Below are 59,175 nucleotides of genomic sequence, written 5' to 3'. Positions count from 1 at the left end.
ACAGCCTGATCTACATAATGAGCTTCAGCATAACCAGGACTACATAGAGAAACCTTGTCACAAAACAAAGCTGGAAGGAAGGAAGGAAAGAGAAAGAAATAGAGGATAGAGAGGGAGGAAGGAAGAGAGAATAGCTCTTCCTTAAGTCGAGGATGTGCGATTAAATTTTATCTCGTTTTGAATAACCCTGTAAAGATAACTACAGCACACACAGTCATCACTGTTTTACAGAAAGGAAACAGACACACAGTATTGACAACCAAAACTGTTAAGTTTCAGCTAGACATGTAGCTCAGGGGTAGAGCACTTGCCTAGCATTCATGAGGCTCTGGGTTCTATATTCAATACCAACAAAAGGAAGAGAGCGAGAAAGAAAAGGGACAGTGATGGCTGGCATATGCCTTTAACCACAGCACTCAGGAGGCAGAGAGAGGTGGATCTCTGTCAATTCAAGGCCAGCCTTGTCTACACAGCAGGTTCCAGGACAGCCAGGGCTACATAGTGAGATCCTGTCTTGGAGGTTCACTTCACACGCATAATTTGCCACTGCAAGTCCATAGTGAATGAAGTCTGATTACTACTAATGGGTACAGTCAGAACTTGAGGTACAACTTCACCGGGTTCTGATTCAAAGAGTAGCTCCCCAAATCTGATGTAAACTCCGATGTTTGGATTATCCTCAGACTGAGCCATGACAGCTTTTAATTGGTATAAGGCTTATTATGAATAAATCAAGTCTCCATCTCTCTATGCCCCAGAATCTCATGGTTATCAGCCACACACACATACTCCACCACAGCCCTCCACCCCCCTCCACCCGCACTGCTAATCATTTCCCGCTCCCCAAGCTCGGTCCGCAGTGGGCCTAGCCCTTTAAGTCCGCGCATGAAGCTCCACCCCCGAGCAAGGGCCCCGCCCAAAGACCCCGCCCCCCCACTGGTGTCCGCAGTCTGCGCTCTTCCTGACGCGTGTCCCGCCCTCCTAAGCTGGGCACCCTTTCTGTACAGCTGGGAGCGCACGTCGCGAGTCTAGCCATGTCGGCCGAGAGGGAGGCAGCCGAGGCGGCCACTGCGGCGGCGGCGGCCGAGGCCGGGACCGGGGCCGGGACCGGGGCCGGGACCGGGGCCGGGGACGATGCGTCTCCGCAGCCCCCGACAGCCGAGGCGGCGAGCGACCCGCAGCCGCCCCCGGCCCCCGAAGCGTCGGCCTCCGCCTCGGCCCCGCCGCTTCGCTGCTTGGTACTCACCGGTTTCGGTGGCTACGACAAGGTGAAGCTGCAGAGCCGGCCGGCCGCGCCCCCGGCCCCGGGTCCCGGGCAGCTGACGCTGCGCGTGCGAGCCTGTGGGCTCAACTTCGCCGACCTCATGGCCCGCCAGGGGCTGTACGACCGGCTGCCGCCGCTGCCGGTAACCCCCGGCATGGAGGGCGCGGGCGTAGTGGTGGCCGTGGGCGAGGGTGTCGGCGACCGTAAGGTGAGCGGCAGCGAGGCAGGAGTGGGCGCGTGCCGGGGGTGTGGCTGGACGGGGAAGCCAGCTAGGACTCGGATGGACTAACATGGGACGCATGGGAAAGCAATTTAGGTCTTGAGGCTTAGAGGAAAAGGATTTACTGGGCGACCGGCGACAGTGTTATTGCCCCTTCCCCAACCATTTTTTAGTTGTGGCCACCGCCCCAAGCGGAGTTATGGGGGGGGGGGGACAATAAGGCGCCCAGGCGCATGCGCAAGATGACCTGCTCGCCCCCTCCCCTAGTCAAACCACACCTGTGCCCCTTCCCACTAAACACTCCCAGGGCAGTTGTGGTCTGTGAATCCGAGTGATGTTTAGCTCCGGCTTTCCCTCCCGAGGGAGTTTTGAGAAGCTGTGTAGACGGGGTCAGGCGGGGGCGCAGAGGCCGTGCCAGAGCGCCAGTCACATGCAGCCCCGTGGTGTATGGGGGTGTATGGCGGCCCCTCCCGGAGCTGGGCCAGAGGGGACACACCCATCATGGAGCAGGGAGAGCCTCGCTTTCTACCGCCCCCCCCTCCCCACGGGCCTTAGGCTACTAAGGTTTTTGGCGTGGGGGAGGTGGGTTTGGGCTTCCATCTTTGTCTTGGGCTCATTCTCGTGACTGCAACACCATCTCATCTCCAGTGACTCAGCGGGCAGGCCTCGACCCGGGGCTACCCTTGGGAACTTCCGGCCCAAACCATCTCCGCCTCCCTTTTGGAGGACCCCAGCCTCTGAAACCCTGGCGGGTGGAGCCCGTTTGAAATAGGGTGAAGAGGTGTGGCACCTTGAGCAGGTTGGCCCAGCTTTGCCGGTCTGTTTCCCATTTATCATTAATCCCAGTCATAACCTCGGCCACATGAGACTTAACAGATGACCAGCTTTTTGAGAGATCTGGGGTGAGGCCTCTTCATATCATGTGTTTGGGAGTTTCTTTTCAAATCTGGCACCTTCAGGAGAGGCCTCTCCAAAGTGCTCTCCGAACCTTGCCTTTGGTAACCTGCTGGGTTTGCTGGATTTGTTGAACATGCAAACAGCACCTCCTTAAAGTCCTTCTCCATGAATCCAGCTGTGGTCCCACCCTTGCCCTGACTTAGAAATAATCCTACTCTCGGATGATGCTCAAAGGAACTTTTGGGAGGAGGGGTGAAAGGGGAAGTTAATAGTTCGAGTGACTGCTGAAGGCCACCCATCCATCCACTCCTCCCCACACTTTCCGCCTGGTAAATACAGGATATCCTGCCGAGGGCAGGAATCTGCTGCAAGAGCCTGGATTCTGTGGGGAGGGCTTTCCCACCCTCCTGGTGGCTGCGTTGGGAGGGGTCATGGCCCTCAACTGGGAGGGCTAAAGGTTAAGTATGAGCCAGACTAGGTGACAGTTGCTCTGGACTACATCTGGAACTGGCCGTTAGTTAGTCCGTCTGGAAATTGCCCTGTTGCTAGCTTTCTTGGATTGCTACTGTATCTGCTAGACCCTGAGTCTGGGGCTTTCTTCCCCAGACCTCACCCCCAGGCCAGAGTTCACAGAAAAGGTAGCCTTTTCGGTGGGGTGGTGGGGATATGATGTAGGGGGTCTCGCTCTCCTACCCTGTGGATCCTGGATTTCCTGGCAGGAGCTAAGATGGGTCCCAATTGTCTAGGACAGCTCCCACACTTCTCTGCGTGGTCTTCAGAGAGTCAGGCTGACTGTGGCTCCTCCCTTCTCCAGCCCAGTTGCTGGAGGGATTCTCCTGTCTTTGTCCCCTTTCCTCCTGCAGAGAGACCCTCACACAAGTGACTGGGAATGAAAGACAATGCCTTGTCCTTGTGGCTGGAATGGTTTGCCTCTTCTTGAGTATGCCCTTTTATGCCGTGTCTGGGCGTATGTTTTTTTTCTAGGGCTGCCCCTGTTAGCTTAAATACAACTGCCCCTGGGGTGGTCACACCCAACCATGTACTATTTAACAACCCGGGTACATTAACCCTGCATTTTGCCATGGCCCTGCTATGTGCAGCCCTCTTTCTTCAGTTTCTTGACTTCTCCTTCTGGCTGTTACTGCTAGCTAACATCGCTAATATTAACTGTATGATAGACAGTGCACTAAGTGTCACTGAATGTTGGGGTTTTTGTTTGTCTGTTTGTTTAACTCTTACAGTTCCCCTTATGTCGATAAGGAAACTGGCTAAATAATTTTTTTTGCTCCAGACCACATTGTCTTTAAAGTGGTGGGACCCATTTTGGTAATCAAAGCGGTTTGATCTCTTTAACAATGCTTACACTTGCCCTAACTGGAAGTTTCTTGCGTTCAGGGACCTTGCACAATAATGAGGTGTACGATCTGTTACTTGGAGATAAGGATGGTCCAGAGCTGATGTAAGGATTGAGCATTTCCATATGAAGCACTAGATAAACACTTAGTAAATGACTGTTGTCGTTAATGCTGCGACCTCTGCTGCGTCTTCTGCTACTGCTTTATCTCCAATGGTCTGGGAGGTGGCGAAAGCCAGTAAGTCACCTGTGGGCTAATGGATGAGCAATCAAATGACATTCTTCCATTTCTTTAAGGCAGGAGACCGGGTGATGGTGTTGAACCGGTCAGGGATGTGGCAGGAGGAGGTAACTGTGCCTTCAGCCCAGACTTTCCTGATGCCTGAGGCCATGACCTTTGAGGAAGCTGCTGCTTTGCTGGTCAATTATATCACCGCCTACATGGTTCTCTTTGACTTCGGCAACCTAAGGCCTGGCCACAGCGTGTTGGTACACATGGCTGCAGGTGACAGGTCCCTTCCTTTCTTACCCCACCCTGGTTTCCCTTCCCAGCCCCTTTTCTGTAGGCTGTCTGGTGTGTTGTCATGGTAACACCTGGCTGGCTAGCCTGTAGAGCCCAGAGGCCTCTGCAGCATAGTTGCCGTGGTAACACTTAGACACCAGGTCCAGCCTGCTGTCCTTAGCATCATGCCCACACCCCACACCTTCTCCTGTCCAGACTAGTTCTCTCCGGTTCTCAGTTACGGAGTTTGAACGTGGGCCCCCGAAGGAGTGGAGGCACAGGGGCTGACGGCGAGGCCTTTGGGAGGCTGGAGTGGAGAACGGTAGCTAAGTGACTCTGCCTGCTTCCGGCTGCAGGTGGCGTGGGCATGGCAGCCCTGCAGTTGTGCCGCACCGTGGAGAATGTGACAGTGTTTGGGACAGCCTCAGCCAGCAAGCATGAGGTGCTGAAGGAGAATGGGGTCACACATGCCATCGATTACCACACCACTGACTATGTGGATGAGATCAAGAAGATCTCCCCCAAAGGTGGGGCAGGGCCTGGGAGTGGGGAGGCTGGGATGGGACAGGAAGAGGGGGGTCTCCAGATCTGTGGATATTAATACCCCTTACTCTGTGACAGGAGTGGACATCGTCATGGACCCCCTGGGTGGGTCAGACACTGCCAAGGGCTACCACCTCCTTAAACCCATGGGCAAAGTTGTCACTTATGGTGAGTCATCAGTTGTCTCAGATGCAGGAGGGTAGGGCTAATTAATAATTAAATCCCACTAATAGGGTGGGATACAAGGGCCTGAGCTTTTGAGTGAAGAAGGAATGGAGGCTCCGCAGCTCTCCAGTGACTGCCAGGGTTTGGAAGGACCCTGGATATCTGAATGAGATTGCTGTTCCTGGGTGCCGGCCACTCATTCTCTTTCACAACTTGTCCTGTGAGTCATGGTAATTCTGCGTTCCTATTTGGGGATTATTTCTGATGCAAAACCAGCCTTGCATCAGCCTTCTTCCTGAGGCGCCACTTGGGCTTCTTGGGCAAGCTGGGTCTTTATTTTAAAACACAAAAAGCAAATATAAAAATGAGAAGAATTTTGGGAGAGAATGTGTGTGTTCTCTCTCTCTCTCTCTGCCTAGGGCTCCTAATTCTCTGTCATCATGTCCTGAGTGCCGAGTTATGGAATGTGGCACCACACCTGCTGGGAAGCAACGTTCCTATCACATCATCTTTTTTTTTTTTTTTTTTTTTGTCCCCTTTGAGACAGGGTCTCACTAAGTAGCTCTGGCTAGCCTGGAACCCACAGAGACATCTTTCGAGCACTGGAGTTAAAGTCATGTGCCACTGCTACATGTAGCTCTCCAGGGTTTTCCTTTTTGGAGGGCGGGGTTGGGGAAGCTGAGACAGGGTTTCTCTGTGTAACCACTCTCACTGGCTTCAAACTCAGAGTCCTGCCTGCCTCTCTCTCCCAGAGTGCCAAGATTAAAGGCGTGCACATGCCCAGCTCTTTTTTTAATCCCCCCCAAAGTAAAGTTTCAGTATCCCAAGTTGGCTTCAAACCCACTTTCTAGCCAAGGATGAACTTGAACTTGTCGTCTTGCCTCTACTCTTCAAATGCCGAGGTTCATGCTTACACCACATCCTTGACTTATAAAGGGTAGGCCAGGAAAGCACTCCACCAGCTGAACTGCATTCTCAGCCCTTGTATGTGCAAGCTTGTGAAGATATTTATTGTGGGTGGGTGTCATGGCGCACATGTGGGGCCTGGAGGAAGGCTGGCAGGACTCAGTTCTCTCTTCTACCATGTGGGTCCTGAGGATGAAGCTGTAATTGCCAAAGCTGGCCACTAAGTCATAGCAAGGGCTCATTTTTTGTGTGTGTTTGCGCATGAGTGCAAGCACACACGCATGTGCATGGACAAATCTCATGTAGCCAGACTGGCCTCAGACTTGCTATGTAGCTGAGAATGGACTTGAACTCCTGATCCTCCTGCCTCTACCTCCTGAGTAGTGAGAATATAGGCATATGCCATTTTATCTGCCAGAGGGCAAGAGTTAAGTTTGGACCTGGTAACTGGGATTGCTCTGGTGTTGAGTGTCGCAAGGAGATCGAGAAGCTAGACAAGCCTGGCTTCAGACATACAGGGATGTACCTGGCAGCTAGATCATAGGCCATGTCACTCTGTCCCTTAGGAATGGCTAACCTGCTGACGGGCCCCAAGAGGAACCTGATGGCCATGGCCCGCACTTGGTGGAATCAGTTCAGCGTGACAGCTCTGCAGCTGCTGCAGGCCAACAGAGCTGTGTGTGGCTTCCACCTGGGCTACCTGGAAAGTGAGGTGGACCTGGTCGGTCAGGTGGTTTCCCGCCTCCTGGCTCTGTACAACCAGGGCCACATCAAACCTCGGATTGACTCGGTCTGGCCCTTCGAGAAGGTGAGTGTGCCTCTGGGAAGGGCCTGGGTAGAACTCAGGAGGTGCAGGGGGCTCAGGAGAGGATCCTGGGGGGCAGACGGGAACCATCTTATTCGGGCTGGCCCCGTGAGATGGGACAGGTGGCATCCGTGGTGTCTTCTCTTCCGATCCAGGTGGCTGATGCCATGAAGCAGATGCAGGAAAAGAAAAACGTGGGCAAGGTCCTCCTGGTCCCTGGACCCGAGAAGGAGGCCTAGGGCGAAGGGCCCGGGGCCCGAGAGCCGGGAAGGAGAAGATGGGAAGCCCTGTGGTGTTGCCCACCAGCCTCTTACATTTCATCCTCGTCACGACGCTCTGCCCTCCTTCCCTCCCTCCCTCCCTCCCTCCCTCCAAAGGTGTCTGCTGATGACCGAGTCCTTCCTCTGAGCTCGCCCTTTGCTCAGTCCCCCACCCCTTCCTGCCCTCAGAAGAGGTTGGGAAGTGACCACTTGGATGTCTGGGCCCTGCCAAGGGGACAGGGAGGGTCAGCAGAAGGCTGCTTCCGGCCCCCCACCCTCTCTCTCCCTGGGTCTACCATGCTGCTTGTGTGCCAAGGTTAGCCCGTCCCTCTCTGTCCTGTCCACTTCCACCTCTGCCTCCCCTTCCTCCTGCCCCACCACCTCCCCAAAGATTCTAAGTGTCAGCTCAGGATGTGGGGCTAATGTGTGTGAGTCCAGCATGGACCTGCGTCTCGTAGTATCCAGGCAACCCAGGCCAACGCGTGCCCACCCCTGGGCTTGATCAGGGCCCACCTTGTCTCCTAAGCACAATCGGGCTTCTTCCACCTGCCGTTGGCTGCCTTTAGCCAAGGCTCCCTCCTCCAGCAAGGGCAGGAATTAGACCGGCGCCCTAGCTCATGGTTCTGGGACAGGTGCTGGGTGCCCTTCCCCTCCACTGAGGTCTCTGGATTTGTCTCAGTGCCTTAGCATCGGAAAACCTGTGCTTACGGGGGAGGGGGTCCTGTCTCCAGCTCCTTTTCCTCTCTTCTCCCCAGTGCCTTCCCTGTCCTGGTGGAGCTGAGGCCTTTCTCCTCCCCAGTCCTACAACACTGCCAAAAATCTGTGTGACATTCAGGGGCGGGAGGGGCAGCCCCAGCCTCTGGGGACCAGTTGATTTTACTGTGGTCTGTGCCCTGTCCTGTCTCTGTTGGTGGTGAGGAAGGAGGCAGGAAGCTAGACCAGCCAGAGTTCTGGGAGATACTGCTGGGTCTTATTCTAGGACCAAAGTGAGAATCCTGAGCACAGAGCACATTCCCTTTGCTGTCTGTCAAGGGAAGTTGCTGCCTTCCCAGAGCCTAGAGGCTGCCTGGAGGCTCCGCCCCAAACTTTGTTTACACTGGTGGGGGAGGAGAAACTTGGGCAGGGGAGCTAAAGGGGTAGTTACAAGGACCTGGGCTACTGGAGCCAAAGTGGGGACCTTTGAGGCTGGGTAGGGGTAACCCCCTCTGCTTCTAAGTTTGGATTAGGGAGAGCTGTTACTCCAGCCAGTGTCAGTGAGAGGTAGGGGAGGGGCCCGGCCACCCTGTTGTCTAAATGAGGCCTCCACATAGGAAGTGCGATTTCTGCTTTTGTGTCCCCCACCCCATTACCACAGCTGCCTTTGTGTTTGTGTCAATAAAAAGCCAAACCCTGAGTTCTGACCAGATGTTGCTTTTAAGAGTAGTGGGAGTGCCAGGTGGCCCACTCCTTTAATCCCAGCCCTAGAGAGGCAGAGACAGGTGAATCTCTGTGAGTTCAAGACCAGCCTGGTCTACAATGCGAGTTGCAGGATGGCCGGCCTGGGCTACACACAGAGAAACACTGTCTCTTGAGGAAAAACCAAGTGGAAAGAATGAGTCAATGAAAGACCACTGTTGTCAAGTCTGGGTTCTGCCCTCGCCTGCTGGCTCCCTTCCCCTGCAGAGCTCCTACCCTGAAATAAGGAAGGCAGCTTTCACTGTTCTCGGTAGCATTGGGTAGTATGTGATCCCAGTCCCCAGAAGGTGGACATGCCAGCCTAGCTTGATGAAGAAGTGAAGACAGCCAGGCCCTGCTGCCCCGAGGGTACAACTGTCAGGGCCTCCACCTCCCCGCCTCCTCGGGTGGGTTTCTGGAAGTGGATCGACAGGATGTCATGCAATTCTGGGGCATCCAGGATGTCAGGAATATTCGTCACCAGCACTGAGTGAAGCGCTTGCTGGAATTTGATCTAGAAAAAGAGACGGGATGGCAAGGGCTCACTGGAATACAGGGCAGTAGGGAGCAGAGGTCAGAACAAGGAGTAACCCATGAAAACACAGGGTGGGCCTGGAAGCCCATCGAGGATTGGGGGCCCTGAGTCTGCCCCAGGCAGGTGTTTGCAGGTAGATGCTTCCCTGGCCCCACTCACCTTGGCCTCCTGGATCTCCCCACTCACATAGGGAGAGACTCTCAGAGGGACATGCTGCCGGCCCAGTGGCACTCTGAACTGGCCAATCTGGCATAGGTTCTGAGCCACTGTGAGGAATAGGAAGGGGTAGCCTTTGGCATCAAGGCCTCTTCTCTCCCAGTCTCATGCACCCTGACCCCCAGGCTCCCCTGCTGGACCCTTACCCTTTTCATCAGCAAAACCTAGCATGACCGTCCCTTGCAGCATCTCCCGGGCCTCCACATCCCCGCCTCCATTCTTGGCCTTGCCAAAGAAGATCTCCAGCTTGTCTAGCAGCTCCTCCTCACTCAGCTGAAGTCCAGAAGGGAAGCCACTGACTAGCACCCTGTGACTATCTGGCTGGCTGGACACCTAGCAAGACACAGCAAAGGACCCACTCATCCTAGGACCCAGCCGCTGAATCCCACCTACTGCATGGGAAAGGACCCTGCCATTCTGTCACCTGGATGTTGGTCACCACAGGCAGCTCCAAGGGCTGGATCTGCACCCGAAGCCAGCATTCCTCTAAGTCAATTTTATGTTCCTTTTGTTGTAGCAACTGATCAGCCACTGGGGGGCCGGGGTGCAGGCAACAGCAGGTCAGTACTGGGAAACCTTCTGACCTCCCTCCTGAACCTTCTCCAGGCAATCTCCTCCCACCCAAGGCTAACCTTTGGGGTCATCAAAGGTGACCAGAGCAGAGCCTCCAGGCAGAGGGCAGCAGATCTCCAAGTTAGAAACCAGAAACTTGGGTACTTGCCTGCCCTGCTGAGTGCGGCCTTGGAATGCCAGGGGGACTTCGGGCACCGGGAATGGGATCTGGAGGTTGGGAAAGGGAGACAAGTTGTAACCTTCAAGTAGGAGAGGTCCCCACACCCCCTTCTGAGCAGAATGTGCCCCCCAATTCTGTTTGGTTGATGCTCAGTGCAGAATGCCTTTACCCGAAGAGCTGGGCTGTGTGTGTAGGCTTGGCTGCCCTGGAACTCGCTCTGTAGACCAGGCTGACCTCAAACTCACAGAGATCCTCCTGCCTCAGCAGTGATGGAATCAAAGGCGTGTGCCACCATCCATCTCACTCCAGCCACTTTTCATGCAAGCTCCTGGTTTGTCCTCCCACAAGCCTGGGAGGTAGGTACTTTCACGTCACAGATGAGAAGACTGAGATTCAGAGAGCTCAAACAAGCCATGTACTTGAGGTCACACAGCAAGGAATAGTAACATATGTGCCTATGTGTCTGGGCGTATGTCCAGGTACCCACGAAGGCCAGAAGAGGGCGGCGTATCACCTTCATCTGGAGTTACAGGCAGTTATGAGCTGCTCCAGTAGGTGCCTGGAACTGAACCTATGTCCTCTGCAAGAGCACCACAGTCCTCCTAACCACTGGTCGGTCTCTCCAGCCCCTGGCCAGCCCTTTCCGACCAGGAATACCTCATTTCCCACCTCACCTTCTCTTTGGGAGAGCTCAGCTCCCTTTTCTGTTGCTGCAGCTCCTGCAGCTTCATCTTGAGCCTGGATTGCTCCTCCTGAAGACTGCAGAGGACCTGTTGGAACAGAAGGGAAGAAGAAGGCAACCCTTTAATCCCAGCACTGGGGGGGGGGCAGAGGCAGGCGGATCTCTGTGAGTTCGAGGCCAGCCTGGTCTACAGAGTGAGTTCCAAGACAGCCTCCAAAACAATACAGGGAAACCCTGTCTTGCAGGTGGGGAAAGAATGAGGAGGAGGAGGTGGCTCTGGCTGACTGGGAAGAGCAGCAGGAGTTTAGAGCAAGGATAATCCCACCCCAAAGATGAAAGCAACAGAATCCTCTAGAAGGAGCCAGGGCTTAAGGCAGCAAAGCATCATACTAATGTCTGCTAACTTCTGGTTATTCTGGGGATTGAACCCTGGTCCTTGGACATTCAAGGTGTACACTGTCACTGAGGTACACCCTGGTCTATTTGTTTATATTTACTGAGCTAGATCTGTATGCTTTCTACATTTATTTGTATGAGCGTGCATGTCGGAGACCTGAGAGCCAGTTTGCGTTGTGGAGTCAGTTCTTTCTCCTCTCCTTGTGGGCTCTGAGGACTAAACTCGGGTTGCCAGGCTTGCCCAGCAAGTACCTTTGCCCTCTTTTTTTTTTTTTTTTTTTTTTTTTTGGTTTTTTCAAGACAGGGTTTCTCTGTGGCTTTGGAGGCTGTCCTGGAACTCGCTTGGTAGTCCAGGCTGGTCTCGAACTCACAGAGATCTGCCTGCCCCTGCCTCCAGAGTGCTGGGATTAAAGGCATGCGCCACCAACGCCCGGCGTACCTTTGCCCTCTTACCTTCTCTTTCTTCCTTCTTTCCCCACCTCTCTGTCTCAGTCTCTGTCTCTGTCTCTGTCTCTCTCTCTCTCTCGTTTCTTTTATTTTCAAGACAGGATTCTCCAAGGCTGGCCTCAAACTCACTGAGATCTGCCTGCCTCTGCCTCCCGGGTGCTGGGATTAAAGGCGTGCGCCACCCCTGCCAGGTGTAGCCAGGCCATGGATGACCTTGAACTCCAGCTTCCACCTGCTGGCAGCTGGAATTACAGGCGCATGCTTCCACACCTGGGTTATGCAGTGCCAGGGACTGAACTCAGGACTACTCCGGACAAGCATTCTACCAAGCTAAACTACATCTCCAGCCCCTACTTCAGTTGTCGTGAGGCAGGGTGGCAGTATGTAGTCCCCCCTGGACTCACCACACAGCTCAGGCAGGCCTCACACTCACAGTAACCCTCCTACTTCAACCTCCAGAATGCAAGGGTTTCAGGCATGAGCTACCTACCCCACACATAAACTAAACCTTTTGAACTGACTGTATCACTCAATGCTAGTCACAACACTGTGGGGATGCTCTCTTGTCCTTGTTTTATAGATAAGGAGACTTAAAAAGGTTAAAGGATTTGTCACAAGTAAGTCATTTGGCCAGGTAGAGTGAGCCCAGAGGGTTCTACCAACTGGTATTTCCCAATGAAGAAATGAAGTCCTGAGTGGAGAAGTAATTTTCCCATCTCCTAGCTCGTCCTCTTTCCACACACCAGGCAGCCTGTCAGGCTGGTGAGAGTTGGAGGGAGTCCAAAGCCAATACCAACAGAATAGACAGGGAAATGGCACGAGGACTACGACTGAATGCACCTTTGTTAGCGGCAAAGCACAGACATTGGCTGGTGGAGCTCAGGAGGTGGTTAGGAAACCTGATAAGGTTCATCCGGAGAAGGCCTTGGAATGAGCCAACCCTGTCTCGATCCCATCTGTAACCCTAATACCTAGAAAAGTTTGGGACAAAGCAGGTTCAGCAAATGTGTGATGAATGAGTGGAGCCAGTGACAGGATGACGGCACGTGACAGGTGGCGCTGAAGACTTTCCGTGAGAGTCTGCTCTGTTCAAGCAGAGGAAAACTAGAGCTTGACCACATTATGCTGGTTTACGAATAGTGGAAAATGCCGGGCGGTGGTGGCGCATGCCTTTAATCCCAGCACTCGGGAGGCAGAGGCAGGTGGACCTCTGTGAGTTTGAGGCTAGCCTGGTCTACAGAGCAAGTTCCAGGACAGCCTCCAAAACAATACAGAGAAACCCTGTCTCGAAAAACAAACCAAAAAAAAAGTACAATTTCCATTTTATTTTTCTCAGAAGATATTTTGTCTTTCCTTCTTATGAGAAGCTTTTTACAAGGGCTGTGGTGGCAAATCTAAGTCAGGAGTGGGGTCTGGTCCTTCCAGGCTTTAGGGGATCGGTTCCTGACTACCTCACTGTGAGTGCAGCACTGTGTTCAGCTTCGAATAGAATTTGGAAAACCCATGGCCATCAGAGACACTTCAGAAATGTCCCTGGTGGCAGTAGCCTCTACTATGTTCCAAATGACAAACTTCTTGGTAGCCTTGCTGTTGTGTATGCATCCCTATTATAAGCAACGCCACCAACGCCTGGCGGAAATTGTACTTTTAAGAAGTATGGGCAGGCCGGGCATTGGTGGCTCAAGCCTTTAATCCCAGCACTCGGGAGGCAGAGGCAGGCGGATCTCTGTGAGTTTGAGGCCAGCCTGGTCTACAGAGTGAGTTCCAGGACAGTCTCCAAAACAATACAGAGAAACCCAGTCTTGGAAAAAATAAAATAATAAATAAAAAATAAATAAATAAAAAGAAATGCACCAGATGTGGTGGCTATAGTCCCAGCACAAGGGAGGCTGCAGCAGAAAACCAGAATTTGAGGCCAGCTTGGGTTACATATCCAGACTCTGTCGTAACAAATAAGTAGGAAGTAAGCAGATAGAAATGCAAGGGGAAGTGCTCTGAATTCACTGGCAGTTTAGCATTACGGGGCATCAGGGGTCATCTGCATGACTGTTTACCATAAGCAGAGATAACATCCTATCACAAATGGAAGAGATCAAAACCCAAAGAGCACTACCCGGCTAGGTGTGGTGGAGCACAACTTAACCCCAGTTTTGGAGAGGCAGAGTCAGGTGGACCTGTGAGCTTGAGGCCAGTCTGGTTTACATTGTGATTTCCAAGCCAGAAAATGCTGCTAGTGAAACCTTGCCCCAAAGTTAAAATAAAAGACACTCCCTACTGAATATGCGCCTTTTTAACACTATCGTAAGCTGGACCGTTTTGAGTTAAGGACTTATCTGTCTTCTGATCATTGTCTTTATGATAAGTATAACTTTTTAATTGCCTAATCCAAATGCCCACCGAGTTACCAAACAGTGTTGGGCTTAGAAACAGGGACTTATAAATGTTAAACATGTGCTCTATCCCAGAGCCACACCCCTAGTCTAGAAGACCATTTTGTGGTACTTAAATGATAGAGTCCCACTGTTCCTCATTAGCCACTTAACTACTTTCCCTGCCTGATGGTATTAGGCTAAAATGGTGGTGGTGTGGAGGTACTGGTGAGATGCTTAGTGATAAAAACACTGACACACAAGACTGATGACTTGAATTTGACCCCAGATCAATGATGGGAGGAGGGAGCTTCCTGAAAGTTATCCTGTGACTCACCATGGCAAGTATGCTCACATACACACAGGCAGACAGGCGCGCGTGCATACACACACACACACACACACACACACACACACACACCAGTAATAAAGATTATGTAGTGATTAAAAGACGCATTATTGGCAAGGCTGGAGAGATGGCTCAGTATTTAAAAGCACTTGCTGGCCAGACAGTGGTGGTGCACACCTTTAATCCCAGAATTTGGGAGGCGGAGGTAGGCAGATCTCTGTGAATTCGAGGCCAGCGCCTGGTCTACAGAACTAGTTCTAGGATAGCCAGGACTACACAAAGAAACCCTATCTTCAAACAAACAAACAAAGGAACAAAAGCACTTTGCTACTCTTGCAGAGGGCTCAGATTTGTTTCCCAGCACCCACATATTGACTCACAACCATCCTTAATCTACCTGAAGGGGATCCAACATTGTCTTCTGACCTCCAAGGTTATACACATGACACACATAGATACATGCAAGTAAAACAATCATACTAATAAAATAAGATGAGCCAGGTGGTGGTGGCACACACCTTTAATTCCAGCACTGAGGGAGGGAGGCAGAGGAAGGCAGATGTTCAAGGCCAGCCTGGTGGTCTACAGAGTAAGTTGCAGGACTCCAAAAGCTGCAAAGAGAAACCCTGCCTCAAAAAAAAAAAAAAAAAAAAAAAAAAGTAAATAAATCTTGGGCTGGAGCTCTGGCTCAGAAGTAACTGGTTGTTCTTGTAGAGGACATACATTCAATTCCCAGCACCTACATGGTGACTCACAACCACGTGTCACTCCAGTTTCAGGTGCTCCAATGTCCTCTTCTATCCTCCACAGGCAGGCACAGGCATGCAAGTGGTACACAGACATACATGCTGACAAGAAACCCACATAATGATAAAAAATAAATAAAAATAAAAATTTCAGGACTGGAGAGATGGCTCAGAGGTTAAGACCACTGACTGCTCTTCCAGAGGTCCAGAGTTCAATTCCCAGCAACCATATTGTGGCTCACAACCATCTGTAAGGAGATCTGGTGCCCTCTTCTGGCATGCAGGCAGTAACACTGTATATATAATAAATAAATCTTTAAAATAAACAAGTAATTTTTCCAGAACAGATAAATTGATCTAAACCAATTTTTAAAAATGATGATGGGACTAGAGAGATGGCCCAACAATTATAAACACTTAAGTTTAGGTCCCAGGATTTTTTTTCAATGTGTATTGGTATTTTGCCTTCACATATGTCTGTGCCCGAAGAAGGTGCCAGATCCTCTAGAACTGGAGTTGCAGAAGGTTGTTACCCTCCACGTGAGTGCTGGGAATCAGACCCTGGTCCTCTAGTAGAGTTGTCAGTGCTCTTAACCAATGGGCTCTCTCTCTAGTAGAATTCCCAGGATTTAAACATTTAAACACACACACACACACACACACACATACACACACACACGTTTTGCTTGCATGTATGCCAGTGCTCCGTGTGCATGTCTGGTGCCTGGAGAGGCCAGCAGAGGACATTGAATCATTGAATGCCCTGCACCTAGAGTTGTAAGTCATGGATGCTGGTGGCGGGAACTGAAGCCGGGACCTCTGCAAGAGCAACACACACTCTGAACTGCTGAGTCTTCTCTCCAGGCCTCTGCTGTACTTTTAAAGTCGAGGTCTCTCGTTGGTGCAGTAGGCCAGGGTGGCTCCCGACAAACCCCAGGGGTGCGTCTCTCTTCCTCCCACTGCTGGGAGTACAAGCACACTTCACTGCACGCAGCTTGTTACCTGGGTTCTGAGATCTGAGTTCCTTCTCATGCTGGCAAGATAGGCAGTTTACAGACCGGTTCTCTCCCTACCCCTCCCTATAGGGATCCTTCTGAGGAAGTTTAATATCCCTTCGTAGTAAGCCAGGACACGAGAATTAGATTGTAACCTCCAGAAAGGCTAATGACTAGTCCAGGGCAACATGATCTGAAAAGGCTAGGATTCAAAACGAGGCAGGTTTACTCTGGAAGCCTGTAGTTTTTATTATATCCGAGAGGCAAATGAAAGCTTGCCAAGCAAAAGAACTAAGGAGAAGAGGAGTCTGGGAAAGCTCGGAGGACAAGCTGCACTGGATCCTTCCTCAGAGGTGGCTGTCGTCCACTGTAGGACAGATGCTGTTTGCTCCTGCGGTCTCACTAGCTGCTGGCAGCCGATTTCACAGCTCCACCTAGCTGCTTAGGAACCGGCTGCCTGAGCCACCGTGAAGTGAACACTCAGAGGAGACCACTTGTCCCAAGAAGAACTAATAGGTCTATATGGAAATCGAGGGGAGGAGTCTGGGGCCGGGAGATACCTCGGGGCGTTCCTATTTCTCATTAGAGCAGGTACCAACGTTAAGTATCTACAAAAACCAGAAACATGTATCCACACAGAATTAAAACATGTATCCACGGCGGTCGGTGATGGTACATGCTTTTAATCCCAGCACTTGGGAGGCAGAAGCAGGAGGATCTCTGTGAGTTCGAGGCCAGCCTGGTCTACAGAGCGAGTTCCAGGACAGGCTCCAAAAGCTACAGGGAAACCCTGTCTCGAAAAGCAAAAACAAAAAAATAAAAATAGTATCCACACAGAATGAGCACGGTCCTGACCTGCGGGTGTCGAGTCCTGGTCTCTGAAGCAGTATGTAAAGTGACCAGCTCCACAGCCTCAGGTGACCCCGTTCTCTACTTCAGGGGCAGCCGTGAGATGAGCCTAGAGCACTCTGTATTCACACACACACAGGGACCACTCCCGCTCCCTTACTTACATCTTGGAGGGTCACAGACATAGTCACACCTGGTTAGCAAAAGCTGAGGCTTCCGATCAGGGCACAAGGTCCTGGAGGACTAAACTCTTGCTTGGACCCTGTAGAGGGAGTTTTGGTTTCCTCAGGGTCCAAAACCAATCCAACCACTTCTGCTTGCAAGCTTTGCTTCTACTTTCGTTTCCGTGAAAACCCGCCTCCAAGCACAGCCCCACCCCTGGGAGGAGCCTTCCAAGTCTTCTATCCCAGCCAGAGGACTGAGAGTTGGTCGTACACACTAGGGAACACAAAGGGGGTACTGGCCCCAACTAATCTTCCCAGGCAGCCAATTCTGGAATTAACCAGTTGGTAGGATCCCTCTAACTCTTAAGTTTTTTTTTCCCCCAAAGATTTTATTTATGTAGGAGTGCTCTATTTGCATGTACACCTCTGTGCCAGAAGGGGGCACCAGATCCTAATATAGATGGCTGTGAGCCACCACGTGGTTTCTGGGACTTGCACTCAGGACCCTGGAATAGCAGCAGCCTGTGCTCTTCACCACCAAGCCAACTCTCTAGATTGTTCTCTTTTTTAAAGACAGGCTCTCAGTACATAGCGGTAGCAGCTTTGAACTCTGTTTGCTTCCAAAACACTGAGATCATAAAGATATGCCATAGTACATCCATTGTTTTTTGGTTTTGAGACCTGGTTTCTATGTAACAGTCCTGGCTGTCCTGGAACTCTTTGTAGACCAGGCAGGCCCCAAACTTATGAGATCCACCTGCCTCTGCCTCCCAAGTGTTGGGATTAAAGGCGAGTGGCACCACCACCCAGCTCCAGATCTTCTTTTTAAAATTGTGGGGACAGGGGGAATCCACACACCATTGTTAAGGCAAGGTGGAAACAGGACTTTTATGAGCTGTCATGTCGATTCTGGGGACACTAACCCACGAAGCCATCTTGGGCATACCCATCCCTATTTTCCAACAGGGTTCAGGGTAGCACTAGCTGTCCAAGAACTCTGTAGACCAGACTGACCTCCAATCCAGAGATCTGACTGTCACCCTCCCATATTTAAATGAGTCTGTGTGATGTGGATTCTAGGAAACTGTAGTCCTAGGAGTACCGGCCCCAGGATTTCTCTGAACTGTGCTGTGTTGAGACATGACCAGTTTTTTATATTAACACATAAGTACCATGTCCCTTTTAAATATTGTCTGACTGCAACCTGCCTCTCCACTGCTATGGATCTACATTTTTTTTTGGTGTTCCTGGAGGCACTTTAACTCACTTTGTAGTCCAGGATGGCCTTTGGATGTGAGATCCCCCTGCCTCTGCATGCTGGAATTAAAGGCATGAGCCTCACTTCCTTTCATGCAGTGTAGTCAAGGACCTGGGTTACTAGGACGAGGTTCCTAACGGGAGACAGGCTGATCCCCCCTCCCCTGCTTTGGTAGAAAGCTGAACTGTTCTGCATCTCATTAGTAATAAGGGTCAAGGGCAGCGCCTGGGCAAAGGTTCAATAAGAACCACTTTCTTCAAGGAGGCCATCAATCCAAGTCTTTTAGAAACACACATGAAGCAGTCAGACACAAGTTTTTGTTTTTTAAACATTTAATGATGGAAACAAAAATATACCTAAAAGCGAAGCTTCTGGAAAAACCATTTGTTCTTCCCTGTCTTATATCTAGGAAAAAAGAAAAAGAACACATGAAAAAAATTGGAACAGAAAATCCAATTCTTTCACAGAAGTATTCAATAAACACAGGCCTTACTTACCGTTCCTCAAACTTGACCTTGGCTTCCCGCCTGGCCTTGCGTTTCAGGGCTGGGTCTCTAAAGACATCCTTATTGACAACAGTTTTGTCCAAGGGGATGTCCACAGAGTACCTGGGGCAATGGAGCACAGGCAAAATTAGCTAGGGACTCAGCTGTAAAAGAAATCATTTCTGGAGGGCAACTGGAGAGATGATTCAGTGGTTAAGAGCACTGACTCCTATTCCAGAGAACCCAAGTTCAATTCTCAGCACCCGCAGACAAAACATCTACACAAAAAGAAAAGAAGCTTCCCCTCTATAGCCATGGCTAGCCTAGAATTTAAAGAGATTTCTAATTATGTGCATCTGTGCACATGGGAATCCAAGAAAGGATATGGAATCTCCAGGAGCTGGAGTACAGACAGCCTTCAACTATGTAACACTGATGCATTCTTGAAACTAAACTTAGCCTGCTTAGCAAAAATAAGCACCCGAAGCTGGGCGTTGGTGGTGCACGCCTTTAATCCCAGCACTGGGAGGCAGAGGCAGGTAGGTGGATCTGTGAGTTCAAGGCCAGCCTTGTTTACAGATCGAGTTCCAGGACAGCCTCTAAAACAATAGAGAAACCCTGTCTTGAAAAACAAGCAAAAACAAAACAAAACAAAACAAAACACCACCCAGGAATAATCACCCGTAACGGCTAAGTCATTTTCCCAGTGTGGAAGCCCTCTCCTTCCATATATATATATATACACACATTCATTCCAGGGATTGAACTCTGGCCACCAACAGCAGACACTACACTGTCTCAGAGTCCACAGGGAATCTTGTATAACAGCGGGAGAAGGTAGATCAAGCTGTCTTGTCTACCCTTGAGGGACAACAAATGCAACAATCTTTACTTAAAAAAAAAAAAACCTCAATCCTACTTAGTCAAATGGAGACCCAAAGGCAAGGGGGGGGAGCAGAGACCGGATGCTGACACCTGTAACCCAGAGTATAGGATCTCAGATGTGAAGAAAACCTTTTGCTAACAAATCAAAAACCTATTCAACACTCAGGAGAAGAAGACAGATAGATTTTGAGGCCAGTCTGGGTCTAGAGACCTAGTTCCAGGACAGTTAGAACTACAGAGAACCCGTCTTGAAAAACCCTACCGCTGCAGATAGGAGGAACTTAGGAGACAAAAAAAAAAAAAAAAGGAATTCTTCAATATGGAGGAAAGAGTAAAATAAAGTCACTCCCCTCCCCCATGACTCCGAGGTAGAACCCAGGGTCTTGCATCTGCTGGGCAGTGTACTGTTGAACAATGTTAACATTCTCAAAACCAAAGGAAGCAGATCCAAAGGTAGGAGGGAAAAGAGAAAATGACCAAACACTGGTTTTCTTTTACCAAAGCACCCACAAGGCTGCCTCTTCCCCAGGAGGAAATGAAGATCCACAATTTTCCATTTTGCTCACCTTGTGGGCATGAGGTGATTGTAGTTATAAACTTTCACAAAAGACTTGATCTTTGATCGCTTGGCGATTTTCTTCTTGCCCATGGCAGCAGTCACTTTTCGGGGATAGCGGTCAATTCCAGCCACCAGGGCATGGCTGTAAGGGCGGTCTGAGGTGCCGTCGTCAATGTTCTGAGGGGGGGAAAAAACCACAATAAAGAAGTTTTAAAAATCACTTTACCTCTTGGACTCCACCTTGGTAAAACTGTATGTTCATTAAACATACACCCTCCACACACAATCACTCCATGCTAAGCTCAGTAACTGTGAAGTCAATGTTAACCCCCATCACAAGACTTTGCAAAAGCTTTCCAGAGGCACGTGTAAGTTCCATCAAAACATCCATGCCCCCACGTTGGCACACGCCTTTAACCCCCGCACGCAGGAGGCAGTTCCAGGAGAGCCAGTGTAATGCTAGCTGCTATCTACCTAATCTAATTTGATAATGAAGGTTAGAGGGGAGACTTCAGGGCTGGCAGTCCAGCCAGAGAGACCAGTCTCAAATGGCAGGAGCAGAAGCCAATGTCCCCAACCAACAGCAAAAGTCTCAAATATACCCAGGGGATGTTAGAGATGAACGCAGTCTCTCCCTTTCCAGACTCTCAGCGGCAGCACCGATTACTGTGACATTACATAATTTAACATCTCTAAACTTTAGTAAGTGAACCAAATCTCTTAGGTTACGAACTACACACCACACCTGTAAGATGCTCTCAATACACGACGGCCACTATTAAATATTTAAAGTCTATTCGGTGGAGATCACAGGATGTGTCTGGATCCCGACTCAACTTATACTTGCTCCAGACCTATCTATCATGCACAGACCACACGAAGTTTGGCCGCCACGTTCACTGGTTATTTCCCAGGAAGAGAATTTAAATTCCGATCCCGTCTGTCCTGTACACACTCTACACTGCAGCCCAACTCTCCGCATGCAAGCAGAGGGTCTGGTACCTTCACGATGACGGCTTTGCGTCCGGAGTAGCGTCCAGCCAGGACCAGCACCACTTTCCCGGGTTTCATGAACTTGCCCATTTCTGTAGAACAAAGACAAGGAACCGCTCAGGAAGTTGTAAAGCCTAAGGCTCAGAAGCCGACTTTCTCTGTGCGAGCCCGGGTCGCAGGCCCGCGGCTGTAGATCGCTCGCTACCGACAAGGCCACGCCGCCCGCAGGTTCTGATCGAGCGATGCGACTCGCCACGAAGCCGCCAAAGGCTCAGAGTCGGAACGCGACCAGCCACCCGATCCCGGGGCCGCGATGGCGGCGGATTGCAAGACCCTCTCCAGGCCTCCACTCACCGACAGCAAGCAGCCGGTTCCCAGCAGAAAGGAAAGAAGGACACTTCCGCTAACCTTTCACCCTGCGGAGCGGTGGCTTCACTTCCTGTCCCGCCTTTCAGGCTCCGTAGCGCCTCTCGGTTGGTGGTCAAAGTAGCTGGCGGAAGGAGTTCTTTGAGGTCGCGTCGGGCAGCGCGTTTATTTGAATCAAGCTTTATTAGCAGCACTAACGGCAGACAGGAACAGAGAATTCAGTCTCTGGCGTTTGCAGGGAGGGGCAAAGAGGACACGTGAGTCTGCATTCTCTCCGCTCGGTCGCTTCCTCCGTTGTAGTCCCCTACTCTGCCACTAGATGGGGGACACAGTCTGAAATTTACAGTTTTGCCAGGGAACCAGGTTTTTTGTTTGTTTGTTTTGTTTTTTGTTTTTTCGAGGGGCAGGGTTTCTCTGCGGCTTTGGAGGTTGGCCTGGAACTACCTCTTGTAGACCAGACTGGTCTCGAACTCAGATCCATCTGCCTGCCTCCTGAGTGCTGGAATTAAAGGGGAACTTTTGTAAACTCTGTAATCCCAATTTTCGGGGACTGAGACAGATTTCCAGTTTCAGTCTAACCTACATTACGTAGAGAACCCCTGTCTTCAATAAATAAATTAAAAAGTAAAAGTCGGGGGCTGGAGAGATGGCATAGAGGTAAAGAGCCCTGGCTGCTTGCTCTTCCAGAGGACCTGGGCTCTGTTCCCTGTACCCACATCAAATGGTTCACAACAGCCTGTAACTCCAACTCCAGGAGATCCAATGCCTGTGGCTTCTATCCTTAGTCCAGTAGATAACAGTTGACATCATTGAGTTGAACATTGGAGATAAGAACATTTGATTGTTTTTTTTTTTTTTGGTGTTGTTTTGTTTTGTTTTTCTTTTCTTTCTTTCTTTTTTTTTGTTTTTTTTTTTTTTTTGTTTTTCGAGACAGGGTTTCTCTGTAGCTTTGGAGGCTGTCCTGGAACTCACTTTGTAGACCAGGCTGGCCTCGAACTCACAGAGATCCGCCTGCCTCTGCCTCCCGAGTGCTGGGATTAAAGGCGTGCACCACCAACACCCGGCTTTGTTTTGTTTTTCGAGGCAGGGTTTCTTTGTGGCTTTGGAGGCTGTCTTGGAACTAGCTCTTGTAGGCCAGGATGGTCTGGAACTCACAGAGATCCGCCTGCCTCTGCCTCCCAAGTGTTGGGATTAAAGGCGTGCGCCACCACGCCCGGTTTATTTGCTTGGTCTTCCTTTCCTATTTTTCACCTAACAGTGCACAGGTCATTTTGTTCCCTATGACTTTTACTTTTTTTTTCTTTTTTAAAGCTATATCTTTATTTACTTATTATGTATAGTGTTCTGCCTGCATGCATGCTTGGAAAGGAAAGTCAGGGCTTACTCTGCAGCTAAGATTGGCCTGGAACTCACATCATAGCTTAGGCTAAAATCAACTTTCAGTGAATCTCCTGTCAACTTAATGAATCCTAGAATTACAGGTGTGAACCACCACACCCAGCTTATATTTACATTTCTATATCCAATTAAATTGATATGCATACATATATATTAAACTATATACCCAAAGCTGCACTTGAACTCATGGCAATCCTCCTGCCCCAGTCTCTTCCATCTGTGACTATAGGCATGGGTCATCATGCCTGGCTGCAATTAGAATCTATTTTCTGAAGCAGGAGGAAGCATTTCCCAAGGTGATGGATGACCAGAACAGGCCCCCAACCTACCAATTTTAAAAACATTAAAAAAATTGTAACGTGTGTGGTCTTTGACTTAAATGTATGCCTGTGCATCTCATACATGCCTGCACAGATTCCCTGGAACTTTAGTTACATAGGGCTGTTAGCCACCACATGGTGCTGGGAATTAAACCCAAGCATCTCTGGAAGAGCAGCCAATGCTGTTAACCACTGAGATGTCGCCCCAACCTCCACCCACCAGTTTTGAATAGATTTTTTTTTTATTTTTGGCTTTTCGAGACAGGGTTTCTCTGTGGCTTTGGAGCCTGTCCTGGAACTCGCTCTTGTAGACCAAGCTGGTCTTGAACTCACAGAGATCTGCCTGCCTCTGCCTCCCGAGTGCTGGGCTTAATTGAATAGAATCTTGAAGGGGCTAAATTCTTCCACTCTCACAACTGAATTTAAGTTTCCGTCCTCTGAAAAGGACACACAGGTGTCTCTCCCAACAAACTGCTGCTTGCTTAACCAATTATGTCACTGCCCCTAAAATGCCCCTTAGCTGTGCTTAAAAGCAGCCTGCACGTCCCTCTCGGGATTATCGCCATTTTGTTCAGGTGAACGGCCCACATGCACGCTGGCGCAATAAACATGCTATACTATTTGAGTGTGGGGTCTGTCTTCAGTATTGCCTTGGATCCTGCAATCTTCGTGAAGGAGCAACTGACCAGTACATTCATCCTCTTCCACTTGACTTGATGTCCCCATACCAACTTCCCTACACATCTCGGCTGCCATGATGCTCAGTGTGAACCTGCAGACTCATACCGAGATCTCCTGAAGGCTGCCTCCTGACTGACAAGTGTCATCCCAGGATCACTGCATTGGAGAACACAAAGTATGAGCACTGGAGAGAGAGCCTGGGTACCTGCCTGGCAAAAACTAATGGGGAAGAAGGAAATGGCTTGTAAAAGCTATTATGTAGCTCAATAAGAGGATCTCTGTCCAGAGTGGAGCCCCATGACTATAATCCCAACTCTCAGGAGGCAGTCAACAGAGTATCAGAATTTCAAGGTCATCCTCAGTTACATGAGGTCAAGACCAGCATGGGCTATAGAAGACTGCCTTGGTTGGCACATACCTGTTAGAGACAGGAGGATCTCTGTGAGTTCGAGGCCAGCCTGGTTTACATATCAAGGTCTAGGACAATATAGTGAAACCCTGTCTTTAAAACACCAAAACAGAAACAAAAACAAAAATCCAAGATTCTGGAGTGCTACAGTTAAGAGCACTCACTGCTCTTCCAAAGGACATGAAAACACACCTTTAACTATAGCATTCAGGCAGAGGCAGGTAGCTCTCTGAGTTCAAGGCCAGCTTAGTCTAAACAGTGAGACCCCGTTTTAAAACAAAAACACTTGTTTGGAGGGGATGGCAGCACACACTTGTTTAAGTTCATGCTCAGCTACACAGCAAGTTTGAGGTCAGCCTGGCTACATGTTTCTCTAAACAAACACCAGACTCTATAGAATATTTTAGAAACCTTTTTTTAAATTTATTTATTTATATGAGTGCTCTATCTGCATGTACACTTTTATGCCAGAAGAGGGCATCAGACCCCACTATAGACGGTCATATCCACCCATATTGTTGCTGAGAATGGAACTCAGGTCTTCTAAAAGAGCAGACAGTGCTTTTAACTGCTGAGCCATCTCACCAGCCCTGGAAACCTGTTTTTTTTGTTGTTGTTGTTTGTTTGTTTGTTTGTTTGTTTTGGTTTTTCAAGACAGGATTTCTCTCTGTATTGCTTTGGAACCTGTCCTGGAACTCGCTCTGTAGACCAGGCTGGCCTTGAACTCACAGAGATCCTCCTGCTTCTGCTTCCCAAGTGCTGGGGTTAAAGGCGTGCGCCACCACCGCCAGGCTTTGTTTTGTTTGCTGTTTTGAGACAGGCTTCATTACATAGCCTTGCCTGGCCTAGAGGTCACTATGCAACAAGCTGGCCTCAGACTTGTGGCAATTTAACTGCCTTTGCCGTCTCAGTGCTGGCACTCCATGCCCGGCCCTCCCCATTTCTTAAAAGTTGCATCAATTTTGTCTGTATATGTGTATGAGTGCGCACATGCCATGGTGCATGTGTGGAGGTCAGGACGACATGAATGCATTGCTTCTCTTCAGGTCATCAGGCTTGGTGCTAAGTGCCTTTACCTGTTGGCCCATCTCACTGGCCAAATTTTATTTTATTTTTCTTCAAGTCTCATGTGTCCCAAGCTAGCTTCAACTTTGCAGCAATGCTCAAGTATCTGATTCCTCAGTGCTGGGATTTTAGGCGTTAAAATACCATACCCTTTCTGGTGTTGTTTTTGTAATTTTACATGGTCCAGGTTGGCCTCAAACCTGAGCTCCTCCTGTACCGAGGGCTGAGCATACAGGCATGTCCCACCATGCCCAGCCCCATAGCTCTTCACTTCATTCTTTAACATCCTTAGACTTGACTGTCGCTCCTCTCCCTTCCTGGGTTGTACTCCGAGCCAGGGACAGATTCATATTGTTAGAGGCAGCTCCTTCCCTAGCAGAGATGGCTGCTGGGATGCTAGGGGTCTTTTGTGGGTACTTATCTTTAGGCTTCATGAAGAACTTGGCATAGCAATGCCTATCTGCCCCACAGCCTACAACCTAGTACCTTGGCAGCTGGAATTTCTGGCAAGTATTTAGGAAATACTTAGTGCTCTCGACAGTAAAGGTAAAATTAAGGGATGGAAACAGGAGAGATAAACAACTTAAACACAGAATGACACAGTGAGGGGACATGATGGAGCATAAAGACGAGAAGCATTGGATTTAGGTGACTTGAGTTCAAATGTCAATCTTTGGGCACCCTTCAGTTCAGGTTCCACAGCTGTGATGGGGAAGAGTGGTAACAATGTCATGCATTCTAAGTAGGGAGAGTGAAATTAGGATGGCACAACAGAAAAATACCTTCCACTCCGATAGCACAAAGTCTTCATGCAAACAAGGATTACAAAAACATGATGCGCCGGGCGTTGGTGGCACACACCTTTAATCCCAGCACTTGGGAGGCAGAGGCAGGCGGATCTCTGTGAGTTCGAGGCCAGCCTGGTCTACAAGAGCTAGTTCCAGGACAGCCTCCAAAGCCACAGAAAAACCCTATCTCGAAAAATCAAACAAAACAAAACAAAACAAAACAAAAACATGACGCACAAGCCTGGTGATGAGTTCAGCTTCCGGAACCCACATAAAGGTAGAAGAACTAACTCCACAGATGAGCCACAGATCTCCTGCTCCACACACAAACCCCACACACATACAAACCTAAGTTAAAGCAGTACAGGGGCAAATCTGGGTCGTGCAATATAGCTATACCAGTTCTCATTCGCCCTAAACACTGACAGCCTGATGAGTGGACTTAACAGTACCAATTTCCAGAGGTAGCATGTGTGACAACATCCACTGCAATGTTGCTGCTTTAGCCTGAGAAACATGAATGAAAATGACCACAGCATTTTTTAGGGAATTTTTTTGGGGGGATTTGAGGCAGGGTTCCTCTGTGGCTTTGGAGGCTGTCCTGGAACTAGCTCTTGTAGACCAGGCTGGTCTTGAACTCAGAGATCCGCCTGCCTCTGCTCCCCTGAGTGCTGGGACTAAAGGCGTGTGCCACCACCACGTGGCTTTTTAGGGAATTTGACCAGGCAAAAACAATACACATACAAACCACTACTGCCACCAAATCCTGACTTGATCCAGGGCAGAGAGGAAGTAGACAGTTCTTAAAGAAATACTGACCTAGATTACAAGGGCTAATAGGACTAGAGAAACTTAGAAAGCAGAAGGGAGATACGGGCTTTGCTGAGAAGCTACACAAAATATTGTAATTTTATTACCGACCACAGATAAATCATTGTTTATGATATTTTACAATTATCTTTTTTTCCGTGGGGGTGGTGCTGAGGATTGAACAAGGCCCAGACAGGCCAGGCTTGCATCCCAAGCTCTGAAACACTATTGTGCTTCATAGGGAAACTGCATTTATTTCCATTAAATGTCAATGATGCATCATAGGTGACACGTTACTAAAACAAGTTAAAGTGTACTTGGCAGTTTAGTGCACACATCTTCGGTGAGTGCAGGAACATGTGCAGGTTGCCAGCTGAAAGACAGGGGAGTCACTTTCACAGACGTGCAGTGTGGCCTGTATGGAGATCAGTAATAATCCCCAGGCCTGCTGCTGAGCACCTTCCCTGTCAGACATTCTTCAGGTCAAGGGGTGCCAGCGGGTCACAAGGGGACCGTGCCACTTGTCACTGTGTGTACTATGCGCTCTTGAGTGACAAGCATTTTTCTGAATGCTTTCATTTCCAAAGACTGTCAGTCCTGAGAGTGTCACAGAGGAAAGTGACTTTCCAGAGATAGTACCTGACATCAGGTGTCGTTCTTCGTAACTGGAAGAGCACTGTCTGTGTGAGGATTACCTCAGCAGGGAGATTTCTGTTCTCATCTTAGACTGACACTAAAAGTCCCTTAGGAGAAAGGGAATCAGAGTTCTTAACTGGAATTATAGTTCTGGCCCTAGGACTCTCTCAGCTGCTTCAGAAGGAGACGACTGCTCCCAACTGAATTAGCAGGAGCCTCAAGCTCAGTGTCTTCCAGAACTTCCTCACAGTGACTTGCTGCCGTGAAGAGATGGGGGCCCAACCTGCGTTTTCTAAAGTCAGCCACGCCACAGTGAGTCGGGCATCAGCTATGTGTGGTAACTGATCTGCTGACGCAGTGGAACAGGTACACTGTGGTGGGCTGGGGCGCCTCTCTGCTGGCTTTCAATGTCCTCAGCGTGGCTGTGTGCTTGGAAAACAGACACACACCCCTGAGCAACAGCACCTCTAGTCCTGACTCTTTTCCAGATTTTATCATTCAACTGATTTGTGTTTGGGCAGGGGTGCACACAGTTCATGTGTGGAGGTATGAGGACAATTTGTGAGAGGACTGTCTCTCCTTGTACCATGTGGGTCCCCAGCATCAATCACTCAGCTTGTCAGGTGTGACAGCAAGCATCTTTACCTGCTGAGCCATCTCTCAGGCCCCTGACACAATGTTTGATGACAGTCTCTGGCACATCTTTCTAATACGCTAAGAGGAAAACAGACTTTGCCTCCATTTGGCTGACCACCAGGAAAGGGTTTAAGAAGATGTTTATAACCATCCCTCTAGCTCCCCGGCTTGTACTGTACAACACTGGGTCCTCTACCTCTTCAGAGCAAGGCGGTGGGGGCCCAAGGTCGGGGTTCTCATCAAAAGGCATCCTTGATGTTCTTGAGCTGGCGCACCGCCAAGTCTACAGGAAGGCTGAACTTGAGGCTGCTGAGGCGGCTGAGCAAGTTGAGGGCACTCTCGAAACCTGTGTGGGCCATGTAGCTCCAGGGCTGGTAATGGGGCTCGATGAGGGACCCTGACTTGCAGATGAGGTTCACCCAGGACACCAGGCGCTGCTCATTTAGTGCCATGCACACTAATGCCTTTAGCTCCGAGTCCGCACTGCGTTTGAACGGGTCATGCTCTGTCAGCACCAGGTGGATGGCGGTCAGAAGGCTCTGTTTGGGGGTCACAGCGCTGCCACCCATTACAGGAAGGGCGAAGGACTGTGAGAGTTTCCGGGCCGGGGAGTCCACATATGCACGGCCATTCTTGGCATGATAGTACTTTACAAAGAGTTCCCAGGGGTGCATGGCCTCGGGGGCTGAGGAGAAGGCTGGCAACAGACAAGCAATGGGGGCCATGACAAGGCTCATCCCAGAGGAGGAGGCATATAGACCATGGGCCAGCAGATCCCTCACAGCCACTGTCAGCTCCTTCCGCACAGCCATGGTCAGCTCGTCCTTGCCTCCTAGAGACAGGTCCTGGAGGTTGGCCGAAGTGATGACATGGCCATGTGGCTGATGTCTCAAGGCTAGCTGCTTCACTCTGTCCACTGACACCTCCAGCCTTTTCAGTAAGGGCGAGTAGTCTCTGTCTGCCTGGCCCCTCTGCCACAAGGACTGAGGGATCTGGCCTGTGGCACAGCCCAACTGGCTAACAGCAAAGATCTGGAGCACAGCCAGCGCTCGACGCATCAGGTGTAGCCCCGTTTCCCGGGCTCTCTTCACGTCTTCTGCCTTTGCTGCTTAGAAAAACAGCGATTTGTTAGAAAGAGGCCAAAACGACACAGAACATTCAACAAGCCAAGAACAAGTCTTGCACCTAAACCACAGGACAGGTGCCACACAAAGGCAAGGATATAGCTGGACTGACTTATTTTTGACTGATGATACTAGCTGTAATTGACATAGTGTGTAGACATCCATTTCTAGTATACAATTCAGGCTATTGGTTTTTTTTCACGCAGGATCTTGCTATTATGGCAATCATCACCTCTCAACGTCCCTACTGATGGGATTTGAAGCAGACACCACTATGTCCAGGTTGGCCTCAAAGTAGCTTCCTGCCTCAGTTTCTCCAGTGGTAGGATTACGGGTATATGCTACCATGTTCAGCTTCTTTGGTTTTGTTTTTGGTGCTCATGATTAAATCCAGGACTCTAGGTCCATCCACACTAGGTATATACTGGCCACCTCTCCCAGATCTAGTCATTTTTTAAAAATTATACTTAAGAATTGTACATACATCATCATAATCCATATTAGAATGCTTTTATCATGCCTCAAAGAGAGCCTACACCATTATCATTTCCTCTTCCCCATTTCTCCCTAAGACCCAAGCAATCATTAGTTCATTAATCTGCATGCGTGCGTGTGCGTGTGTGTGCGTGTGTGTGAGTGTGTGTGTGTGTGTGTGTGTGTGTGTGTGAGTGTGTGTGTGAAAATGTTCATAAGGTCAGAGGACAACCAGAGAGTAGCCCTGGGGATCCAACGCATGCCCTCAGGCTTGTCAGCAAGCACCATTACCTGCTGAGCCGATCTTACAGTCCTTTCTTTCTGTCATGTAGAATCTCAATATGTAGTCCAGATTGGCCTGGAACTTTTTTCCCCAATCATTTGCTCTTAACTGCTGAGCCATGTCCAGCCCCCAAGCCGTCTCTCCAGCCCCAGTCTTGAACTTTCAATCCTCCTGCTTCTATCTCCCACTTTCTGCTTTTGTAACCTGTTCATTCTAGGAGCTGTACTTACTTTTTCCGGCTCCTGGGGGCAGAGTGCTGCTGCCCATCCTGGTGGAGCTATCTCCTGTCTTCCCGCTGGCCTTGCACTCACAGGGTCCACTTGTCTGCAAGGGGCTTCCCACTTCATCTATCATCAGAGATCATAAAACCAAGACACTTATTTATCCCCTCCACAGCAGATTTTATTTTATTTATTTATTTTTTTTTTTTTTTGGTTTTTTCGAGACAGGGTTTCTCTGTGGCTTTGGAGGCTGTCCTGAAACTCACTTTGTAGACCAGGCTGGCCTCGAACTCACAGAGATCTGCCTGCCTCTGCCTCCCGAGTGCTGGGATTAAAGGCGTGCGCCACCAACGCCTGGCCAGATTTTCATTTTTTATTTTATTTTATTTTTGGTTTCTCAAGACAGTGTTTCTCTATGTAACTTTGTAGACCAGGCTGGCCTCGAACTCAGAGATCCGCCTGCCTCTGCCTCCTTAGTGCTGAGACTAAAGGTGTGTGCCACCACTGCTGGGCCTCATAGCAGATTTTTAAAGGGAAAAGGAATAGTTAATAATGCCTACTATATGACCAGAACTTTATAAATTATTGTGTTTTACTATGTGAAAGGTACCTGGTACAGCATAATTAGCACAATAAATATTTGCTTGGCAAATGAAGAATGAATCATCCCTATTGAGAGAGTAAGACTAAGAGGGGAGGAATCTGCTCAAGGACATGAGGCCAGCAGTGACCCTGAAAAAACACCCTTCGAGATAATGTTCTTTCCATTCTTCTGTGGCATGCATAAGAGGTCTCCTGCAGGCTGGCCTATAACTGAGAGATCTGCCAGCCTCTGCCTTTCTGTATTTGAGGACTAAAGGCAAAGAGCACCACACCCATTTCAAGCCTTCAATTCTCTTAAACACAGTGAGAAGTGGCCCCTTTAGATAGGAGTTCTCAGACCACACAACCAAGGCGCTGTTCAGGCTGCTGCTTCCCCGATGCTCCCCTGACCTTGGATGAAGCTGATGAACATCTCAAGGTCTCGGATCTGGGTTTTCAGTTGCTCAACCAACTGTTCTTTCACCCGGGCTGGGTTGACAATCTGAGCCACTGCGGCATCCACACGCTGACGAAGCTCCTCGGTTGACAGGGAACTAATATCTTCATTCAGATTCACATCCAGTTTCTTTAGTAACTCGTCGATGATCACCTACCAAAACACAGCAACGAGTGTACCCTCTGAAATTCTCAAGGAGGATTGGGGGGAGAATCTTAGCGAGGCTTCTATGCTCAAACATAAATAAAACGGAACAGACCTCAGACTTGCTCAGGAGAAAATGCTGCTGCTGCTGCTGATTACGATGAGGATACGAGCACTTGTTAAACAAGCCCAGTGACCCCAGTTAAATCCTCAGAACCCACATAAAGTGGAAGGAGAGAGTATGTGCTGTGGTGCACATGCATCCACACTCAGACAGTAATTTAAAAAGAAAGACGAGCCGGGCGTTGGTGGCACACGCCTTTAATCCCAGCATTCGGGAGGCAGAGGCAGGCGGATCTCTGTGAGTTCGAGTCCGGCTTCAATGGCATTGCATGCACAGGGTACAAAGACCTACGTGCAGGCAAAACACTCATACACATAAAATAAATAAAATCCCCCAAACCTTGGGAAACAGAGGTAGTCAGAGCTACCCAGAGAAACCCTGTCTCAAAAAACAAACAAAAAAATCTCCAAACCCCCTACTTTCTCTAAAGGCTTCCAAGTGAATATATCCCTTTTATTGATGAAAACAAATGATAAAGGAACTTTGGAAGGAAGGGAACAAGAAAGAGAGCCTGGTTCCAGGAAATAGTAAACTTCCCTTTGATCTGGACCCGGCATCCCTCGTAACGCCATTAGAGAAGTGTACTGAGGGGAGGCTATACTGCAGCCACCAGCTGGAGTCACTTCTGAGGACTGCTCACCCGCTGTCTTTCCAAGACCACGGACTGCGGCAGGGAGTCATAATTGCCCTCCTGATATGCAAAGGTTTCCAGGTCATCAAGCTGGGTCTTGAGCTGCAGAATCAATTCTTTCTGCTTCTCCCTCTGGGTTTCCAGGCGCTCTCGTTTTTCCTGCTCACTCTGAAGAGAAAAACACTTGGGTCTATTTCACAGAAAAGAGAAGCCAGAGACACCTTATAAGCTTTAGGCCAATAATGACCAGGAAAATACATAACTACGCTTCCAAAGGATTCAATGAAAGAACTGACAAAGCGGGTGGAGCAGTAGGAATATACTTCACCCAAGGCAGCTGATCACATGTGCGTTTCCTTTCTTTTCTTTTGGTTTTTGGAGATGGGTTTTCTCATGTTAGCCCTAGCTGTCCCAGCACTCACAGGCTAGCCTCAAACTTAGAGAGCCACCTGCCTCTGGTTTAAAGGGCTGCACCCCATATCCCTACACATGTTTTTAAAAAGTGATCACCCCTTCACTGGAAACAGGAAACAATGAAGTCTTCTGTTAAAAGAATTGTTGTTTTTCAAAGGTCTAGTCAGGAGAGAGAAAACTTAGGTACAATGGCCTCCTGGAGTTAAAGGTGTCATCTTCATGGCCAGTCAAGGCAGCATAACTCCCCAGTACTCAGTGTAAACCAGTTTTACCAAACAGTCTAGCTAGATAGCTAGTCTGAAGCTAGGCTGGGCTTTATGAGACCCCCATCTCAAAAAGCAAGGCCCAGGGAACTGAGTATAAAGACTTTATATAGAGAGAAATCAACCAGTTTTCTGAAATTTCAAAGCTACTTGAAAAGGTTATAGCTATTTCTATAAAAGGGGAAACAATGACGTGTAAGTACTTAAGGCACAGAAATACAAAGAAGCCAAATCACAGGGGTAGAAAGGTAGCAGTGTGGTGCGTGGGCATATGTGTGGATTAGGTTTCTCTGAGGATAAACGCGCCCCCCCCCCCCCCACTTTTTTTGGTTTTTCGGAACAGGGTTTCTCTGTGGCTTTGGAGGCTGTCCTGGAACTAGCTCTTGTAGACCAGGCTGGTCTCGAACTCACAGAGATCTGCCTGACTTTGCCTCCTAAGTGCTGGATTAAAGGCGTGCGCCACCACTGCCTAGCAAGATAACCCCCCTTTTCATGGCAGTTACCACATAGCTTCTGTCTTTAAGTTATTAAAAGTCTGTTATTAAAATTCCTTTACAGTCTCAAGTCTTGACAACATGTTCTTAGATACTGGGTCTTCACTTCTGAGTACAAATCCTAAACAAAACAAAAAGCAAGCCAGATATGTCTGTGTACACCTGTACTCCTCAGTGAGTTTCAGGCCAGTCTGGACTACATACATATACTGACTGAAACAACCATCACTGAAAAAAACAAAAACAAAACAAATTAAAACCAACCAACCAAACAAACAAAAACAAAGGAGCAGAGGCAATAAATCACTTATAAGCATAAGGCTGCATTTTAAACTAGGATCTACACAGTATTCAACTTAACCATGAAGTGGTACTTACCAAGCCCTCAAGAAGCAAGGTATGAGAGAGAACAAATGAAAACAAAGAATTAACTTTTTGTTCAATTTCTTAAAAAGTAATCCCTTTCTTTAGCTTTGTTGAACATGAAAGCAAGCCTCAGGATACTCCTTCCTGAGTCTTACTGCTTTTTCTCAGAGCCCCATTCTCTTCTCAGCTTAGTAACGAGGTCTCCACAGACAGCTTTCTCTGATTTTCTCCAGGCAGAGCAAGTCACTTCTTCCTTTGTACTGTGTACTCACTATAGTATTTTCTTAGGACCTCTCTCTCTCTCTCTCTCTCTCTCTCTCTCTCTCTCTCTCTCTCTCTCTCTCTCTTCTTTTTGGTTTTTCAAGACAAGGTTTCTCTGTATCGTTTGGAGGCTGTCCTGGAACTCACTCTGTAAATCAGGCTGGCCTCGAACTCACAGAAATCCGCCTGCCTCTGCCTCTCGAGTGCTGGGATTAAAGTCGTGCGCCACCAACACCCAGCTAGGACCTGTTTCTATTAATCTACAAACTCCTAAAGGGCAAGTGTCTTGACTTCCAACCCTAATACACCTAGAACTGTGCCCAGTATGAAGTGAATTGTCAGTACATAGTTTCTTTCTGACTTAAAAATATTTTAAAAAGTTTATTTTATGCTTATAGTACTTTGCCCACACGTATGTCTGTGTACCATAAATCCTTATTTGTTTCCATGGCCACATCTGCCAAAGTCTGTCACTTGCTGTCATAGTTACAGCATTATTTGCTGGAGTTGAGCAAACAAATTTAACAGAAAGAACAATAAGTTCTGGGGCAAGGCAGGAAATAATAGATTTAATTTCCAGTACAAAATGAGATAAAGTAATTTGGAGAGGCTGGGATACAGCTAAATTGGTGGAGCGCCTTCCTAGCATGCACTAGATGCTAGGCTCAGAGACAAGCACTGGATAACTGGTCCCCATGCCTGTAATCTCAGTATTCACAAGGTGGAGGCAGGAGCCACTCATATTAAAAAAAAAAAAACTTCAAGATTATTCTATAGCAAGTTCAAAGGCAGCCTTAGCTAGAGAGCCTGCTATTTAAAAAAAATTACTGGGCAAGTAGTGGCATATGTTTTCATCCCAGCACTCAGGAGGCAGTGGCAGGCAGATCTCTGTAAGTTCGAGGCCAACCTGGTCTACAAAGCTACACAGAGCAATGCTGTGTGTGTGTGGGGGGGGTACAGCTGCTTAATAGGTAGATGGAACACAACCTCTTCATGGCATTACACTGACGACTTTTCTGAAAGTGACAATGAACAATAAAAAGTACCATGTCTACAGGGCCTTTCATGTCATTCACTACTCAACTTGGGCTGGCCACAAGTAATTCTATCTATTCTAACCTTTTAAGTCTGGCTCCTTATAGCTGGCTGCTCCTTGCGCAAAGAGATGAGAAGGAAGGAACTGGAAACAGTTCAGATTAACAAAAGTCAATAACTGCTACCGATAAGTTTTCCTGCTAAAGCCACTTTGACTGAGAAGGCCGAATGTGGACTGTAATCTGCAGACTATGAAGGAGAAAGGCAGCTTGTCTCATTTCTTCCAGCTTCCAGAGATGCTGTTTGTGAGGAACCTTTCCTCGGGGTGGTTTACAGAATTTCATTGCTTCTTCAGTGTACTGAAGAATGAACTTGTCAGCCAGGAGGCACCGTTCACAGAACCCTATTATTAAGTAGGATGGCAGAACAGTTTGAAGACATTACTAGCTTATAATCAGGAGGTGTCTTTCTTCCCACTACCAAGAGAAAGTGTTGCCGGGCAGTGGTGGCATATGCTTTTAATTCCAGAACATGGGAGGCAGCAGCAGGTGGATCTCTGTGAGTTCAAGGCCAGTCTGGTCTACAGAGTTCCAAAACAGCCAAGGAAACCCTGTCTCGAAACACCCGCCCCCCCAAAAAAAAGAGAGGTGTCTATTTACCAAACCTCTCACTGAGATAAGACAGCGTAAATATTACAGACTATTCATAAACCAAAAAAGCTTGGGTTAATTTACATTTCCATGGATTCCAATTCACTTCCTACTTCTCCCGTTCTCCACGCTCATCTATCAGCAAGTGCCCAGGGCTGGAGGTAGAGCATAGGACACGAGTACACACTCAAGTAATTTAAAGGCGTGGGCAAGGCAAACAGGAACAGCTTCCGTTACCTACTGCCTTTTCAATGCCCGCCGTATGTCTCTCTGCATCTTCCTGTCTCCAGTGTCTGTATCTTGCATTCACACACCTATAACACATCCAGTTTGCCGCTCCTCGCCCTTTCCAACTCGGTCCGCCCCTGCATCACTACCCACATACTCCTCGCCTGCCCCATCCTCCTGCCCAGCCGGACCCAGCCCCAGATTCACCTGGTCCTCGCCCCGCACTCGTGGCCGGTCCTCCGGAAGCCCACCGCCTTCGTCGTCGCCGCAGGGGTCTCCCAGTCCCTGGTAGCCCAGGACGTGAGGACAACCGCGAAAGGCGAAGTCTTCGAGCTCGCGCAGGAGACGCTGCTGCTCCGCCGGAGCCCCGCGCACTACCTGGCGCAGACGGAACTGCACCTGCGCGAAGTGCGAGGACAGCGCGAGCAGGGCCGAGTCCAGCTGTCGCCGCTCGGCTTGCAGTCGCCTCAGCGTGCGGACGGTCGCGTCGGGAGGAGAGCCCGGAGCCGCTCCAGGCTCCTCGGCTGCCGCCTCCTCCGAGAATGCCGCCGCCCCAGGCCCGGCCTCGGCCACCGCCCCCACTGGAGCCCAGCGCACGGCCTCGCAAGGTGGCAGCGACTCCTCATCTTCCTCTTCTTCGTCCTTCGCCTTTGGCTCGAAGGCCGTCACCACACTTCCCTGCTCAGTAGACACTTCCACGGCCGCCATCTTCCCGGAAACGCCGTCGCACGTCAGTCGCGCCCCCTTGCTGCCATGACAACGGGCGAGGGCAGGGAAGCCCAGAGGAGCGGTGGGCGGGGCCTGTACGCCTCCAGTCTCCCGAGGGCCCGCCCCCTCGCGTCTACTTTAGCGCATATTGTGAATTAGACACACGAATACTTTGCGTTGGAGGAACAAATGAACGAGGATGAGGACAAGTAATTTCCCGCCTATAGGGTCTAGGGCAACCCTTTCCCTGGTCATAGAGGGTAAATGTATTCCTGATCCGTGTATTTCTGGAGACCCCCGAGAGGCGAAGGGGTGCAGTAAATGCTCCCAGAGTCCCTCTGGAGCGCAGATCATTACCCTACCTTACCCCTACCATATAAGGAGAGGCAGCTGCCAGGGGCGTCCCTAGGATCTAAAGATAGAGGCCCTTGTCTGGGACTCCAAAAGCCACAGGGCAGCTGGAGCCACCATGGAACGGTGAGTTTTCACCATCGTACAAATCCTACTCCCTTGTCCTCCCCGCAGAGTCCCTACCCAACATGTTGTAGAAGCTGCTGATTCTGCCCAGATCCATCGGAGCCCCCCAGGTCTCTGTGACTGCGGGGTGGGAGGGGCGGGGTGAACTGAATGAACCTCCTTGCCTCCCTCGTCTTTCCGGACTCATTCTTACGCTCCCACCCACTCCACTCCACTCCCCTCCGTCTGGTTCAGTGGCAGGCACCACATTCGACTGCATTGTCCCCTCCCTCTGCCCCTCCTTATTGCCTTCAGTCTTGCGCACCCCTACCGAGCCCCACCTCCGCCCTCTTCAGGCAGCATGCCCGGACCCTGTGGTACGACAGACCCAAATATGTTTTCATGGAGTTTTGTGTTGAGGACAGCACCGACGTGAGTGTGCTCATTGAGGATCACCGCATTGTGTTCAGGTAGTGGCCTTCCCCTCTGGAAGGGCCTGGTGTCTCAAGAATTGTCCCCTAACTCTTCCTATACTTACTGTTGCTTTAGCTGCAGGAATGGCGATGGAGTGGAACTGTACAACGAGATTGAGTTCTATGCCAAGGTGAACTCCAAGGTGAGGGCAGGGTAAGGGTAGTCAGGTCCGGAAGGCTGGCGAGCAAGGAAACTGGGGATTTATCCTAAAACCGCGTCTAAGACTGAAGCTGTCTATCTGACAGGACTCCCAGGATAAGCGCTCTGGTCGCTCTATTACTTGCTTTGTGAGGAAATGGAAGGAGAAGGTGGCTTGGCCACGGCTCACCAAGGAAGATATCAAGGTGAGTATGTGGGAAGGAGTCTACCCTGTGCCCTGCGCTCTATCTGTGCACTCTCTCTGGGTACCCAGGCACCAGAATTGATCTGGATTTGGGTTTGCCTTCCTTCAAGTCAGTATTCAGTGAGTCACCTGGGTCCTAAATAGTCTGAGATTTATATATTTCCACCTAGTTTGGACTGCATCCACCAGGGTTCATTGGGGGAAGTGATTTTTGTTGTTGTTGTTGTTTGCTTTTTTTTGTTCGTGTTTTTTGTTGTTGTTTTTGAGACAGGCTCAGGCTGGCCTTGAACTTGCCATGCTTCTGTCTCAGAATCCCAAATGTTGACTTTACAGGTATGGACTTCTATGCCTGACTTTGTTGGGAGTTTGCTGCATATTTTCTGTCCCGTCTCTAATTGATCCATTCCACTGTTCCAAGTGTGGTCATGCATTGACTTTGTCACTGTCACACTTGGGAATCTTTGAAAGCCTCATCTCATCTAAAAGCTGAAAGTTGGCCACCTACTGGCTGAATCTGACTTTTACACTTATTTTAGTAGTTTCACAGTTAAAAAAGGTTATTTTCAGTCTGGTGGTGGCAATGCACATCTTTACTCCCAGCACTGGAGGATCTTTGTGAATTCGAGGTCAGCCTGGTCTACAGAGTGAATTCCAGGACAGTCAGAGCTACATAGAGAAACAACAACAACAAAAATATTTTGAGGGTCTGGATAGGTGGCTTAGTGGTTAAGAGCACTGGTTGCTCTTACAGAGAACCTGAGTTCAATTTGCAGCTCCTACATGGTGCCTCACAACCACCTGTAACTCCAGTTCCAGGGGGACCAACACCTCCCTCTGACTGCCATGGGCATGTGGTATACATACATGCAAACATACATACATGCAAACAAAACATTCATATATATAAAATAAAACAAATACATCTTAAAAATATTTTGACTGCCCAGCACCTTGGGAGGCAGAGGCAGGCAGATCTCTGTGAGTTCGAGGCCAGCCTGGTCTACAAAGTGAGTTCCAGGACAGCCTCCAAAGCCACAGAGAAACCCTGTCTCGAAAAACAAACAAAACAAAACAAAACAAAATGTACATTATGGATGCCGGTGGGATGGCTCAGCAGGTAAAGGTTCCTGCTACCAAGTCTGATGATCCGAGTTCAAGGCCCAGATCCCACAGGGTGGGAGCAAAGAACCAACCCCCACAAGTGTGACATCCATTTGTGTGTAGTTACATGCCCCCTCCTCACACATAAATACATAAATGTGATTTTAACATTTTTATTGTAAATCATGGGACTGAAAAGATGGTTCACTTTTTAAGTTATTTGTCCAGAGGACCCAGGTTCAATTTCCAGCTCATGGTAGCTCAGAATAGAATTGTTTGCATCTCTAGTTCCAGAGAGTCGATGCCCTCTTCTAGCCTTCATGGGCACCAGGCAGGAACTTGGTATACAGACAGAGGCAGACAAAATATTGCTAAGTGTGGTGGCACATACCTTTAATCCCTATGTGAGGAAGAGGCCTAGACAGGTGGATCTCTGTGAGTTTGAGGTCATCCTGGTTTACAAACACAAACGAACAAAACAACACCCCTGATCTTTTTTTTTTAAAGATTTATTTATTTATTACATATGCAGTGTTCTGCCAGAAGAGGGCACCAGATTGAATTGTACCATGTCAGTGCTCTTAACCTCTGAGCCACCTCTCCAGCCCCCACCCCCAATCTTTTAAATGAATATGTATAAATATTTAATTTTCTTTTGTTTTGAGTCAGGGTCTCATATAACTTCATCTTGCTCTATAGCTGAGGATGACCTTGAACCCCTGGTTCTCTAGTCTTCACCTAAAAATGCTATCATGATAGGCTGCAGCATTATACCTGGCTCTAAATGTGGGCACTTTGGGATATGGTCCTAGCCATTTGCAGTCAGATTTTTCTTCGAGGCACTAACTCACAAATAACTGCATGGAGACTTATTATTAATTATGAAAGCTCAGCCTTAGTTTAGGTTTGTTCCACTAGCTCCTTTTTTTTTTTTTCTTCTTTTTTTCTTTTTTTTTCCAGACAGGGTTTCTCTCTGTGGTTTTGGAGGCTGTCCTGGAACTAGCTCTTGTAGACCAGGCTGGCCTCGAACTCACAGAGACTCACCTGCCTCTGCCTCCCGAGTGCTGGAATCAAAGGCGTGTGCCGCCACCGGCCGGCCCCACTAGCTCTTATAACTTAAATTAACCCGTTTGTTTTAACCTATGTTCTGTCACATGGCTCATTACCCTCATCTGTCTGTATTGCCCAAGCTCTTACTCCACAGCTGGCTGTTGACTCCACCTTCTTCCCAGAGGTCTCTCTCCGCTCTGAAGTCTCCCGCCTCGTTATTGGCCTTTCAGCCTTTTATTACGCCAGTCACAACGATACATTTCCACATGGCGTACAAAAGTCCCACAACAAAGGGTTGCCTCTGACTCTAGGGAGTGCTGCTTGTCGGTCTTGCTTGGTTGAGTCCTAGGATGCTTTAAGTTCCCTGTCCGTCAGCCCTTGGAGGACAGAGCTCTGTGCTTCTTCAGACCTTGCTGTTCTTGGCATTGTGTTTAGCACTGAGTACATGCTGGTGAACACTTGTGGATGCAGCTTGGAAGGCAGGTTGACCCAAAGGGGTGCATGTGGGAACCCTGTACCACACTGACCTCTCCCTCTGAGACCTCCCGCTATGCACCAGCCCCTTCTCTTCCCTGTAGTCTTGCTTCTGTCCTTCCTGCCTGTGACACCCGCGCTTCCTCTTGCAGCCCGTGTGGCTCTCTGTGGACTTTGACAACTGGAGAGACTGGGAAGGAGACGAGGAGGTGGAACTGACCCAGGTGGAGCATTATGCAGAGGTATGAGACACAGCACCCCGCCCATCTCTGTCACTCCGCATCTGTCGGCGCACACACATCTAGGGAATCATCAAGGCCAGGCGGGGTACTGAAACCCCCTAAGCAGGCCACTCACTAGTGCTGATATGCAGCATATGTTATTCTTTATTTAGCAGAAATGAAATCAGTGTTAGTGAAATTCAAAGGAGAAAAATTAAAGATTCATTATTTTGTTTATTTTTGAAACAGGGTCTTAACTATACAGCTCTGCGTGGTTTGGAACTTGCTACATAGACCAGGCTGGCCTGAAACTCACAGATATCCACTTGCCTCTGCATTCCTAGTACTGGGATTAGAGCTGTGTTCCACGGAGCCCACTGTTGTTATTTTTATTTTGTGTATGCCTGTGTGTTGGATCACTTGCAGCTGGAGTTACAGGTGGTTGTGAATTGTCTGATAGGAACAAAATTTGAATCCTCTAGAAGAGAAGGCAGTACTCTTAGCTGCTGAGCCATCTTTAAAAAAAAAGACAGTACATTTTATTTATTTATTTGGGAGGGACAGATGCACACATGTCACAGAACCCATGTGGAGACCAGAAGACAACTTGTAGGTGTCTGTTCTGTATTTCTAACCTGTGGGTCCCAGGGATTGAACCCTGTAATCAGGCTTGGCAGTAGGTGCCTATTCATACTGAGCCATCCTGGCAGACCATATTAGTAAATTTTCACACAGCTTCACTTACTGATTTCGAGCAGTGCCTGCATCCTATAAAATGTTTTAGGTTGTGAGCCTAGCCTTTAAAGGTATCTCTCCAGCCCAAATTGTGTTAAAATACGTAACAAACCTCTTCCAAGCACTTTATAATTCTCTCTCTCTCTCTCTCTCTCTCTCTCTCTCTCTCTCTCTCTGTCTCTCTCTCTCTGTCTGTGTGTGCGTGCGCGTGCGCTGGGATTGAAAAAGTGCACCACCACCACCAGCAGGCTATAATTCTTGTTCTCTTCTATGATTCTTGGTGTTTTTCTTTCTTTTTCTAAACTAGAAAAAGTCATGGGAATCTAATACTAACCAGTATAAAATTCATGTTATAAATCACTGCTTCCTGGAATCCAGTTGCAGAGAGGGAGGAGTGATGAGCAAAGGGGGCAAGACCAAGGAAACAGCTGACCTGAACAAGGGGGAGCTCATGGACAGAAACCAGCATAGGACAGAACCAGGCCCCCTGAACATGGGTGTCAGTTAGGAGACCTGGGCAGTCTATGAGGCCTCGGGTAATGGAACAGTATTTATACCTAGTGCACAGCACAAGCTCCTCTGCCTCCTGAGTGCTGGGATTAAAGGTGTGCACCACCACTGCCTCACTTCTCTCTGATTTTGTTTTGTTTTTTGAGACAGGGTTTCTTTTTTTCTTTTTGTTTTGTTTTTTGTTTTTGTTTTTTTCAATACAGGATTTCTCTGAATTGTTTTGGAGGCTGTCCTGGAACTCACTCTATAGACCAGGCTGGCCTCAAACTCACAGATATCTGCCTGCCTCTACCTCCGGAGAGCTGGGATTAAAGGCATTTGCCACCAATGCCCAGAAAGACAGGATTTCTGTGTGTAACTGTCCCGGCTGTCCTGGAACTCTTGGAGATCATGTTGGTTCCGGATTCACTGAGATCTGCCTGTCCCTGCCTCCAAAGTGCTATGATTAAAAGTGTTAGATACCACCACCCAGCTGGGTCTCCTTGTGTAGCTGAAGTTGATCTTGAACTTTTGATCCTCCTGCCTCAGCCTGTGAGTGCTAGGGTTATAGGCCTGTAATACCATACCCACTTTAAATTAGTTTTTTTTTTAAGTTCTTTTCGTCTTGGTTTGTTTGGTGTTTTGATTTTTAGCTTATCATGTGTATGTATATGTGCCTGAGTGAGTTTAAGTGTCCCATGTGGATGCAGGTGCCCAAGGAGGTCAGAGAGCAGTAACTGCCTGATGTGGGTTCTGGGAACTGAGCTTGGTTTCATTGCAAGAGCAGAAAGTGCTCTTAACCACTGAACCATCTCTCGAGGCCCAGCCCCTTTGATACAAGGTCTTGTGTCACACAGACTGGCCTTGAGAACTTCCTATGTAGTGAACTGAGGCTGGCCTTGAACTCCCGATCTTCCTGCCTTCATTTGTTAAGTTCTAGTATTGTAAGCAAGTCCCAACACATCTTGCCTGAGATTAACTGTTGTAAGCCACATTCGGTATCAAACTCAATCCTTTTCAAGAGTAGGAAGTGCTCTTAACTATTGAATTATATCTTTAGTCCCCCTGAAATTAACTTTTAAAAAAATTTACTTATTTATTTATTGTGAATATAGTGTTGGTATCATATCTCATTACACCATGAGGTTGCTGGGAATTGAACTGAGGACCCCTGGAAGAGCAGCCAGTGCTCTTAACTTAACCTCTGAGTCATCTCTCCAGCTCCCAGAAATTAACTTTTAAGAAAGGGAATCATGTAAAAAAAAAAAGTTTCAATTGGCTTCTCTCCAGTCAATGGCTGGGTCTGGGGCCATTCTCCTGTCTCTACTAATATCCAGACTTCCTTTCCTCCCCCCCCCCCCCCCCCATCTCTTGTGACTGTTTCTCTCTTCCCGGTAGCTTTTGAACAAGGTCAGCACTAAGAGACCTCCCCCTGCCATGGATGATCTGGATGTAAGTACCGCCATCCCTAAATCCTCCAGCCTTTACAGATAGCACATCAGAGCTGGAAACAGCTGAGTGGAAGAGTGCCTTCCCATCATGCATGGGTCCATCCTCCAAAGAGGAAAGGGAGAACAAAGCCACAGACATGTAGGAATGTGCATTCCACTCTCTAGCACACAGCAGTTCTCCTCGGGTTAACCACGTCTGAATCTGACGCACGAGGTTGAGCGTTCTTCAAGTCTCCCCTTCCTCCTCCCCATCCTAGAACAAACCTGGCCCTGATGAGTGTCTTTGCCACCTGAAGGAGCAACAACACCACTTGAAATTCCTGGTGGTCAGCCGGGCGGTGGTGGCGCACACCTTTAATCCCAGCACTCGGGAGGCAGAGGCAGGCGGATCTCTGTGAGTTCGAGGCCAGCCTGGTCTACAGAGCGAGTTCCAGGACAGCCTCCAAAAAAACAATACAGAGAAACCCTGTCTCGAAAAACCAAAAAAAAAAAAAAAAAAAGAAAGAAAGAAAGAAAGAAATTCCTGGTGGTTCAGTTCATTACCCACAATTAGACTCCTCTGGTCTTAGCTTCCTAAGATATGCGACTTGGGATTTTAGCTGAGTAGGGTTGGGGGATGGAATGGATGAGCAGCATCATTGAAGGTCACCATAGAAACAGGTGCTTTGTCTTCTCTTTTCAGGATGAGTCTGACAATGAGGATGCAGTAACTAATTAGCTTTCTGTGACAGCAGAGCTGGGGAGGAGGCTTTCGCTACCTTCTGTCCTGCTGAAAAGCTTGATGGCGATTCATCGACTATTTTGTTATGCATAGGACCCACTGAGACCACTGACCTTTTCCAGAAGCTTGCTTGCTTTATTTATTTCCGGTTGCCCTCAAATTCAGAGATCCACCTGCCTCTGCCTCCGGAATGTGTGTGCCACCTCTGCCCAGCCAGAAGCTCTTTTTTTTTTTTTTTTTTTTTCGAGACAGGATTTCTCTGTATTGTTTTGGAAGCTGTCCTGGAACTCGCTCTGTAGACCAAGCTGGCCTCGAACTCACAGAGATCCGCCTGCCTCTGCCTCCGGAATGCTGGGATTAAAGGCGTGAGCCACCAATGCCCGGCCTGGATGTTGGTTTTAAATAAAATATTAACATACATGCCTTGCCTGTTTCTGTCCAACCCCTGTTATTTCCACCTCCGAAGTCCAAATTACAAGGTCCCAAAAGCTAGTAGAAGAAAATTCAGATCGAATTTTGTGGTCTTTCAGTTTTAAAACTGTGACTAAACAACAGAGGACACCTGCAGTTAACAGTTTCAGCAAATTTGGCTAAACCCTGCCCCTTCCTTTACCTTTTCCCGTTTGCGCAGAAACGCCTAAGAAAGTTTGTCCCAGGCCGCTCTCCGTACTCCTGCCCCGCATTTCTGCCCTCGAGAGTTTCCAGGGCCTTGGAGACCGCAATGGCGTTCCTGTGTCAGCGCGATAGCTACGCCCGGGAGGTGCGGCCTGGTGGGCGAGGGCTCTGAGACCACTGGTGCCACCGGGAGGGAGGGAGAGGGCAGGCTGCAATCCTGGCATGAGAAGGCTCACACTCGCCTCCCTCTCTTTGCCCAGTTCACCACCACCGTGGTTTCCTGCAGCCCGGCCGAGCTGCAGACGGACGCGAGCGGCGGCAAAAAAGAAGTGCTGAGCGGTTTCCAAGTGGTTCTGGAAGATACGCTGCTTTTCCCCGAGGGCGGGGGCCAGGTACCAGGAGCAGCCTCAGCCTGACCCCCTCCCAGGGGCCCCCACATTCCTATTAGCTCCCGCAGAAAGTGCGTTCGCCCTTTCTTAGCCTCAATAAAGCAGACGGATGTCAGTTCACAGCATTCATTCAGCAAATGCTTATGTAGTTATGACACACGCGGTGTGTCACATTCCAGGCGCTGAAGATAAAGGGTGAACAAGACAGTGCCTCTAAATACATGGAATGCTTATTGCAGACAGTTCTGTATGCCAGGTAGAAGTAATAATAATGTCGCTAGAAATAAAGCTGGGTAAGGGAAAGAGCGGTGGTAGACTACTTGGTACAGATGTGAGCCACCGTAGCTGTTTAGTGGTTCTCGGGCAAGAGAACGATTTCAGGCAGACAGAATAACTGCGCACAGGCCCTGAGGTGGTAATTAACAAGCAGTGGTTTGCAGGGACTGAGAAAGATTCTGGGAGAGTTCAGAAGTGGAGCATGGCCTTAAGAGCCTGGTGGAGAGCCTGGCTACAGTATACAAAAAGGAGATAGTGATACCATAAGCGGGCGTCGTAAGAGCTAGTCAGGTTGGTAGGTTAAGCAGGGGCAGTGAAGCGTGACAGACTCAGCTAAATCTAACTGTAAATAAAGTAATGCGGCAGTGCTAGGGCTTGTGGTGCGTGTTGAGAACAGGTGGGAAGTGATTGAGACCAGTTCAGAGGGCCTTGGAGAGAGTATAACGTATGTAGACTCCAGGAAACAAGTGAGCCGTGGTCGATCTGAAGCAAAGTGGTGGCCCAAGAGAATTCAGTAGACCCAGTTCTTTGTAATCACATGGAGATGTCCTGAGCCGCTAAAGAAAAATCCTTGATCCTCAGGCGTCCATAGAGCTGCCTCCTCCTCCTCTCCCTCCTCCTCCTCTTCCTCCTCTTTTATTTTTGTTTGTTTGTTTGCTTGTTTCTCGGGACAGGGTTTCCCTGTGTAGCTTTGGAGGTTGTCCTAGAACCTGGAACTCTCACTGTAGACCAGGCTGGCCACGGACTCACAGAGATCCTCCCTGCCTCTGCCTCCCAAGTGCTGGGACTAAAGGCATGCGCCACCAATGCCTGGCCATTATTTTCAAAACTATATTCATTTTATTTTTATTTATATGTGTGTGTTTGTGGGTGTGTGTGTCAGAGGACTTGTGGGAGTCGGTTATCTCCTCCCACTCAGGTCCCAGGGACCAAACTCAGGTTTTCAGACTTGGTAGCAAGTGTCTTTAACCACCTTATCAGCCCTGAAGCTTTCATGTTGCACCACTTCCTTCAGTCCTCCCAGATCCCTCACTACTATTGGGTCTCTTTAGATTTAGTTTCTGTGGCGTGATCTATGTCTTATTTCCATTGAGTTATTTGGTTGGCGCAATGCCTCCTAAGCAGCTGGCATTAGATACTTTTCTTTTTTTTTTAATTTAAATTAGAAACAAGGTTGCTTCACATGTCAATTCCAGGTCCCTCTCCCTTTCCCTCCCCTCCTCCTGTGCCCTCCCACCAACCCCCCAATATCCCCTCATTTCCCCAGGGAGGGTGAGGCTCTCCATGGGGGTGTCCATAGTCTGTCATTTCATCCAGGGCAGGACCTAGACCCTCCCCCAAGAGTCCAGGGTGAGAGTGCATTTCTCATTGTTGGATGGGATCCCAAAGTCCATTTGTATACCCGGGATAAATACTTACCTACTACCCAAGGCTCAATAGATTACTTAGGCCTCCTCACCGATACCCACATTCAGGGGGTCTTGATCAGTCCCATGCTGGATTCCCAGGCATCAGTCTGGGATTCAAGAGCTAACCCATGTCAGGTCAGCTGTTTCTGGGGGTTAAACCAGCTCAGTCTTAACCCCTTTGGCCATCAGTCCTCCCTCTCTGTCACTGGATTTCTTGAGTTCAGCTCAGTGCTTATCTGTGGGAGTCTGCCTCTGTTTCCATCAGCTACTGAATGAAGGTTCTGTTTCCCAGACTCTCTGGCCATGGGATTGTAGGCTGGCACTCCCCAGACCTATGTCTAAAATCCACATATGAGAGAGTACATGCCATGTTTCTCTTTTTGTGACTGGGTTACCTCACTCAGGATGGTTTCTTCTAGTGCCATCCATTTGCTTGCAAATTTCAGAATTCCATTGTTTTTTCTGCTGAATAATACTCCATTGTGTAAATGTACCACAATTTCTCTATTCACTCTTCGGTTGAGGGGCATCTAGGTTGTTGATACTTTTCTAAATGATGAGTATTCTTGCATCTAATTCTGGCATCAGTGCTGGGGCTGAGTGGTTTAAAGGCAGGAACTCTCAGGTCACGTTAGAGGCTATTAAAGATACTCTCCGGGGACAACAATGAGGATTAAGGATCTGTGGGTTTTACTAGGATCTTTCGATACTGTACTTTTTTGTTTTAGTTCTGCTATTCTGCCCTAAAGAACAACACATATAGGTGTTCAAAAAGAGGACAGGAAACCGTGTCATAGAACAGAGTAGTGGGCCACCTTGACATCGTCTCCTGTTCCCCAGGAAGCTCAGTGTCTGGTTCTGCCTCTCTGAGTGCTCCCCCCTTAGAGTGTCTTTGCATCTTGGTAGGGTGAGACCTCCCCTAGTGTTGATTGCCCTCCTCCTCCCCCAGCCTGATGACCGTGGAACCATCAATGACATCTCTGTGCTGAGAGTGACTCGTCGTGGGGCGCAGGCTGACCATTTCACCCAGACACCTCTGTCCCCCGGGAGCCAGGTCCAGGTCCGGGTGGACTGGGAGAGGAGGTTTGACCACATGCAGCAGCATTCAGGTGAGGCCACAGGGCGGGGCCATACGGGGAGATGGGCTGTGAACAGCGTGCAATAATGATGGGAGTGGGGTTTCCATTCTGTAGGGAGAGGGCCTTTTAGAAGGGATGGGGATACTCAGAGTCAGCTCTGATTCAGGCAGTGTGTGATAAGTGTGAAAACAACGTAAACATTAAAGTTCTAAGAACTATTGGCCTTTTTTCTCCTTTTTTTTTTTTTGACTTTTTTTTTTTTTTTTTTTTTTTTGGTTTTTCAAGACAGGGTTTCTCTGTGGCTTTGGAGGCCATCCTGGAACTCACTTTGTAGACCAGGCTGACGTCGAACTCACAGAGATCCGCCTGCCTCTGCCTCCCGAGCGCTGGGATTAAAGGTGTGCCACCACTGCCCAGTTTTTTCTCTGTTTAAAATTATATATATATAATTGTGCTGGAGATTGAACCCAGGACCCTGCTTGTGCATAGCACTGTCACAGAGCTATGTCCTGAGCCTCAGAACAGTCCTTCAAAAAAGGAAAATCAGATCATCTCACTGGCTTGCTCTTAGAAATCTTCCTGTAGTTCTGTGTAGAAAGCCATTCTCCTTACCAGGGCCTCCAGTCCTAGTGGCACTGCTCAGGTATGTGCTCCAGCCTCATGGGGGCCTCGCCATAGCCCACTGCCTGCACCCCCACTGCACCCATCTTTTTGAACATGTCACTGGCTTACAGCCCCGGCCTTGCCCACCTGACATCACTATCTAGCACGAGGAAAACATGAGCTCTTACAGTTGGGGTTTCTCCACTGTGCTGTAATTCTGTATATAAGGCTGCTCACTCCTCATGGCAGACACACAGGCAGACACCCAGACACAGCGCATACACACACGCATTCTCTTGTCAGTAAAGACGGCAGATGCATTCTCTTAGCACAAGTGGTTGGATGTTGTGTCTTTTCATTTCCCGATATCTCAGACTTGTTCATGGCGTGGACGCCACAACTGGCACAGATCTTGCCTTACGTTCCTGGTTAGTTCTTCCTCGTCCTCTTTTTCTCGTCATCTTTCCTCTCATCAGTCAGGAGTGCAGCTGCATCTCTGACATCCAGTCTGGCATTCTGCTTGTGGTAGATGTTTAGTAAGCATTTGTCAGTCACCTTGGAGGAGCTACTATGCCTTGGCCAATTGGGAAATAGCATTGTGAAGCTGCCAGCGGAATTCTCATGGTGATCTCTCTCTCTCTCTCTCTCTCTCTCTCTCTCTCTCTCTCTCTCTCTCTCTCTCTCTCTCTCTCTCTCTCTCTCTCTCTCTCCCCCTCCTTTTCAATGTTAGAAATTGACTTAGGGCCTTACACTTGCTAGACAAGCGCTCTGCCACTGAGCTAGACCCCCAGCCCCTGTGATGTGTCTCGGTAAAGTATCTAAAATGCCTGGCAGGCCTTCAGTGAGAATTTCTGAGATTATGGTGTCGTGGGGACGTGTGATCGGGCTTCTCAGTTTGCTCCTGTCTCCTGTTCTTGCTTAGGGCAACATCTCATCACCGCCGTAGCTGACCATCTCTTTGGGTTGAAGACAACGTCGTGGTGAGTAGAGGGCACACCTAGGTCCTCTGACCCCACTTCCGTCCCCAGTGACGGGTTAGGATAGGAAGTGACGGGCAATGTTTGCAGTTGCTTTTCTTTCCTTCTTGAAGACTGGGTTGTGGGAAGACCTTATCTTTTGTTTTATTTTTTTTTTCTTTGTTTGTTTTTTCCAGCCAGGGTTTCTTCTCTGTGTAGCTTTGGAGACTCTCCTGGCACTCGCTTTGTAAACCAGGCTGGCCTCGAACTCACAGAGATCCGCCTGCCTCTGCCTCCCAAGTGCTGGGATTAAAGGTGTGCACCACCAACACCTGGCTAAGACCTTGTATTTCTTAGGAGAAACTTCAGATGAGAGCAGGGGTGGCTGGAGAGATGGCTCACAGGTTAAGAGCACTGATGCTCTTCCAGGGGTCCTGAGTTCAATTCCCAGGAATCACATGGAATCATAATGAGATCTGGTGTCCTCTTTTGACCTGTAGGCAAACATGCAGACAGAACACTGTATACATAATAAATAAATAAATCTTTAAAAAAAAGATGAGAGCAGGGACATCTGCCTTGGCTTGCTGAAGAACATAGAGTTTAGATTCCAGAGCTAAAGTATGATTCTGCCACTGCATGCCTTTGGTCATGTATCTTATGGTGCTGCATTTGTAAAATGGCAATGGCATTCCCTACTGAGGAGATTTTCTTGTTTTTTGGTGTGGATTCAATAGTTATTTATATGGATTTTGTTTCTTTTTCTTTTCTTTCTTTCTTTCTTTCTTTTTTTTTTTTTTTTTTTTTGAGGCAGGGTTTCTCTGTGTAGCTTTGGAGGCTGTCCTGGAACTCGCTCTTGTAGAGCAGGCTGGCCTTGGACTCACATAGATCCACCTGCCTCTGCCTCCTGAGTGCTGGGATTTTGTTTCTTTTTTAAGATAGTCTTTCTATCTAACCCAGACTGTAGTTTGAGTTTGGTCTGGAATTCACCAAAGTTAGCCTCCTGAGTATGGGGTTATAGGCACGGCCCTGCCTCTGCTGTTATTGGTGTATTGGAAGGCAACCTTAAAGTCCAGTCCTCCTTCCTCATCTCCCAAGTGCTAGGCTTATGGGAAAGAATCTCCTGGATCAGTGAGAACATTCCTCAAGAACTTTCAACATGCTGTGTCCCCCCTCCCCCGCTCTGTGCTGCTTTTTCGGCAGGGAGTTAGGGAGACTCCGGAGTGTGATTGAATTGGACAGCCCTTCTGTGACCTCGGAGCAGGTAGCTGCCATTGAACAAAGTGTCAATCAGAAAATCAGAGATCGACTGCCTGTGAGTGTGCGAGAACTGAGCCTGGATGACCCTGAGGTGGAGCAGGTGAGGAGACAGCCAGTTTCCAGAGTGGCTCTTCAAGGCTCCTCATCAATTTTCAGACAGTCCTGCTCCCTCCCCTCTGTTCCAGGTGAGGGGCCGGGGTCTGCCAGATGATCATGCTGGGCCCATTAGAGTTGTTACCATTGAGGGTGTTGATTCCAACATGTGCTGTGGGACCCATGTGAGCAATCTCAGCGACCTTCAGGTAAGTGTGGAAGGCTGTGGAGTGTGTGAGGACAGGTTATTGGGGAGCAGGGTTGGGAGTGGCAAGTGAGTCAAGGGTCAAGTCCTTGTTTCAGAGCTAAGGGGGGGGGTCTGATCTCTCTTGCCTTCATGTCCTAAGACCCACTGTGGTGTGTGTGTGTGTGTGTGTGTGTGTGTGTGTGTGTGTGTGTGTGTGTGTGTGTGTTACTCCCTTTGTGTAGGTCATTAAGATTCTGGGCACCGAGAAAGGGAAAAAGAACAAAAGCAACCTGATATTTGTGGCTGGGAACCGGGTCCTGAAGTGGATGGAACGAAGTCATGGGAGTGAAAAAGCCCTGACCACACTACTTAAGTATGCCCCGCCCCTCCCTGCTCCTTAGCCTTCCCGCCTGCAAGGTAGACAACAATCTACTCTGGACAGTAGCTCAGACCCACACAGAATGGTTCATTCCTCAGTATCCTCCCTCTCAGTCACTCAAGAGACCCTTTGAATGTTTCCATCTTGAGGAAGGCACCCAGCAAGGAGGGTTCATTGATGTACGCCGCCCCAATTCTGGAAGCACCTGGGAGTTGGCCAGCCTCCATTAACTACTGTCTGTCTTACAGATGTGGAGCGGAGGATCACGTGGAAGCAGTGAAAAAGCTCCAGAGTGCCACCAAGCTCCTGCAGAAGGTTACTCTGGGGACTGGAGAGGGCCTGGGCTCTGCCAGGGCTGGTGTGGGTGTGGATGATCGAGGGGGTTTGAGGGCCGCACAGGAGGAGGTAATGGTTTCTCTGTTATCTTACCCACCTGTCTGAGCTCTCACATCTGTTTCAGAACAACCTGAATCTCCTCAGAGACCTGGCTGTGCACACTGCGCACAGCCTCAGGAGCAGCCCAGACTGGGGCAGTGTGGTCACTCTACACAGGTGAGAAGTTAGGGACTGGAGGAAAGGCAAGGGTCTGAGGTGAGCCTGGGGCTCAGCCTCTCCAGAATGCAGCACACAGTGGGCTGCAATTTGCTGAGAGGGACCATAGGAGGTGTGTCCCTGGACTTGCTGGACCAGATATTAGCGTCTTCACTGTGACTATGTGGACTTACTAGCTCCTTCACTGGCCACCCTCACCATCTAGCAGATCTCCCAGCATCTTAGGATCCTTTGTTTGGGAATAGGCTGCTGAGACTGAGGGCGTCTTCTCTGTCCTGAGGGATCTGGGACTTTGTGTGCTCCACTGGGAAGCAATGAGGCCTGTCTGTTGCCTGTCTCAGGAGGAGGGGCCAGGCCTCCTGCAGTGTCACAGCACCCTTCATGCTGGGGCCCATCTGTGTCCTTTGTCCATAGGAAAGAGGGCGACTCTGAGTTCATGAATATCATCGCCAATGAGATTGGGTCAGAGGTAAGAAACCAAGAGTGTCGTCCTCCACTACGCAGAGGCCCTGGGAGGTATGACTGAGGGAGTTAGCTTAGCCAGAGTCCCTCAGGTTAACTCAGGAAGAGCTGAAAAGAAATTCATCCAGATTATTTTTCCTAGCACTTGCCACGATCCAAGTTCTGTTGTTTCGGGAGCTCAAAAGCTACAAGCTACCTAGAGTGTGTGCTGAGAGAACGTCGGGGTCCAAGACCCTTCGGAGGCCTCTGTCTCAGGCCTCACTTGCCTTTCTTCATCCTAATGGTCTAGCATAAGAGAGTGCCAGGGCTCTTGCCCTTATTTTAAACCCTTTATGGAATGCCTCCCTGGGGTTCAAGCCTCAGGCCTCTGATTGTCAGGAAGCTGTGTTCTAGCCTGAGAGACAGGTGTCAGTCAGCATGTATAATTTGGAGTGATAAATACTTGAGGGAACGAGAAGCTTCAGGGCCAGGCCACAAAGCCTGCTTAGAGATACTCAGGTAGCCAAGGAGCAGAGTGGCTAGCAGAAAGACAACACGGGCTGACAGGGTGTCCACAAAGATGGGAAAGGGTGGTGGCAGTGAGACCATGAAAGGTATCGCCTCCTGTTAGTGTTTACTTCCTGGTCGTTCTCATAAAGCTCGGAGGCCCAGCATGCCCGAGTGGATGGCTGCGACATCAGCCACCAGTGACAGCTCTGGTTTAGAGGAAGCTGCCTGTTCTTGACTGAGGAGAGTGAGGGGCTTGGGGGAGTTGACTCCATGTGTGCTCATCTCCGTGTGTCATCTCCTAGGAGACCCTCCTGTTCTTGACTGTGGGGGATGAGAAGGGTGCTGGGCTCTTCTTACTGGCAGGGCCAGCGGAGGCCGTGGAGACCCTGGGACCCAGGTAACGTGACGTGGGGAAGTTGTGCACTTGTAACACACCGATGCAGCCCTGGGCTAGTTAGCAGGGTGTCACATCTGTGACCTCCTGGGTTCACAGAGGTATGCGAGGCAGGATGAGCAACTGTGGTCTGACTGCAGCACTCCTAGTTTGACAGATTAGGGACCATGCATCATGCACTGAGGTCTCATCGTTAAAGCAGCAGAATGAGACTCAAACACAGGGATTTTGTTTGTTTTAAAGAAAATTTGATCCCTAGAGCTAGGTGTTATATGACAAATGTCTCCTCACCCCAGATTGGCATTCAACAACAGACCAAAGTAAGGACACCATCTAAGTCTGTCTTGATGAACAATTGGAATATGGGTGAGGGGTTATTTACAGGAGAAAAATGACTCAAAGACAGCTGTGTCACCAAAGCCCACCCCAGCATGGGTGACAGCTCACTGAGTTGCCTGCCTCGGCCTAATGAGTTCTGGGATTAAAGGTATGCACCACCATGCCTGGCTTATTTTCTTGTTTCAAGTTACCTTCAGAGGCATATGACTCCTGTTCTTTTGAGCATTAGAGTTTTCAGTTATTATTGCTTCTCTGGAATATGTGTTCCTTGGAAACATCAAAGGGAAATATAGTTATTTATAATGGAGATTCCTAACAGGCAGCCACATGTGGCCTGGAGTCTGGTTTGACTTGGCTTGTGCAATGTTCTTTCCTGTCTTTCTCCCTCCCTCCCTTTCTACTTCTCCCCCCTCCTTTTTTTTTTTTTTTTTTTTTTTTTTGGACAAGGTTTTGCCCTGCAGCCCTGGCTAGTTTCAAAATCCTGATCCTCCTATCTCTACCTCCCAAGTACATATCGATACGTGTATATTGATATATATATATCAATAATACATCCAAAACTTCTGTTTTTTTTTATAGTCTCCAAAGTTGGCCTCAAACTTACATCAGTCTCCTGCATCCTCAGCCTCTGGTTCTCCTTTCTCTAGATCCTTAGGTCTGCCCTTAGTCTTTGACTTTTCACAAACCATCTCCTAACTGTTTCTCCCTTCTCTAGGGTGGCTGAGGTCTTAGAAGGCAAAGGAGCAGGGAAGAAAGGCCGCTTCCAGGGCAAGGCCACCAAGATGAGCCGGCGAGCAGAGGCGCAGGCGCTTCTGCAGGACTATGCTAGCACGCAGAGTGCTGAGGAGTAGTGAGGGCCAGTATGCCCATCATGTGACCACAACAGTCTTTTGGACAATAAAATAGCGTGACTCAAAACGATTGTGTGCTGTCATTTTTGGTTATGTGCACAGTGCATTCCAGTGTGCTTATGTGATTAACCCCTATGGGAACAGTTCCTAACTTGACTCCTTGTAGGTATGGGTAACCTCCATGAGTGGACATTAAATTAACGAAATGTACTGATCTAGGCTCCACTGAAAGCTTCCTGCTGGTGTAGTTGCTTAGGGCTTAGCTTCATCCAAATCTCCTTGCTTTATATTGTCTTTGTCTTTTTTTTTTTTTTTGAGATAGTCTTTCAGAGTCACCCAGGCAGACCTCCTCACAATCCTAAACGCTGAGATTATGGGCATAGGCTACAGGCTTCAGACCTGGGTTTTGTGTGTGCACACGTGTATGGGGACAGCAGCATCTGTCCTCGAGGCACTCTCTACCTCTTACCATTTTCCTTGTTATTGCAAGAGCATCTCTACTGGCCTGGAACTCAACAAGTAGGCTATGCTGGTCAGTGAGTCCCCAGGATCCTCCTGTCTGCCTCCCAGAACAGGGATCACATGCACACACCACCATGCCTGCTGACTCTTTTTTTCTTTTTGAGACAGGGTTTGTGTGTAACCTTGCCTGTCCTAGAACTCACTGTGTAGACCAGGCTGGTATCACAGTCACAGAGATTCTTATCATGGGCTCTAGGGATCAAGTCAAGTCCTCTAGTCTGCAGGAAAACTGCTTTGTAAGCTGAACTATTCCCCATATTCCCCAGCCCTTCAGACTTGTCTGTGTGAGGGGTGTGTGTGTGTGTGTGTGTGGAGGGATGTGTGTGTGTGTGTGTGTACCTCAGAAAACTTTCAGGAGTCTCTGCCCCTTGTGTTTCTCCATTTCACTGTTTACTCCAGGCTGCCTGGTTCCATAGCTTCCAGGCTATTCATACCCTCTCTGCCTCCCATCTCACCGAACCGTTGTTGGATTACAGTTTCATGCTGCTGTGTCCTGCCTCTTCACAATTTTTAAAACTTACTTATTTTGTCTGAAGGGCAAAGAACAGCTGTATGAATCACTTCTCTCTACCATGTGTGAATCCATTTGCTACTGGTAATGTGTGAATCAGTCCTCTCTACCATGTGTGTTCTAGGGATCGAACTCAGGCTGACAGTCTTTGAGCCCAGTACCTGCCTGTACTTCCTGAGCCATCTTGCCAACCTCACGTCCAGCTTTTTCTATGGCTTTCGGGCATCTGAAATCAGATTATCAGGCTTTCACAGCAAGCACTTTTACCTAGTCTCTCCAGCCCCATGGCCATATTACAAGGGCACTAGTCACATGAGTGACCCCCTCACATAATCGTATCCTAAAGGCCGCAGCCCCCTTGCCGTCACTGGGGAGCTAGGGTGAGACTTTTCAGGGGTGCAGCACTGAGACTACAGAGGGTAAAATAAGACAGTGGCAGACTGGGCAGTTCTCCTTGCTGTGTTCACTTGGAGCATGAGTGGCCAGATGCTTTATTCAAACTTGGGCTCCCTTCAGAACAAGTCACCTTGCTGGGCAACCCTGGATGTCTGGCTTTCTGTTGAGGCACTCCCTGGCCTCTGGTTTCTTGACCTGAGCTAGGGGACATGAACACAGTGTCCTAAGAGAAGGAACTTTCTGAAATAACTCAATTAGGAAGAGGCATAAACACCGGGGCAAACTACATGAAACAGTAATTAGCTGTGGAAAGCAGGATGAACGAGCAGTTTGAACTGGCGACATCACTCAAGCCTGTTAGAGAGTTCTTAATCCAGTGTTTGGGCTCCAGAGCCCTGTGTGCTCAGGGAAAGGGGTGGATTGTCTGATGAGGTTCACCAGAAAGTACAGCAGAATAGGTTTATTTGTTGGGGAAGAATTTTAGAGGGGCCTGGGGAGAAGGCTCAGCAGTGCTTGCTGCTTTTCTGGAGGTCTGCAGTTTGGTTTCCAGCACCCATACTGGGCAGCTCACAGACACCTGTAACTTCAGCTCTAGGGGATCCCATGCCGTTTTCTGGCCTCCTCAGACATGCACACATGCAGTATACACATATAAATAAACTTAAATGAATTTTATTATGGCTGGAGAGGTGGCTCAGCAATTAAGACCACTGGCTGCCCCTTCTAGCGGACCCAAGTTCAATTCCTAGCACCTACACGGAGGCTCATGTACTCACCATCTGTAACCATAGTCCCAAAGGATCTAACTCCTCCTTCTGGCCTCTTGGGTCACCAGACTTATTATGCATAGGCACATATTCAGACAAAACACCCATACAAATAAGCTTTTAAAAATTTAAAAAGGGGGCTTTAGAGATGGCTCAGTGGTTAAAGGCACTGGCTTCCAGAGGGTTCAATGCCCAGCACTCACACTGTAATTCCAATTCCAGTAGGTCTGATACCCTCATACAGATATATGCATGCAGGCAAAACAGCAATGCACATAAACATTATACATGTCTACACATAGAGACCATACTTTCTGAAGTAGAGCTATGGGGCTCTGTTACAGCACCCTTATAGCAGGATTTGTCTTCTTGGTGCATTATGTCAGTGTGAAAAATGAAAGACAGTCCCTAGAACAGGAAGCAGACAGTCATGTCAGAAATGTCCCTCTGAACCGGGTGGTGGTGGCGCACACCTTTAGTCCCAGCACTTGGGAGGCAGAGGTAGGCAGATCTCTGTGAGTTCGAGGCCAGCCTGGTCTTCAGAGTGAGTTCCAAATCAATACAGAGAAACCCTGTCTCGAAAAACCAAAATAATAATAATAATAATAATAATGTCCCAAACAATATAGAGAAACCCTGTCTCAAAAAATACAAAAACCAAAACAACAAAATAATAATAATGTCCCTCTGCCCTACCTCTCACCATTGGTCCTGGGTGGAAACCTGTAAGTCAGCCAAGTTATGCCAGAATGCCTGCTTTTTGTTTTTGGTTCTTTTTTCCTAAGTGAGAACTTAAATAAACTCTGCGGCCCTGTCTGGCGCTTACGGGAAAACAGAAGGTTCAACATGCCCTGATGACAAACTCTGGGAGAAAGTGCCTGTGTTTTTTACTCCTGAATCTGAGTCAACTGTGACCAAAGTGTCCTCAGCAGAGGGCAGCCTGGCAGTTGGAGAGAGTGATGGAGGAGTTTCCTTCTTCCTCTAGGAAAATATTGTACCTTCTGTGCCCCGTCAGCTGGCAGGACGCCTGGCTCCACACTCTAAGTAACAGGGCAGGCCGTTCCAGACTGTCCTCGGCTGTGCTGAGAGCCAATAGGCTCTCGTGGGGACAGCCTCCTCTGTCTGCGGTAGTTTCCTAAGGTCCTGTATGCAGCTGAGGCCTCTTGGGAAGAGTCCTTGTTTTTCTTAAAATGCCAGCCTGAGGTTGGGGGTGTACCTCAGTGGTAGGGTCTCCCAAGCATTATGTGAGGTCCTGAGTCTCCAGCTGAAAAAGAGACACATGCAGACCCCACCAAACTCAAATCTAAGTGGGGTAGTTGCGGGGAGGACACTAGGTATATGCTGGTCAAAGCGCAGACAGAGAATAGAAATGTAGAAGCTGCCGGGCGTTGGTGGTGCACGCCTTTAATCCCAGCACTCGAGAGGCAGAGGCAGGTGGATCTCTGTGAGTTCGAGGCCAGCCTGCACTACCAAGCGAGTTCCAGGACAGCCTCCAAAACCACAGAGAAACCCTGTCTCTAAAAAACCCAAATAAATAAATAAATAGATAGATAAATAAATAAATAAATAAATAGAGCCAGCCAGTCAGTGGTGGTGGACATCTTTAATTCTAGCACTTGGGGGCAGTGGCAGACAATCTCTGAGTTCCAGGTCAGCCTATTTTCCAAAGAAAGTACCAGAATAACCAGGGCTACACAGAGAATCCCAAAGATCAAACACATAAAAAATAAATAAATAATAAGGCCAAGGAGTGTCTGAAAGAAACACCACTTCTGTGGACAGAAATGCTTCCTGTCTGCTTACATTTTTGCTGTTACTACTGACTTGTGTGTATAATGATGGAGCCCAGAATTCATTCACTTATTTGCTCAAGTTGTTTATTGAGAGCTGAGCATACTCGGAGTGTGTCCTAACTAAGCTCCTGAGCTCACTGGTAACACAGCTGTCGTCCCTGTTCTTAGGGTAACTATAGCTGGGGAGAAGAAAGACTGACAGAAAGAGAAAGAAAGGCTGGAAGGAGGGAGGGAACACTTAGAAAAAGCCACCAGAGATGGAGCCGGGTGTGGTGACCCAAACATGGTGGTGCACACCTTAGATTCCAGCCCTCCGGAGGCAGAGGTAGGTGGGTTTCTGAGTTCGAGGCCAGCCTGGTCTACAACGCAAGTTCCAGGACAACCACGGCTATCCAGAGAAACAATCTCAAAGAACAAAGACCCACCAGAGAGACGCTCTCTTTCTATTTTTGATGCCTTTGTTGTGGATGTCTTGAAGGTTTCTACTCGGCTCAGAAATCCTGAAAACCCATCCCTCTGGCAAAGTTCAAGCCCTTGGTTTCCTTTGCTTCATCGTTGCCACATATTGTGTTCTAAGTGAGCAATCTCGTCCCGCAGTCTTGCAGAAAGCTTTTCAGTTTCTTCTGCCTTCACGGCCCCAGGTCCGCATTCTTCGGCAATGCCAGTCCTAATAGCCCATCCCGTGTGATAGAACAGTAGAGGGCGCTGTGGGCCTGTGCTTGTTGAAGCGTAGAAGGGCTGGGGATGTAGGGCTGTTGG

The 59,175-nt window shown here is 48.9% G+C and overlaps 5 protein-coding genes across 11 annotated transcripts; 2 read left to right on the top strand and 3 right to left on the bottom strand.

Moving 5' to 3' along the window:
* The first annotated feature begins 957 nt into the window (after window positions 1-957).
* Vat1 (vesicle amine transport 1) lies at window positions 958-8,309 on the top strand. Its single transcript, XM_040749754.1, has 6 exons — window positions 958-1,472; window positions 4,033-4,240; window positions 4,594-4,764; window positions 4,859-4,948; window positions 6,418-6,659; window positions 6,812-8,309. The coding sequence occupies exons 1-6, from the start codon at window positions 1,035-1,037 to the stop codon at window positions 6,893-6,895; spliced, it is 1,233 nt and encodes a 410-aa protein (XP_040605688.1). The 5' UTR covers window positions 958-1,034; the 3' UTR covers window positions 6,896-8,309.
* A 1-nt stretch (window position 8,310) lies between these two features.
* On the bottom strand, window positions 8,311-17,007 carry Ifi35 (interferon induced protein 35). 2 transcript variants are annotated; one of them, XM_021227196.2, is made up of 7 exons: window positions 16,832-17,007; window positions 10,509-10,604; window positions 9,734-9,881; window positions 9,526-9,632; window positions 9,248-9,374; window positions 9,045-9,151; window positions 8,311-8,864 (listed from the first exon to the last, which is right to left on the bottom strand). In XM_021227196.2, exons 1-7 carry the CDS (start codon window positions 16,850-16,852, stop codon window positions 8,673-8,675), a joined length of 798 nt encoding a protein of 265 aa, XP_021082855.1. In that variant the 5' UTR covers window positions 16,853-17,007; the 3' UTR covers window positions 8,311-8,672. The 2 variants fall into 2 exon arrangements, with proteins under 2 accessions (XP_021082855.1, XP_005070188.1); XM_005070131.4 differs by having other exon boundaries at window positions 9,248-9,434; window positions 16,832-17,006.
* Window positions 17,008-18,403: 1,396 nt separating this feature from the next.
* On the bottom strand, window positions 18,404-21,500 carry Rpl27 (ribosomal protein L27). The gene is made up of 5 exons (XM_005070132.4): window positions 21,366-21,500; window positions 21,021-21,103; window positions 20,026-20,195; window positions 18,587-18,697; window positions 18,404-18,494 (listed from the first exon to the last, which is right to left on the bottom strand). Exons 2-5 carry the CDS (start codon window positions 21,099-21,101, stop codon window positions 18,446-18,448), a joined length of 411 nt encoding a protein of 136 aa, XP_005070189.2. The 5' UTR covers window positions 21,102-21,103; window positions 21,366-21,500; the 3' UTR covers window positions 18,404-18,445.
* Window positions 21,501-26,916: 5,416 nt separating this feature from the next.
* Rundc1 (RUN domain containing 1) lies at window positions 26,917-36,697 on the bottom strand. Of its 4 annotated transcripts, none has more exons than XM_013113456.3 (6): window positions 36,079-36,697; window positions 33,710-33,715; window positions 32,170-32,328; window positions 31,216-31,414; window positions 30,232-30,348; window positions 26,917-29,228 (listed from the first exon to the last, which is right to left on the bottom strand). In XM_013113456.3, the coding sequence occupies exons 1-6, from the start codon at window positions 36,577-36,579 to the stop codon at window positions 28,360-28,362; spliced, it is 1,851 nt and encodes a 616-aa protein (XP_012968910.1). In that variant the 5' UTR covers window positions 36,580-36,697; the 3' UTR covers window positions 26,917-28,359. The 4 variants fall into 4 exon arrangements, with proteins under 4 accessions (XP_012968910.1, XP_012968911.1, XP_012968912.1 ...); XM_013113457.3 differs by having other exon boundaries at window positions 26,917-29,225; window positions 36,079-36,690; XM_013113458.3 differs by lacking the exon at window positions 33,710-33,715 and having other exon boundaries at window positions 36,079-36,694.
* Window positions 36,698-36,745: 48 nt separating this feature from the next.
* On the top strand, window positions 36,746-54,494 carry LOC101826700 (alanyl-tRNA editing protein Aarsd1). 3 transcript variants are annotated; one of them, XM_013113478.3, is made up of 18 exons: window positions 36,921-37,056; window positions 37,392-37,505; window positions 37,585-37,651; window positions 37,755-37,853; window positions 40,630-40,719; window positions 43,321-43,374; window positions 44,726-44,854; window positions 44,970-45,101; window positions 47,733-47,892; window positions 49,388-49,445; window positions 50,625-50,781; window positions 50,867-50,983; window positions 51,204-51,334; window positions 51,589-51,655; window positions 51,801-51,892; window positions 52,307-52,361; window positions 53,146-53,240; window positions 54,292-54,494. In XM_013113478.3, exons 1-18 carry the CDS (start codon window positions 37,049-37,051, stop codon window positions 54,425-54,427), a joined length of 1,761 nt encoding a protein of 586 aa, XP_012968932.1. In that variant the 5' UTR covers window positions 36,921-37,048; the 3' UTR covers window positions 54,428-54,494. The 3 variants fall into 3 exon arrangements, with proteins under 3 accessions (XP_040605687.1, XP_040605686.1, XP_012968932.1); XM_040749752.1 differs by lacking the exons at window positions 44,726-44,854; window positions 44,970-45,101; window positions 47,733-47,892; ... (7 more) ...; window positions 53,146-53,240; window positions 54,292-54,494 and adding an exon at window positions 44,056-44,329 and having other exon boundaries at window positions 36,751-37,056; window positions 37,351-37,505; XM_040749753.1 differs by lacking the exons at window positions 43,321-43,374; window positions 44,726-44,854; window positions 44,970-45,101; ... (8 more) ...; window positions 53,146-53,240; window positions 54,292-54,494 and adding an exon at window positions 44,056-44,329 and having other exon boundaries at window positions 36,746-37,056; window positions 37,351-37,505.
* The last annotated feature ends 4,681 nt before the right edge of the window (window positions 54,495-59,175 follow it).

Source organism: Mesocricetus auratus, unplaced genomic scaffold (genome assembly GCF_017639785.1).
Source record: "Mesocricetus auratus isolate SY011 unplaced genomic scaffold, BCM_Maur_2.0 Super-Scaffold_100007, whole genome shotgun sequence".
In the NCBI taxonomy this organism is placed as follows: domain Eukaryota; kingdom Metazoa; phylum Chordata; class Mammalia; order Rodentia; family Cricetidae; genus Mesocricetus; species Mesocricetus auratus.
Note: the sequence above shows the minus strand (reverse complement) of the source record. Positions and strands in the feature narration are given on the sequence as shown.

Bases quoted from the DNA above. Each gene is read 5' to 3' on its own strand.
- Vat1 (XM_040749754.1), top strand. From the start codon at position 1,035: ATGTCGGCCGAGAGGGAGGCAGCCGAGGCGGCCACTGCGGCGGCGGCG. The intron at 4,241-4,593 runs GTGACAGGTCCC...TTCCGGCTGCAG, and splicing joins GTTGGTACACATGGCTGCAG to GTGGCGTGGGCATGGCAGCC. The intron at 4,949-6,417 runs GTGAGTCATCAG...TCTGTCCCTTAG, and splicing joins GGGCAAAGTTGTCACTTATG to GAATGGCTAACCTGCTGACG.
- Ifi35 (XM_005070131.4), bottom strand. From the start codon at position 16,852: ATGTCTGTGACCCTCCAAGAT. The intron at 10,605-16,831 runs GTAAGTAAGGGA...CTGTTCCAACAG, and splicing joins TGTCTGTGACCCTCCAAGAT to GTCCTCTGCAGTCTTCAGGA. The intron at 9,882-10,508 runs GTGAGGTGGGAA...CCCAACCTCCAG, and splicing joins TGAGCTCTCCCAAAGAGAAG to ATCCCATTCCCGGTGCCCGA.
- Rpl27 (XM_005070132.4), bottom strand. From the start codon at position 21,101: ATGGGCAAGTTCATGAAACCCGGGAAAGTGGTGCTGGTCCTGGCTGGA. The intron at 18,698-20,025 runs GTGAGCAAAATG...CCATTGCCCCAG, and splicing joins AATCACCTCATGCCCACAAG to GTACTCTGTGGACATCCCCT. The intron at 18,495-18,586 runs GTAAGTAAGGCC...CTTTTTTCCTAG, and splicing joins AAGGTCAAGTTTGAGGAACG to ATATAAGACAGGGAAGAACA.
- Rundc1 (XM_013113456.3), bottom strand. From the start codon at position 36,579: ATGGCGGCCGTGGAAGTGTCTACTGAGCAGGGAAGTGTGGTGACGGCC. The intron at 31,415-32,169 runs GTGAGCAGTCCT...GTGTTTTGGTAG, and splicing joins TGGTCTTGGAAAGACAGCGG to GTGATCATCGACGAGTTACT. The intron at 29,229-30,231 runs GTAAGTACAGCT...TGTTTTTCTAAG, and splicing joins GCCCCCAGGAGCCGGAAAAA to CAGCAAAGGCAGAAGACGTG.
- LOC101826700 (XM_013113478.3), top strand. The intron at 44,855-44,969 runs GTGCGGCCTGGT...CTCTTTGCCCAG, and splicing joins GCGATAGCTACGCCCGGGAG to TTCACCACCACCGTGGTTTC. The intron at 50,782-50,866 runs GTGAGGAGACAG...CCTCTGTTCCAG, and splicing joins ATGACCCTGAGGTGGAGCAG to GTGAGGGGCCGGGGTCTGCC.